Source organism: Ceratotherium simum, chromosome 30, assembly GCF_057802395.1.
Source record: "Ceratotherium simum simum isolate JZ-2026a chromosome 30, ASM5780239v1, whole genome shotgun sequence".
Classification (NCBI taxonomy): Eukaryota; Metazoa; Chordata; class Mammalia; order Perissodactyla; family Rhinocerotidae; genus Ceratotherium; species Ceratotherium simum.
In genome coordinates, this window is record NC_141929.1 from 14,184,039 (window position 1) to 14,246,397 (window position 62,359).

General features: G+C 50.3%; 4 protein-coding genes and 1 non-coding gene across 7 annotated transcripts; 2 read left to right on the plus strand and 3 right to left on the minus strand.

Moving 5' to 3' along the window:
• The first annotated feature begins 738 nt into the window (after window positions 1–738).
• LOC101395090 (C-type lectin domain family 18 member A) lies at window positions 739–14,989 on the plus strand. Its single transcript, XM_087419942.1, has 12 exons — window positions 739–978; window positions 1,579–1,670; window positions 3,451–3,690; window positions 9,828–9,925; window positions 10,358–10,479; window positions 10,660–10,767; window positions 11,391–11,483; window positions 12,089–12,195; window positions 12,815–12,944; window positions 13,250–13,346; window positions 14,292–14,383; window positions 14,913–14,989. Exons 1-12 carry the CDS (start codon window positions 840–842, stop codon window positions 14,948–14,950), a joined length of 1,356 nt encoding a protein of 451 aa, XP_087276068.1. The 5' UTR covers window positions 739–839; the 3' UTR covers window positions 14,951–14,989.
• A 2,080-nt stretch (window positions 14,990–17,069) lies between these two features.
• On the plus strand, window positions 17,070–32,310 carry LOC147913093 (uncharacterized). Its single transcript, XM_087419628.1, has 9 exons — window positions 17,070–17,178; window positions 26,684–26,762; window positions 29,004–29,128; window positions 29,662–29,764; window positions 30,230–30,361; window positions 30,444–30,589; window positions 30,736–30,849; window positions 31,127–31,269; window positions 32,212–32,310. The coding sequence occupies exons 1-9, from the start codon at window positions 17,070–17,072 to the stop codon at window positions 32,248–32,250; spliced, it is 990 nt and encodes a 329-aa protein (XP_087275754.1). The 3' UTR covers window positions 32,251–32,310.
• On the minus strand, window positions 28,919–28,989 carry TRNAG-GCC (transfer RNA glycine (anticodon GCC)). The gene has a single exon. It is a non-coding gene; the product is annotated as a tRNA-Gly (tRNA).
• Window positions 32,311–32,396: 86 nt separating the features above from the next.
• Window positions 32,397–35,103, minus strand: EXOSC6 (exosome component 6). The gene has a single exon (XM_087419943.1). It carries the CDS (start codon window positions 35,069–35,071, stop codon window positions 34,250–34,252), a length of 822 nt encoding a protein of 273 aa, XP_087276069.1. The 5' UTR covers window positions 35,072–35,103; the 3' UTR covers window positions 32,397–34,249.
• A 1,303-nt stretch (window positions 35,104–36,406) lies between these two features.
• On the minus strand, window positions 36,407–57,908 carry AARS1 (alanyl-tRNA synthetase 1). 3 transcript variants are annotated; one of them, XM_087419944.1, is made up of 22 exons: window positions 57,824–57,847; window positions 54,807–54,943; window positions 54,465–54,629; window positions 51,612–51,800; window positions 50,760–50,905; window positions 49,390–49,581; window positions 48,734–48,878; window positions 48,232–48,377; window positions 47,479–47,587; window positions 47,173–47,323; window positions 46,316–46,440; window positions 45,742–45,886; window positions 45,076–45,254; window positions 44,197–44,310; window positions 42,391–42,597; window positions 41,695–41,879; window positions 39,657–39,765; window positions 38,851–38,964; window positions 38,102–38,221; window positions 37,887–37,973; window positions 37,357–37,470; window positions 36,407–36,957 (listed from the first exon to the last, which is right to left on the minus strand). In XM_087419944.1, exons 3-22 carry the CDS (start codon window positions 54,606–54,608, stop codon window positions 36,772–36,774), a joined length of 2,907 nt encoding a protein of 968 aa, XP_087276070.1. In that variant the 5' UTR covers window positions 54,609–54,629; window positions 54,807–54,943; window positions 57,824–57,847; the 3' UTR covers window positions 36,407–36,771. The 3 variants fall into 3 exon arrangements, with proteins under 3 accessions (XP_087276070.1, XP_014644055.1, XP_087276071.1); XM_014788569.2 differs by lacking the exon at window positions 54,807–54,943 and having other exon boundaries at window positions 57,824–57,908; XM_087419945.1 differs by lacking the exon at window positions 57,824–57,847 and having other exon boundaries at window positions 54,868–54,943.
• Window positions 57,909–62,359: the final 4,451 nt, after the last annotated feature.

Here is a 62,359-nt window from a genome sequence, read left to right on the forward strand (position 1 = left end):
GGCTGTTTGTCTAGAGGCTGACTTGTTCCCAGCAGGACTGAGTCAGCCAAGGGCATCACGTGCTCTCCTCCCCACTGGCTCGCCTTGCCCTCTCCTGGCCTGCAGTCACGTGGGTGGGGGTAGGGGGCACCAGGGCTGGGGCCCAGCCCCTTACACTGCTCAGACAAACTGTCCTAAGTCACCCTTTTCCTCCTGCAGGTGCAGCCTCAGCCCACTCCCCTACAAACCCACCGGTGGCCCCTGTCTGGTGTGTGGTTACCACCTGCCTATGTTTAATTCATGGCTGGGGGTTGGGAGGAATTTCCCAAGAAAGGAAAGAACTCCCCTGGGTCTTGCCCAGTTCCTGCCCGCCCGCAGGGCACGTGGCATGAGCTGGGGCCTGGGGCTGGGAGTGGAAGCTGCCGATGGGCCCAGAGGACACTGTCCCAGCCTAGGCACGGCCATCATTCGTTAATCCACAGCCCTGGAATGTCTGCGGGCCAATCAGGGGGGTCTCCAAAGGCTCCCCAAGGGCTGTAATAATCCTGCAATGATTAGCAGAGGCCACAGGGTCAGTGCGCACCACTCGGTAGGTTGGTCGGCTGTCGGCAGGGAGGGCTGGCCAGGCCAGTGGCCAGAGGAGGGTGGGAGCCCCAGGATTGGAGCTAGCTGTCTGTCCCTTTTCATGCCAGCGCCAAAGGGAGGCTGTTTGGACACACTGATTACTCACAACCTCCCCCTTTTGTCTGCCAGCCCAGCCTGCCTCCTGGAGATTGAGAATAGCTCCATCCAGCCTGGGAAGCGAGCTGGACGGAGCTGGACGGCTGAGCCAGGCCGTGCCTGGAGCACTCAACAGGCCCATGCTTCTGTCAGAGCCCTCTGCTGGGCTGGGGGGCCGCCGGCCTGGCCTCCTGCCCATGCTTCTGGCTCTCCTTGGCATGGCCTGGGCAGAGATGCGGTCACTCCAGCTGCAGCAAGAGCAGGCTCCCGTGCCCGGAGGTAAGGAGCACCTGCGTGAGGAAAGAGGTGGAGGAGCTATGAGCTCTGCATAGGGGTACTGGGGGCTTCTGGAAGCCAGTTCCCAGGCCTGAGCCCTGGGCATGCTGCTGTGGTTTAGAGAGCAACTCTCAGACAGTCCAGGGGCCCTAGATGGATGGGGGAGGCTGGGGCTGGGGAGGAGGAAGAATGAAGGGGATTGGACCCAGGCTTGGGGGTCAAGCAGGAATATTGGCCCAGAGCCTGCAGCTGGGGCCCCAGGAGAGACTCAGTGGCCAAGAGGAGCCCCAGCCAGGGGGCTGCTGCCAGCCCAGGGCTGGCTCCCTCCTCACACTCAGCCCCCAGCCCCCACCCCCAGCTCTCAGCACAAGCACTCCTCTATACCTCAGTCTCTCTCCAATCCCCACTTTCTCCACCTCTCAGGACTCCCAGCCCTCTGCTCCTGGCCCTCCCACACACACCCACCATCCTCCTGTCCCATCCTAGGTCTTGTTTCCTAAGGGCAGGGTTGCACTCTCACATTGCCATGGTGACCCCCACCCATCACCCCGGGGTTAGCCCGGGTCCTGCTGCTCAGGCGGCCTGACCTTGTCCCTGCCCCAGCCCTGAGCAGGAAGGAGAGTTTCCTGCTCCTCTCCCTGCACAACCGCCTGCGCAGCCGGGTCCACCCCCCCGCGGCCAACATGCAGAGAATGGTGAGTACCCAAACCCGGGTCACTGAGGGGCGGCTGGAGGGGCAACCCTGAAGAGGGCTCGGGAGGCCAGGCCGGTGCCAGGCGCCCTTCCACCTGGACAGGGCAGGAGGGGCAGCCAGTCACCTTGCCCACTGAGGGGCACATGCCTGGTTGCTGGGGGCTCTGCAGCTTTCTGCTCCTCAGAGGGGCAGTCCTTTGGCTTTTCCTCGCATCCCATCCCGTTGCCCTGGAGACCAGGAGACATGGAAGGAGCAGGCAGAAAAGGGGAGCTTCACAAAGGAGTCCCAGCAGGATCGGAGGGGCAGGGGACTGGGAGGGAGAAGCATCCTGCTGGAGGCAGGGGCTTATTTGTGACCAGGACCCAGTGCTTCTTCATGGGTTTGTCTCGGCCACTAGGAGGGGCCCCTTCGAGTTCCCCACTCGTTCACTGGGGGCCAGGGAAGGGGGTGTAGGGTTTCCCACCACCCCAAATGGAACTTCGGGGTTGGAGGTATCATCCTGGGGCCCAGAAACACTGCCCCCGTAGCGTGGGATCCCAGCTGTGCCAGCCCATGTTAACAGGCCAAGGAGTGAGGGCAGGACAGAGTGGGGGCGGGCAGGGTTCCCCATGGCTGCCTCCCATAAACTCCTCCGAGGCTGGTGCAGCGATGGCGACCTTGAGCGCTCAGAGGTCAGTTTCCCAGGAGGTGGGGGTGGGGCGGGCGGGGGTCGCTTCTCCCCCTTTCCCTGCTCTGCAGCAGCTCTGCCCCTCACAGGCCCAGGTCCTGGCTCCCATGCCCTGCTCGCCGCACACCCAGCCCTAGCACCTGGTGTGGGGTGCTCCCCATCAGCTGGTCAGCAGTGTCTATGCTTTTCATGGCCCTGTTGCCAAAGTCTGAGAAAACTACATTTCATAAAAGATACAAGTGGTGCCCCACCACTCAGCCTCCTTCATACCCACGGCTTTGGCCCTACACAGCTGGAATTAGGTGGCTGGACTGGACCAGGGCGTGGCCATGGGGGGGACACATGTCATCCTGATTGCAGAGCCCTTCATTTCAGAGGAGGGGGGACTGTTGTGGGGGGTGATGGGGAGGTCAGCTGGTGTGTGGGTTGGGAGAGCAGATTAGGCCAGCTCCAGAGAACTGTGCTCGCTGGGGCCAAAGCACTGAGGCCCTGGAGACCTCTCACACCCTCTGTGGTCCTGTTTCCCTGCTGGTGCCCCTACACACTCCAAGGCGGGGGAATAGGATACAGCGACATGGCTGCTGCAACTTTTTGCATTGAAGAAGGGAAGCTAAGTAGAGCAATTTCTCACAATCGCCAGGGCCAGTTGTACCTAACGGCAAACACAAAACCAGTTCGGCAGTACAGAACTGCCCAGGGCTCACATTACCAGATGGAAAAAATTACGGCAGAAGCCCATCCTATCGCCTGGGCTGGCACTACTCCTCAGGAACACCTGTCCCCCTCGGGGGCGTGGTGCCCTGGGCAGGACCTGAGGGTGCCCACACAGGAGTCAGGAGGATGGAGACTCTGTCTTGGGTGGAGCCAGGCTCTGGGTCAGGAGTCCAGACACTGTAGGTGCTTTTTCCATCACATCTTGGAGAGCTTCTCGCAGGTCCTGTCTGACCCTCCCTGGCCCTGGTGAAGTGGGTGAAACCAGCTCAGAGAGGTCAAGCGGCCACCCAGGACTCCTGGTCCAGTGCTCTCTGCATGACCCGGCACCCCGTGGGGGAATGGGATCACTAAGGCCTGGCCCAGAGGCCCCCTGCTGATGTCCTGTTTGTGCCGCCCCCAGGACTGGAGCGAGAGCCTGGCCCAGTGGGCTCAGGCCAGGGCGGCCCTCTGTGGTGGCCCGGCCCCAAGCCCGGTGTCGGCTCCCTGGGCCGCCCCACAAGTGGGCTGGAACGTGCAGCTGCTGCCGGTGGGCTCAGCGTCCTTTGTCCACGTGGTGGGCTTGTGGTTCGCAGAGGGGCAGCGGTACAGCCATGCAGCAGCAGAGTGTGCCCGCAACGCCACCTGCACCCACTACACTCAGGTGAGACCAGGGTACCGGCTGCCAGGTCCCTGGGCCCCTGGGGTCAGCTCAGAGGGCTACAGTTTGTCCTAAAATTGGTGGTTGCTTCTTCTCCGATTTGTTTAGTTTTACTTTTTTTCAGCTTTAAATATGAAATATTTCAAATGTAAATCAAATAACAGACTCCCTCTTACCCCACTACCTAGATTTAGAAAATGTTGGGGGCCGGCCCCCTGCTGTAGCGGTTAAGTGCTCGCGCTCCGCTGCTGGCGGCCCGGGTCTGGATCCCAGGCGTGCACCGAGGCACCGCTTGTTAGGCCATGCTGTGGTGGTGTCCCCATATAAAGTGGAGGAAGATGGGCACGGATGTTAGCTCAGGGTCAGTCTTCCTCAGCAAACAACAACAACAACAAAAAAAAAAAAAACAAAAAAAAACAAAGGAGGAGGATTGGCATGGATGTTAGCTCAGGGCTGATCTTCCTAAAAAAAAAAAGAAAATATTAACTTTGTTTCTCATCTCTTGGAAAAAAAAAATCAAACCACAAAACTCAACTAAAGCCCTACTCCTGCCCTTTCCTCTATCCCTCCCCAGAGTAACCTTCTTGAAGTCCAGGTGGATCACTCCCAAGCATGTTCCCTTTTTTTTCCACTCAACAAATCTTTGTTGAGTGTCTTCTATATACCTGGCATTGTCTAGATGCCGGGGTACAGCACTGAAAAACACAGGCAAAATCCCAAACATGTTTTAATACCTGTAGTATACATGAAAGTGTTCTGACACCTTTTCCACATGTGCAGGTGAGTTGTGTGTTATTAAATCCTGCATGTGTTCTCTCTCTGACGTCTCCTTTTGCATTTGTGTTTCTCGCTCCAGACCAGGTTTATAGGACTTTCTTCCATTGATCCAGATACACATGGGTGATTCACTATGAATAAGCCACAATTTACGGGCATCTAGGTTATTTCCACTTTTTTACTATTACAAGCCCAACTGCAAGCACAGATCCTAGTTCAGGTCCTCTTGCACATATGTGTCCAGAGTTTCTCTAGGACACACTTGGAAGGGGAATGGCTGGGTCACGGAGAGCTCGCATCTACAACCTTACTAGCTATTGCCAAAGTGATGGTGCCAACTGTATTCCCGCCACTTTCCCTACATTGTCAAGTTCCTTAATTTTTCCAACTCAATGCTGTGAAATGCCACCTCACTCTGTTTTTAATTTGCATTTCCCTGATTACCTGTGAGACTCAGCATATTTGCTATTCTGTTAATTGCCTGTTCATTGTGTCTTTTCCTGATTAATTCATAAGCATCCTTTCTATATTCTTTATACTTTTTCTTGGTCATCTGGATTGCAGATACCTTTTTCTAGCATAGGGCTTGTATTTTTTCTTATTTTTATTTATTTATTTATTTTTCCCCCAAAGCCCCAGTAGATAGTTGTATGTCATAGCTGCACATCCTTGTTGCTGTATGTGGGACGCGGCCTCAGCATGGCCGGAGAAGTGGTGTGTCGGTGTGCGCTGGGATCCGAACCCGGGCCGCCAGCAGCGGAGCGCGCACACATAACCGCTAAGCCACGGGGCCGGCCCTGTATTTTTTCTTTATGTTATCTTTTATAAGATAAATCTTTAGAAGATCTTAATATTAAGGGAATCCATTTTCTTGAGTATTTTCTTTATAGTTCATCCATTTGTTGTATCATGTTTAAGAAATATTTTTCTACTCTGACATCAGAAAGGTAGTCTTCCTATATTTTCTTCCAAAGTTTAGATGTTTTCCTCTTTCATATTGAAGTCATTAAGCCACCTGGAGTTTTTTGTGCATGGTGACGTAGGATTTCCCTTTTTCCACATGGGCACACTTTATTGAGTACTGAATCCTTCCTCCACTGACTCATGATGCCGCCTCAGTCATATACCCAGCTCACATAGCCGCATAGGTCTGTTGTTGAGTTCTCTGTTCTATTCTGTTGATCTTTTTTTTTTTTTGTATCCCTGCCCAAACTGTGTTTTAATTATTATGGTTTTATAAAAAGTTTTGAGGGCCGCCCCGTGGCTTAGCGGTTAAGTGCACGTGCTCCGCTACTGGCGGCCCGGGGTTCGGATCCCGGGCGCGCACCGACGCACCGCTTCTCCGGCCATGCTGAGGCCGCGTCCCACATACAGCAACTAGAAGGATGTGCAACTATGACGTACAACTATCTACTGGGGCTTTAGGGGGGAAAAATTTTTTTTTAAAAAGTTTTGACAGGAAAATCCATCATATTATTATTGTTCAAAAATTTCTTGACTCCTGATTCTTTTATATGAATTTCATAAATAGCCTCTATCAGATTATAGACATTTCTTTCTAATCCATAATCTAAGTTTGTTAAGCATTTTTAAAAAATAATTTTATTTATTTATTTATTTTTCCCCCAAAGCCCCAGTAGATAGTTGTATGTCATAGTTGCACATCCTTCTAGTTGCTGTATGTGGGACGCGGCCTCAGCATGGCCGGAGAAGCGGTGCGTCGGTGCACGCCCAGGATCCGAACCCGGGCCACCAGCAGCGGAGCAGGCGCACTTAACCACTAAGCCACCGGGCCGGCCCAAAGACAACTTTTTTTTTTTTTTTTTTTTTTGTGAGGAGATCAGCCCTCTGCTAACATCTGCCAATCCTCCTCTTTTTTTTAGCTGAGGAAGTCTGCCAATCCTCCTCTTTTTTTTAGCTGAGGAAGACTGGCCCTGGGCTAACATCTGTGCCCATCTTCCTCCACTTTATATGGGATGCCACGACAGCATGGCTTGCCAAGCAGTGCGCCGGTGCATGCCTGGGATCCGAACTGGTGAACCCCGGACCGCCACAGCAGAGCGTGCACACTTAACCGCTTGTGCCACCGGGCTGGCCCCTGTTAAGGATTTTTAAAATCATAAATAGGTCTTGTGTTTTATTAAATACTTTTTCTGCATCTATTGAAATAATCATATGGTTTTTCCTTAATTACTAAAGTAATGAAATACATGAATAAATTTTTTGTGTGTGTGCAAAGCTGTTACATGACACTAGATCTTCCTGGTCACACATTTTAAATGTTTTATTAAATTTCAACATATACAAAGCGATCAGAATGATTTAATGAACCCCCACATACCCATCACTCACCTTCAACAATTTTCAACTCATGGTTTTGTAGCTCATTGTTTCCTTACCTACTTCCCTCTCCTCCCATATTATTTTTAAACAAATTTCAGACATCATATAATTTTATCCATAAGTATATATGTCTAAAAGATGGCTCTTTTTAAAAAACATAATCTCAATACCAACATTAATATATATTTTTATTTTATTTTATTTATTTATTTTTTTTATTTTTTCCCCCCAAAGCCCCAGTGGATAGTTGTATGTCGTAGCTGCACATCCTTCTAGTTGCTGTATGCGGGACTCGGCCTCAGGATGAACGGAGAAGTGGTGCCTCGATGCGCACCCGGGATCCGAACCCGGGCCACCAGCATCGCAGTGCGCGCACTTAACCACCAAGCCACAGGGCCGGCCCTAATATATATTTTTAAATGTTAACTCTTCCTTGCCTTCCTACCTGCAGGGCTGTAATTAATTTATGCACCATTGCTATAAGTTATTCAAACGCTAAAATACTTATGTATTAGTAAACAGTTGCTATCCCAAGTTCCCAGAATGCCACTGGCCTAGCCTCTTCCCAGGGACACCTGGGATCTTTCCTATGATCTAGAACCAAAGGGTGAATACCTGGCACAGTGGTGGGTATCCAGGATCCTGCTCCAGCCCAGCATCTGTTCTGATTGGCAAGCACCCATGCCTACCGGTTGTTAAATATTTTAAATATCTACCTACTTAGCATGTCATGTGATGTGAAATAATGTGATGGAGGGATGTGCATGTGTGTTGTTGTTGTTTTTAATTCATTGCTGGATTTGGTTTGCTAAATATTATTTGATAGTGAAATTGACCTCTGATTTTCTTTTCTCATACTGCCCTAGCCTGAGTTATAGCAATGCTATACTGACCTCATAAAGTGAGTTGGAAGCTTTGCCTCATTTTCTACTTCCTGGAATAGTTTCTGTAACATTTGCTATAACTCTCCTATAAAACTATTTGGGCCTCGTTCTATTTTTCGGTTGTTTGTTTTATGTGTATGTGTATGTATGCGTGGATTTTAACTACTGATTCAAATTTTAGAAATGGTCATAGGTCATTGGATTTTCTATTTCTTCTTGAGACAGTTTTGCCAAGCCTCTATTTTCTAGGAAATTGTCCCTTTTATGTTTTCCAATTTATTGGTCATAATTGTTCTTTTCTTTTAATTTCTTGCAGTTTATTTTATGAGTTGATTATACATAGACTATCCCATTCATTATATTTACTTTTGGAACTCAGTCGTTCAGATTCTAAAAAATGAATTGGTAAAAAAAAAAAAAAAAAAAAAATGGGTTGCTGGCTTGTTTTTCATTAACATTCAATTACAAATGTAATATAAGCTCCTGAATCTGTACAATAAAATGGCAGGTAGATGGTGACAGTGAGAAAACTTAAAGTCAAACTTTATAATTGTTCATTATTTAATAGAGATTTAAAACTAAAATTAAACAGATTTTAAAAATACTTACTGTGTCTGTAGCTATGTCCTTTTACAATTCCCAACTTAATTTGTGCCTTCTCTCTTTTATTCTTTACCAATCTTCCCAAAGCTGTGTCTATTTTAACAAATTAGCTTTTTGTTTTTATTCTTTTTATTAATTTCTGCTCTTATTTTTATTATTTTCTTTCTTCTCCTTTATTTATTATTCTTTTTTATATTCTTGATATGCGTTCTTAGCTCATTAATTTTGTCTTTTTTCATTTCTGCTCTATGCATTTAAAGCTATAAATTTCCCTCTAAACTTTGTTAGCTGTATCCCCTAAGTTTTGATATTTAGTGTTTTCCTTGTCATTTAGGTCTGTTTTCTATTTTTCATCATGATGTTATCTTTGATTTTGAGTTTATATTTACATTTCTAAACTATGCTTTCTCCTTTACTTACTTCTAAATTATTTACTTTAGATTTTATTGCATGGAATTCATAGAATGTGATATTGGTTCTTTGGTATCTGGTGAATCTTGCCTTGTGGTTTAGTGAGGGGTCAACATTTGCAAAAGTTCCATGCAGTCCTAAAAAGAATGTATATTCTCTAATTGGTGGATACATATATATGACTCCATGTTCTTATCTCCTTACCTCATACTTGTCATTTTTAGTGGCTACCAGAGTTTGCCTAGCTATTCCTGAGTATCAACAATTTGTGCTGTTTCCAAGTTGTCACAGATTCTAAGACTTTAAATCAAAGTTTTGAATACTGTTAAAGACCTATATCTGTTAGCTTTTGCTGCATGACACACTACCCCAAAATTCAGCATCTTATGATTCTGCAGGTGGGCAATTTGGGCTGGCTCAGCTGGGAGGTTCTTCTGGTCTTGGCTGGACCCACTTGTGCAACTACAGTCAGCTGCTGGGTTGGCGGGGAGCTGGCTGTCTAGCGTGGCCGCAACTGGCTCATCTCTGCCCCGTGAGCTCTTTCACCCTTCAGCAGGCTTGTTCATGTGGTGGCTGAGCATGAGAGATCATGAGAGTGAGGGAAAATTGCAAGTTCTCCTGAGGCCTAGTTTCAAAACCAGCTCAATATCACCTCTGCTTTATTCTGTTGGCCAATGCAAGTCACAGGGCCAGCCAGATTCAAGATATGGGAAAGTGAGTCCTCTTCATGCAAAGAACTGCAAAGCCACATTTAAAAGAATGGGCCACCGGGAGAAGTGAAGGGTTGTGGCCATTTTTGCAATCCATCGCAAGGCCTTTGACGTCCAAGGCTGTCTTTTGCCACTCTCTTCCACCCATTCACAATCTCCCCTCCCTTCAGGTATCAGCTGACCCTCACCTCCCCACCTAAAAAGCCTTTCTAGACTCTTCCCACCCATCCTTATAGCCCTGCCTGGTACAGCTGCTGCTCCTGAAGCCCCAGGGAGGTGAGGGAGCTGTCTGTCTGCCTGGTTTGGGGCAAAACCTGTGTTCCCCCTCCCCAGACGAGCATCATCTGTGCTGATGGCCCCCAGACTGGGAGTGGCCTGTGATAGGGTTTCTGAGCCACTGTGTCTCCCGCAGCTCGTGTGGGCCACCTCGAGCCAGCTGGGCTGTGGGCAGCACCCCTGCTCTGGGGCTCAGGCCGAGATGGAAGCCTTTGTCTGTGCCTACTCTCCCGGGTAAGCCCCGCCGTGGCAGCTGTCCTCCATCCCCTGCTGGGGTGGGAGGGATACTTTCACCCAGGGTGGGCACACCCACACACCCCAAAAGCCTTTACCCCTAGGTCTGCACCTTAGTCGGCACCTTGGAAGAGGGAAGAAGGGGGAAAGGGAGAGAGTGCAGAAGTGGGCAGCACCCACGATCTGGCCATGCAGAATGCAGCTTCTCCTCAGATGCCCTTCCTGGAAGCACTACTCTGCTTGCAGGGAATTTGCCAGTATGAGTTTGGAGGTCATCTTTTCTTTCCTAAGAAATCTCCCTGTCTCACCCAGCTCCCTGACTCCCTGGCTGGGCCAGAAGGAGCTGAAGGGGCCACTGGGGCAGGCAGCAAGACCTGCCCCTGCCTTGCCCAAGGCCAGGCCCTTCCAGCCCTCTGGTGCTTGCTCTCACAGAGGCAACTGGGAGGTAAACGGCAAGACAATTGCCCCCTATAAGAAGGGCGCCTGGTGTTCGCTCTGCACGGCCAGCATCTCGGGCTGCTTCAAGGCCTGGGACCATGCAGGCGGGCTCTGTGGTAAGTGTCCCACTCGGTTGCCTCCTCCTGGAGCACTGGGTACATGAGAGCTTCATCTAGTGACCTTGGAGGAGGGTGGCAGCATCCTGAGGGGCTGTCCCGGATGCCCTGGGCCTCAGCACCCAGAGAGGCACCTGCCTGGGGAGGGACCCCCCCAGAGTTCCCTCCTTGTCTGACCAGAGGTCCCCAGGAACCCATGTCGCATGAGCTGCCGGAACCACGGACATCTCAACATCAGCACCTGCCACTGCCACTGTCCCCCTGGCTACACGGGCAGATACTGCCAAGGTGAGGGGCACCTGGAGTTCCAGATCACAACTGCCTGGGGGACGCAGTGAGTGAAGTCTAGGCCCAGCACACGCGCAGGCAGCCCCTGGGGGTAAGGAGGGACTGAGCTGGGATGCTAGCACACATGCTCGCGTGGTGTGGCCAGGGGCTGTGTTGCGCTCATTGAGAGGGTTTCGAGGGAGTCTTGAGTGAGTCAGAGGGTGCTGACCGTGTATTTGCTGATCTGCACACTGCATATAGTCATTCAACAAGCATTCATTGAGCACCGACTGTCTGCCAGACCCTGAGCTGTGCAGGGGGTTTAAAGTGGAATCAGATTTGGCCCCTTAGGCTCTGGGGTGGTGGGAGGAGGAATTAGGATCCACAAGTGGATTCTTGTCCCACTGTGCCCCCTCCCCAGCTCTGTGCCATGAGCAGATCACCTTCCAAACCCCAATTTGCTTCTCTCTACAATGAGATCAAACCAAAAAAGCCAAGGGTGGCAGCGGTTGGAAGGCCTGATGGGTTCTGTCCCTGTTCTTGCTGTGGTTGGCCATTCCCTGCACATCTGCAGCCTGAGGGGGGCAGCATGCCGTCCAGGGATTGCAGACTGAGTGCCATCCCCTCTTGCCCCGTCCTGGCAGTGCGGTGCAGTGTGCAGTGTGTGCACGGCCAGTTCCGGGAGGAGGAGTGCTCCTGTGTCTGCAATATCGGCTATGGGGGAGCCCAGTGTGCCAGTGAGTCCTGCCCCAAGGCCCCGATGAGTCGGGCCCCTCCCAGGACCCCCTCTGTGGAGTGCTGGGTCCAACTCATACCAGCTCACAGGAGCCCATTGTGCGCAATCTCTTCCCAACTCCCTATTCAGTAACATCACATTGGTAGCTTGAAATTGACCATGGTGGGGATATTTACACCACAGAGATTAGCAAATGCTATATACCATAGGTTTGTTTTTCTTTTTTTTTTTTTTGGTGAGGAAGCTTAGCCCTGAGCTAACATCTGTGCCCATCTTCCTCTACTTTATACGGGACGCTGCCATAGCATGGCTTAGACAAGTGGTGTGTCGATGTGCGCCTGGGATCCGAACCTGTGAACCCCAGGCCGCCAAAGCAGAGTGCGCACACTTAACCACTACGCCACTGGGCCGGCCCCTCCATAGATTTTTCTTTTAGAGATAGAGCTGGTTGTTACACATTTTCTAACACACCACTGACCCCCACCCCCTCTCCAGCTTGGAGCCGGTGGCCAGAGGAAGGGGCATCTTGAGCTTAGCTCCCTGGCAGGGCGGAGGGGTAACGATTCTGAGGTCCCCACACACGAACTCAGGCTTCCCTCCCCCCAGCCAAGGTGCACTTTCCCTTCCACATCTGTGACCTGAGGATTGACGGAGACTGCTTCATGGTGTCTTCGGAGGCAGACACCTATTATGGAGCCAAGATGAAATGCCAGGTGACAGCTGACCCCTGACTTCTCAGGGACCCCGCAGGGTCTCAAGCAAGGGTCTTAATGGGGGGACCCTGAACTAAGAGATGGTTCCCTCGACTTCTCTTGAGCTGCCTCTCATCATTAGTATAAAGCAGGGGTCACAAACTCAGAGGCCCGTGGAAGCCCGGAGGTCACTTAATGAGCTGAGGGACCCAGGGATGAGGCCCCAGTCAACCGCCATCTAAGGAGCCATCCTGAGTCAGCTCCAGCTGCTGGCTGCCAGGCAGGAATGCGAGTTCAGAGAGGCCAGAACTTGGGATTTTTCGAGAGAACCAGAAATTCAGATTTTCATTGGCATCTCTCGATTTACTAATGTTGGCAACCAATTCAAATGCATTTAAGACACTGAGCAGGTGAAACAAAACACTTCCGAGGGTGGGACCCTGACAGCCTGGGTCCCTGTGCACAGAAAGAGGAGTTGCAGGCAGGGGAGAGGAAGGGGGACCCCTACTCTAAGAGGCAGGAGGCTGGGGGGGTGGGGATGATGACAGCCCGGCCAGCACACAGATTTGACATCCATGACCGGGAAGGGCTGGCCTGAGCTCTGGGGCCCTGCCAGCATGACCCAGAGTGGGGGTTACAGGGAAAGGGCGGGGTGCTGGCCCAGATTGAGAGCCAGAAAGTGCAGGACATCCTCGCCTTCTACCTGGGCCGCCTGGAGACCACCAACGAGGTGACCGACAGCGACTTTGAGACCAGAAACTTCTGGATCGGTGAGTGCCTGGCTGGGTGGGGGTGCGGTGAGGGCAGGGGCTGGGTACCCCACACTGCTCCAAAAATCCGGGCAGTGGAAACCCAGAGCACTCACCAGCAGACAGTAAGGGTGTGTGTAGTGAGGGCTTGGAGCCCAGAATGGGTCAGTAGTTGGGCTGGTGATCCCCTTCCCTGGGGAGAGCGCTGAGGGGAGGGAGAACCACCAGGGGGTCTGGAAGAGCTGGGTTAAGGCCTGGGGGCTGGACAGGCATTCAGCAGGGAGCCTGGGCTCCGAGTGGGGCCAACCTTGGCTGCTGTGCCCCAGGGCTCACCTACAAGACCACTAAGGGCTCCTTCCGCTGGACCACCGGGGAGCACCAGTCCTTCACCAGTTTCGCCTTCGGGCAGCCTGACAACCAGGGGTGAGTGTGGGGTGCCTTCCCTCCCCTGAGCCCACCTTCTCACCTGAGCCTGTTTGCTGAGCCTCCCGACACCACCGAAGAACCTCCACCGGCCTGCTCCCTGGCTGAGCCCTCTGAGGGTCTGGGCCTTACCTGGTGCCCAAGAAGTCTGGGCACATCTGGGTGTGGGTGTGATGCTGAGGTGATGCACATTCCTGGCCTCCTCATAAAGGAGAAGGAACCCAAGAAGCCTTCATCCATCCACCAGTCCCGTCGTCCCCTCAGCTGTCCCTCCATCCCTCCATTATCTATCCACCCCTCCCCCCACCACGCTCCCTCTGCCTGTATCAATACTCCGGTTCCAGCATTCTTTAGCTATTCACCCACCTGCATCCATTCACACACACATCCACCCACCAGCCAGCCTGTGTGGAGGGCCTTCTGGTTATGTGGCCCTGGCCTGGTCTTCAAAGCCCAGGAATGCCCAAGGCAGGGGTGACAGGGGTGAAGGTGGTCAAACTGTGTGGCCACCAAGGGCTCCAAAGACCTTGCCTAGCCCTCCCTTGACCTCCTTGACAGCAGCCAGGCCGATGCCCCTGGCCTTCACCTAGAGGAAGTCAGCTGATCAGGCTCCCAGGCACACCTTCTCCCAGATGGAGGCTGGATGGACGTGGGGTTGTGTGTTCCAGGTCCCACCCCCCCACATTGGCTGGTGTGGCTGAGTGCTGGTGGTGGGTAGATGGAGTTGGTACCCCAGGTAGGGGGTTTGCTGAGACCTCCCGGCTGCAGTGGTCTGGCGAATGGGCATGGGAGCATGGGGATGTCTGGCTCCCAGAAGCCCCATGTGCAGAATGGGGGCACCTAGGTCTCTTAGGTACAGGTAGCCTGCTGGGTGGAGGATTTCAGGCTCTCCCAGACTCCTAACTTCATTCCTCCACCCTGAGCACCCGACATTCGGCCCCGTAGGTTTGGCAACTGCGTGGAGCTGCAGGCATCGGCCGCCTTCAACTGGAACGACCAACGCTGTAAAACTCGAAATCGTTACATCTGCCAGTTTGGTGAGGCCCCTCCCACGGCTCCCCTCCTCTGGTCCCTGTCTCCTGGGGTACCCACTGGCCCACTCCAGGTGCTAGGATATCCAGGTCACAGGCTCAGAGGGTGTCCAAGCACACAGGGCCACCAAGGACATTTTGCTCAGGGCCTTGCTGTGCCTGCGGGCACCTGAGGCCCAGAGGAGGCAACACGGGCCCAGCTTCACACAGCACATCCACGCAGTGGCAGGAACTGCAGCCTGGCCAGGATTTCTCCACAGTCTCTTTCCTCCTGTCACTAAAGCTGCCACTTAGGGAACTGTCGTGTTCCCGGTGTCCCTAATTCCCTAGAGCCCCATGAACTATGTTTGTAGGGGGTGGGGGGGCAGAGGTGAAACCTGGCCCAGAGCTGGCTTCCAGCAGCACCTGATGGAAGGGTCTGGAGCTCCACGAGGGACCATGGCCATGGGTACTTCTGAACCAAGTGCAGCAGGGTCCCCGTCCCAGGACTGCCTGGGCTGCCACTGCCCCTCACTCTGTTCTGCTTCCTTTCCAGCTCAGGAGCACATTTCCCGGTGGGACCCGGGGCCCTGAGGCTCGACTGGGCATCTTCCCTGCCAGACCCGGGGTGGACCAGCCCTGCTTGCTTGTCTTCCCACTCTTCTGGAACAAGGGCCAGTCCAGGACCGCAGGCCTCACATCCGAAGAGGTCTTAGACCTTACTTGTAGTGAAGCCAATAGGGAGCCTGACGTAGGGGGAGGGGAGCCTGGGGCCCCTCAGCTGGCTTTTGATTGGGAAGATGGGCCTCAATTAGGTGCTGAGGCAGAAGCCAGGGCCAGTGGTCAGAAGAGAGCGCTCTCCTCCATCTGGGCCAGACCCTCTGCGGGAGATGGAGGTTCCTTGCTGCCCAGGATGTGCCCCACAAAGGATTAAACTAAGTTATGAATCAGCCAGACTCGAGAATGCTTGTTTTGAAGGGGAATTCAGACGATCCAGGATGATCCTGGGAAGACTGGAGGGTGCCTGAGGCTTCCCTGCTGGTTGCCTCCTACCCACCCCAGTCCCTTCACTGGTCACCCATGTGGCCCAGGCCCCCCTCTGGAAGTTTTTAGGTTCCCCAGTGGGGTAGGAGGCCAGACTCCCTGCCTCAGTGAGGGGTCTTTTTTTGCAGCAGCTCCCAGGCAGGCAGGGTGGAAACCACTCTGAGCTCCTGTGTGTCTGTGTCTTGTGTCCCCGGGTGGAATGCTTTCACAAATCCAGGACTGACAGCGGAACCAGAACCTGGAAAGTACCATCCCCTTGCCCAGCTCCCCGAACATCATAGCTCATCATAATCGCACTTACACGTGTCAGGCACTGCAATCAACACTTGACATCCTGGGCCGGCCTCCTGGTTTAGCGGTTAAGTGCGCGCGCTCCGCTGCTGGCGGCCCGGGTTTGGATCCCGGGCGCGCACCGACGCACCGCTTCTCGGGCCGTGCTGAGGCCGCATCCCACATACAGCAACTAGAAAGATGTGCAACTATGACATACAACTATCTACAGCGGCTTTGGGGAGAAAAAAAGGAGGAGGATTGGCAATAGATGTTAGCTCAGAGCCGGTCTTCCTCAGCAAAAAGAGGAGGATTAGCATGGGTGTTAGCTCAGGGCTGATCTTCCTCACAAAAAAAAAAAAGAAAGAAAGAAAAAAAATAAAAAACTTAAAAAAAACCACCTGACATCTAGTAACTCATTTAAACCCTCACACATCCTCATTGAGAAGGGGCCCCATTTTACATTGTGGAAATGGAAACACAGAGAGGTTGAGTAACTTGCCCAAGGTCACATAGCTGGGAATCAAACACAGCCAGTGTGGCTATCATTTAATCTTTCTATTTTCTTTTGGTGGTTCAGCCTGTTTCACTGCAGGAGTAGGGAAAGCTGTCTTGTGCCCTGGCTCAGAGCACAGGAACACACAGGAAGTTCACACACATGTTCCCAACTGTCTCAACCACCCTGCGAAAGTGGGGGGTGGGGGGCAGTCGCAGCAGGACCAAGCCCCAGACCCAGACCACTGCCCAGAGATTTGCCCAAAGTCGCCTGCAAGGGCCAGGCCTCACACTCTCCGGGCTGGCTTGCCCACTGCGCCCACTGCGCCCACTGCAACCACTGACTCGTGGGAGGCGAGAGGGGCCCCCTGCTCTTCGCCTTGGTCCTGTCGGGCAGAGTCTGCAATCCGGCCACAAGCTTTTCTTCGGGACACAGCCACACAGCAGGGGCCATGGACGCGCGCTCCGTGAGACGTGGCCTTGCGCCCCAGCGGGTCCTACGCCAGCGCCCTGCCCACGTGCGCGCCCGAGACCCCTCCCCACCGTCCGCGCAAGTCACCCCCACGGCCCACCATTCCTGCGAGCTCAGTCTTCGGTTCTCTGGGACGGCTCCCAACCCTCCACCCCCACCCCCACCCCCAGCTGCGCCTCGCCCAGGTCACCAGGCCAAAGCCCTTGAGCAGGCCGCTCTCACCTGCGCCCCTTCGGCGCTCAGCCGCTCATTCCCGGCGCCTCCTGCCTGCTCTGGCTGGGCCGCCTCTTCCTCACGCCCACCAGGGGATGGCACGTTCCGGGTCAAGGCGGGAAACCCTGGACGCCTGAGGCCTGCGCTGGTCCCTCTGCAGCCGGCAGTCGTGTCAGAGACTTGAGTGCGTCCTGCGCGCGCCCGCCAGGGGTGGGAGGCATGGCCCGGGTGCGCGCCACCGAGGCAGCGGGAAGTGGGGCCACGGGCTGCAGGGCAGGCGGGAGCGACCGGCCCGAGACCCTCCCACCCATCCCCCACGCCGTCATGAGTCGGATGTGTGTAGGCAGGTGTCGCGGGGGACGGGATCACCTTCCCCATCCAGGCAGGTGCAGACACCAGGTGCGGGCAGACCTGTCTCCAGGTTCCTTCCTTTGTTGCCTCCTCTAAGGCCACAGCCAGGGAAACTGAGGGACGTCTGTAGAGTCACCTCTGTGGTCCGCATGGCCTGGAGCTTTGGACACCTGAAGGAAGACTCACTGATGGGGCAGGTGAGAAGCCTCACGGTGTGAAGAGGCTGGGAAAGCTGGGGAGCCATGTGCCTCCTCTGGAGTTCTCTGTCCTACCATTGGCTCACTTGTTTCCCTCTATTTCACAGCTCCTTGCCAGGCTGTGCCACCCGAGGCACTGGTGCTGTGCCTGGGGCAGCCCCAACTCCATCCGTGCTTCCTCCTTTAGTTTTTCATCATTCTCTCAGGCACTCCTGGCCCTTATATCTCAGGATGCCCAACATTCCGGAGAGAAAATCCAGTCTATGAAATCAGAAGGTGCTGGCAAAGGAATAGCAGAGTGATTATGATACAGAAATATTCTTCATTTCACAGTGGGCCTCTTTAGTGAGTTCTGTAAAACTTACAAGACCTGACTTACAATATGTCTGTTTTTGTAGCGTTTTATCTTGGGAACTTGTTTTTAATTCATATGGTAAACTCTTCTAAGCCATGTGTATATTTTCCCCAAAGTCTATAAAAGTCCTGGTGCTTCCTTCGTGTATGGGAGGAAGTGATGAGGTCCAATCTAGTTCTTTACCTGTTTCTTTGAAAGCCCCCACCTGTGTTGGGCTTCCCCCAGCAGAAAGAGAGAAGTAAGACCAACTGAGTGTGGCCCAGACTCAGAGTGAGAACCAGCTGGCGTCCAGGGACAGAGGGAGAATGGGGAACAAGTAGTCGATGCTTCCAGGGAGAAAGCAAGCCTTCTCCCTAGGTTTCCCCAGAACTGGGCAGAGGACTCCCTTGGAATGCCTTCTGGCTCAAGAGAGTGTTCTAAAACATGGTTCTAGAAGGCAGAGTTTTCTCTTGGGCACAAACGTGGTGGCTTGTAGGTTCTCCAAACGTTTTGGCTGCAAATCTCTGTAAAAACTTGAGCATGTGCTTCCATTATGTTCTATGTACTTATTTATGAATTATCTACATGTACTATGGTACTAAAATATTATGCATATTATGAAACAAACACAAATAAAAACTTTAAAAGGTAAAAATAAAGATGAATGTAAATGTCCTAATATTTTCATTGTGCACCCTGAAGGGCTGCCTTGTGGTGCGCTCGGAGGCGCCCACTGCTCTCTGGAGACCATGCATGTGAGAATCCAAGCTGCACAGCCCGGGGTGCCAAAAGAACAAGGCAGCCATTGGGCATTGCCTTCCTCTGCTCTTGGCCATGAGTTAGGAGCTGTCCTGGACACATCTCAGGGTTATATTTACTTGATGCGAACCAGACGTACACGGAGACAGTTTGTCACCATTTCTGGCTTCGCACTTATCCTGCCACTAGCTATGGCTCCGATGGACACCTCCCCAAAGAGCAGCTCTTGCCTGCACACACTGCAATTTCAGAACCTTAGTCCCTGAATAATGCACTGATTTAGAAGCCTTGTTTGCATCCCTAATTTCCTGTTCCAGCTCCTCTTACCACTGCTTCTGCCAGCTTTGTGTTTCTGTTCACACCCTCCCCATTTATTCATTATGCCTGCTCTGCTCCCACGTGTTTCTTCTTTATTTGTGATGATCTGAACTGGGGTCTGTTATGGCCCCGTCTCCTTCCTGTTCCTAGAGTGGTGAGAGGGTGTGTCCAGGCAGGTGAAAGACTGGGAGGTGCTATGATTAGTGTCTAGAATGCACCAGGGCCCAGTTCTACATTGTTGCGTGCCCATGTTGAGTTGCTTTGCTGGTTGGAGGCAGAAATGTATCAGTCACAATTCTTAGTTGCAACCAATAGAAACATAGAAACAGGTCTGGCTAATAATCATAGCAGAGAAGGAATTTATCGAAAGGACAATGATTTAAAAATAGGCAAAGGACTTGAAGAGTTCTCCAAAGAAGATATACAAATGGCCAATAAGCACATGAAATCACTAGGCATTAGGAAATCCAAATGACTAGGCATTAGGAAATCCAAATCAAGCCCCAATGAGATACTACTTCAAACCCCTTAGGATGGCTGTTATCAAACAAGCAGACAATCACAAGTGTTGATGAAGATGTGGACCAACTAGAACCCTCATACATGCTGAAGGGAATGTAAAATTGTGCAGCCATGGTAGAAAACAGTCTGGCAATTCCTCAAAAAATTAAACACAACTGACATATGACCCAGCAATTCCACTCCTAGACACATACCCAAGAGAATTCAAAACAAGTGCTCAAACAAATTGTTATACAGCAAGTTCATAGCAGCACTATTTACAATAGTCAAGAGGTAGAAACAACACAAATGTCCATCAATGGATGGATAAACAAATTGTGGTATGTATACAAATGGAATATTATTCAGCCATTAAAAGGAATAAAGTACTGGGGCTGGCCCGGTGGCATAGTGGTTAAGTTCGTGTGCTCTGCTTCGGCAGCCCAGGGTTTGCAGGTTTGGATCCCAGGCACGGACCTATGCACTGCTTATCAAGCCATGCTGTGGCAGGCGTCCCACATATAAGTAGAGGAAGATGGGCATAGATGTTAGCCCAGGGCCAATCTTCCTCAGCAAAAAGAGGAGGATTGGCAACAGATCTTAGCTCAGGGCTAATCTTCCTTACCAAAAAAAATAAAAGGAATGCAGTACTGACACATGCTACATGGTGGATGAACCTCAAAAATGTTATTTTAAGTGAAAGAAGCTAGTCACAAAAGGTCACATATTGTATGATTCCATTTATATGAAATATTCAGAATTTGGAGAAACAAAATGCACATTGGTGGTTGCCTGGGGCAGCAGGAGAACCGGAGTAACTGCTTAATGGGTACGGATTTTACTTTGGAATGATAAAAATGTTGTGGAATTTAGACAGAGGTGGTGGTTGCATAACATTGTGAATGTACTAAATGCCATCAAATTGGTTAGTTTCATGTTATGCAAATTTCACCTCAATTAAAAAAAGTAAAAGGGACAGTTGTTGGTCACAGGATCCTGGGGAGAGTCAGAAAGCCAGGCTAGGGCCTATGCTGCCAGAAACAGTGCCCCAAATTCTGCTGCAAGGCCAGTCTGGGTTGACACCTGTGTCTCGGCTGCCAGGCACAGGAACTGCCGAGCGTACTCCAGCAGCAGCGACGCTGAAGCCACCTTTGTGGCAACCCCACCTCTGTCACAGCAACTAACTCTGGCAATCCAGTGCCTTCCAGGCCTCTGGCACTCTGGACACAAGATTCCTATTCAGCTGCAGCCTCTGCCGTCAGCATTCCTGGTGCTGTGGCACTTCTCTCACCAATGTATTTCTTGATGCCGTGGCCAAGGGCGCGTCCCTGGGGCCATCTCAGGGTTCCTGGGTGGAGGTGGCAGCGAGCAGGACCTACCTGAAAAGTCCATCCAACCTTCTCCTCTAGAGGTGAGATAGCATACTGCAGTGGTTCTCCAAGTTGGTCCACCGACCAGCAGCATTGGCGTCACCTGGTAACTTGTTAGAAAAGCAAATCTACTGCATGGGAACCCCTGAAGGTAGGGCCCGGCCATCTAGGTTTTAACTAGACCTCCAGCTACTTCAGATGCAGGCTCAGGCGAGAACCACTGGCAGAGGCGGAGAATTTGAATCTAAAGTCAGACCACCTGAGGGCCGGCCCCGTGGCTTAGCGGTCAAGTGCGCGCACTCTGCTGCTGGCGGCCCGGGTTCGGATCCCGGGCGCACACCGATGCACCGCTTCTCCGGCCATGCTGGGGCCGCGTCCCACATACAGCAACTAGAGGGATGTGCAGCTATGACGTACAACTGTCTACTGAGGCTTTGGGGAAAGAATAAATAAATAAAATTAAAGTCAGACCACCTGAATTTGAGGACAGCTTCTGCCACTTAGTAACCATGTGACTTTGGGCAAGTTACTTAACACCAAGGGGGACTAGTCGTCTCAGTTTGCCTGGAACTGTCCTGGTTTTAGTAGTGAAAGTCCCATGACACCCCTCAGTTCTAGGCAAACTGGGACAGTTGGTCACCCTGAGACATCTTTCTGCCTCATTTTCTTCTGTAAAATGAGGATAATAAAATGAATTAATACATTAGAGTGTTTGAAACAGAGCCTGGTGAGACTGGTAAACAGTGACGAATGTCAGCTCTGCTGTGCTAGCGTCCTGATTTTTGATTCCTTCAACATTATACCATCCTAACCTCATTTGTTAATTAAGTGAATTTGTTAAATAAGCAAAGTGCTTAAAGCTGTGCCTGGTACAAGCAAATGCTCAGTAAGTCTCAGCTGTTTTCATTATTTCTCTCTCTCTCTCTCTTTTTTTTTTTCCTAAGGAAGATTCTCCCTGAGCTAACATCTGTCAATCTTCCTCTATTTTGTATGTGGGTCGCTGCCACAGCATGGCCACCACTGAGAGGTGTAGGTCCATGCCTGGGAACCAAACCCGGGCTGCCAAAGTGAAGCATGCCAAACTTAACCACTAGGCCACGGGGCTGGCCCCTATTCTTATTAGTAGTAGTAGTATTAGCTAATATTATTTGGCCACAATTGAGTCCAAGTTTCAAACAACCATCAGAGCAAACAATTAGAACAATCCCAGCTACCTGAGCCAGCCCCATAGACTCCTAAAAATCCATATGTTCAACCCCATCTAACGTTATTTTCTTCCTTCCCCCATCCTCTGCCCTCAGAATCCATGCCCAGATCACTTTGCCAGGATTTTGCCATCATAAATTAGCAAAATCTCACGGTTCTTTTGGTGATTCGATATCCTCCTCCCAGATTTGAGGTCATTGGCCCCCAGGGCCTGCAGGGATCTGGCTTGTTATTTCAGTCTGGAGAAAATAGGGGGTTGGGGGGTAGGGCACACAAGGGGACTTCTTTAGGGCAAGGTCATTATTTAAGGAAATGCTGGCTGCTGGCTAACGGAACTCTCTGTGGCTGCACATGGGCACTGGGGAGGGGGAGCCCAGGCTAAGCGAGGCCCTGCCACCTGCAGCACCCTGTTTCCCGCTCACCCAGAGCATCGGCATTCAGGTGGCCAACTCGGGAAGCAGGAGGGTGGAGGGCCACCTGGAGGATGCTATGGGCCATGGAAGTGGCGTGCATCCCACCCACCCATGGCCACTGGCCACCCCTCAGCCATGTAGCACACTAACTGCAAGGGATGGTGGGAAATTCCACCTAGATGTGTACCCAGGAGGAAAGGGATATGGGTTTGCCAAATAGCTAGGGAGTTTCTGCCACAAGGATCTTCAGAATGACCAAGAGGATTGCTTTTGTTGGCAAGGGAGGCTCCCTGGGTGTGGAGGGGTCCCTAAATCTTCCACACCTTCCTTCAGAGCCCGGTTCTAATGGCCTCTGCTCTCCACTCTTTCCCAGTTAGAGACCTAGTGACGGTGTGAAACCGCCTGATGCTGCAAGATGTAAAAATTCCCTGGTTTTCTCACCATGCCTTGAGCTGACAATTTGGACTCTGAGGTTGTCTTTCTGTCCTTTAAGCTGTGCAGTGCCATTAGCACAACATCCTGCCAACAGCCCTCGACTTCAGGGTAATCTTCCCACTCTTCTACAGCAGGAGCCACAGGTCCCCAAAGCCTTGCCTTTGATGGGCACTTTGTTCTGGGGACCACAGGATTAACTGTCTCACCACAGCATGGCATGGGCTGCTGGTGTCCTGGCCCTTAATACAAGCTGGATTTTCACTGTCCTCTGGCCACTTGCCAGCCTTGGATCACCCCCATTTCCCTCAGGACATCTTGCTCCATCCACTCCTAGTCCTATTTTTGTATCAATCAAGGTTCTTAGTTTTAAGCAACAGGAACTGATTCTGGCGACTCTAAGCAGAAAAAGAACTTGTTGAAGAGAGTGGTTAGTTCCCAGGAGCGCTTGGAAAGGTCAGAGGATCAGATCTGGAAGAGACTCGACTGCCTCTGCCTGGCTCAGATACCACAATCAGCACCACCAACATGGGACAGAGGTGCCTCCACCTTTGAATGCTGGATGTAGCTGCTGCTGCTGCCACCATCAATTGCTGAGATGTGCTTCTTCACATTGGCAGCTTTAATTCAAAGTTGGGCATGTGGGTGTGATTGGAGGGGCCAAGTTATGTGCCCAGGCCTTAGGTGCAAGGGAGGCTGGGAAAGGGAGGCAGACAGGGGCATTTTCAGCTTCTTTCGTGGGAGGCAGGTTCTAACTCAAAGCTGGGGGATACCTCTAGCACAGGAAGGGGGCTCAGATGTGAAGTGGCCAAAAGAATGACTCATGTCCACTGCAAGAAGCCACTAGGTGCCATGGGGACTTGGGTCTGCAGCGCTGGCCTTGTCTAACCAGGGGCCTCTCTAGCCGTTGGATTCTATTCAGGGTGGAGCTAGTAATGGAGCAGCGCTGTGCAAAGGCAGTGTGGCCTGGAGGCGCTGACAGAACCAGGCTCTTTGTGTAGCTGAGCCCACCAGGTATCTTCCAGTGAGTCCTAACTTCTTGGAACACTGTAGTGGTTGCGAGGCAGGGGACTGAGATCTCATCGCTCCTCTCAGCTTGCTCTCCACGTGACCCTGGACACATACAGTAGCCTTTCTATAAGATGAGGATACTAATAGCATCTACCCCGAGAGGTGGTTGTGAGGACTACATGAGATGATGGATGTAAAGTTTGTAGCACAATGCCTGGCAAATAGTTGGAATTCAGTAACTGTTAGCTACTGGTTGCAATCTGTAATATTGGGGATAATACAATAACTCACTCCTTTCTTCCTGGGAGCACTGTGAAAATTAGTGCATCCTTTGCATCCACCTGATGAATTCAGGGTGGATGTGTTTTGGAGTCGGCTCAGGGAAGTCTGGGGACCAGTTGTTCAATATGTCTGCCCCCTTCTACTTCTCTCCTTTTTCCTTATTCTTGTCCTTCCATCTGCTTGCCTTCTCTGTTTCCATCATCTGCTTTCTTCTCACTTGACTGCCGACCTCCCCAGTCCTTACATCATCTGCCCTCACTCATTGTGACTCCTATTCATTAACTGTCCTGTCTGTGTTCCCTGCAGTCAAGCACTCACAGCCTGGGGGAATGCAAGAGGGTGCGTCCCTTAGGAGATCCCCGTGAGGGTCTTTGTGTGAGATAAATATGGAGCAAAGACCTCCACCCCATTTCCTGGTGCTTGGCCCCTGCGATGGTTAATTTTACGTATCAACTTGACTGGGCCATGGGGTGCCCAGATAATTGGCTAAACATTATTCTGGGTGAGCCTGAGAGAGTGTTTTTGGATGAGACTAACATTTGAATCAGTAGACTGATTACAGCAGATTGCCCTCCCTCATGTAGGTGGGCCTCATCCAATCAGTTGAAGGCCTGAATAGAATAAAAAGGCTGACCCTCACAAGTAAGAGGGAACATTTCCTGCCTGACAGCCTTGAGCTGAGACATCAGTTTTTCCTGAGTCTGGAGCCTGCTGGTCTTTGGACCGGAACCATGCTATTGGCTCTCCTGTGTCTCCAGCTGGCCAACTGCAAATCTTGGGATTTGTCAGCTTCCATAAACGTGTAAGCCAATTCCTTATACTAAATCTCTTTCTATAGGTATATACATCCTATTGGTTCTGTTTCTCTGGAAGAGAACCTTGACTAATATTTAGGGGGATGGGGCACAGCCATGACCCCATGCTTGTCTGCTCTGCGCTGCAGGTGGCAGCTGCCCAGGAAGATGGCCACCACACCCTTGGACATGGTTTGCCATTGATGGTGAACTCCCCAGACACTCCAACAGCCCCTTTGTGATAGTTGGCCCCTACTGGCAACCTGGTGGCCATTGAATGGTTTTTCCCACTCAACTCAAAGATTGGTCCCATGATCGAGGCCTCTCGAGTATTTCTAGTTTTAGGGGATAGTGATGATGTCTAGCCCAGAGGGAATGCCAAGCTGACTTGACTGACGTGCCTTCTCCCTTGGGCATAGCAGGCATCTGTAAGTGCCCATGCACTGTTGCCCTGCGTGGTGGATGTCAGTGTGATTTGCTGTACCCTCTGGACATTGCAAATGTGGAAATGACCACAGGTATGAATATATGCCAAAGGGACAGACACAAAAAGCCAGACAACACAGAGGTGCAGGTGTTTACCTTGGTGCACTGGCATTTAATGTGTCCTTGCGTGGATGAAACAGGATCATGAATGGAATAGAAAGGCGGAGGGTAGGGGTGCAAAATCGCCGACTTCCTCTCAATTAAGCATGAGATCTAGATTGTCAGCGCCTCAGGGACATTGTTGCTGGTCTCCTTGTGCCTTGCCACTGCAAGCAAGTGCTGAGTAAGTGCTCTTAGTGATGGTGTTGCAGGAAGTCTTGAAGACAGGAAAAGGAGAAGGCTCACACTTGTTACTGTCTTGGCAGCCAAAATTGGGCCATGGATGACGATCACAGATTCAGGAAGAAAGAGGGTGGGCTCAGGGAGGGGCCTCGAAGTCACAGGTGCGACTCTGGGGTCTGATCTATACCCACAAACAGAAACCAGAATTGATTCATGGAGTTCCATTCACATGTTCAGCAGAAATCAACTGAGCACCTACTGAGTGCCAGGCCCTGAGCGAGTGGAGGGAATACAGCGGTGAGCAGGATTCCCCTCCCTCTCCCTTGGGTGTAGAGCTGTTCTCTCCAGTGGTGAACGCTGAAGGAGGGGAGCCCAGAAATGAGACAATCTTCCCATGCCTGGTGGCCACACGGCTGCATCGTTTGACTTAGCTCTCCCCTGAATTGGGTTTAGCTGACTCTTGACTCCCCTGCTGAGAGAGAGGGCAGCAGGGTGTCCGGGGTGTCTGCTCCCCAGCCCAGGCCAGCTACTCACTTTGTTTCTCATTCAGAGCCACCCTGGCCATTTCAGACACAGCCAGCCCAGGGGCTTAGCCCAGAGGCAGCTGTGGGGCGTGGGCCTGGCAGCGGGCAGGCAGGCCAGTGGGCGGGTAGATAGGCAGCAGGAGAACACTCGAGAATTAACCTCGACCAGGGCTAGGTGTCTCCTCAGAGGACGCGAGGATCACAGACATCTCCTCCCCTGCATTTTGAAGGTACACCCCCACATTCTAGGGCCTGGGCAATGGGGTTGATTCCGACGGTCGGTGGGTGTGGGGTGTGAAGGAAACAGCAGACACCCTCCCTATTCCCAGGGTTTGTTTTGAAGTGAGCCAAAGGGACTGTTGGTCTCAGCAACATGGTCCCTCGAGGATGGGTAGGTGGGCCCAGTGTCCGTCGGGGGCCAGGCTGGGCTGCCCACCAACCTGGGGTGGGTGCTTCCTTCCTGCGAAGGGCCAGCCTGGAAGCAAGTGGGGCCCATGTGCACTTGGCCCCTTCGTCCTGCACCCCTCCCTCCCTTCTCTCACGCCCTGCCCCTCTCCCTTGCTCTCTCTTCAGATTTAGACATGGCTCGAGAGCCCAAGCCCAGCCCTGCCCAGCCAGGTCAGAGGAGGCAGCAGGGCACAGCCATCTCCTGGTGAGTCTGTCTGGGGTTGCCTGCCAGGGACAGAGGCTGGACGCCGGCTTGTTTGGGGCTCTGGGTTCCCCTGGGATGGAACAAGGGCCCCAGAAGGCTTGCTCAGTGTGCTGCAACCCAGCCAGCTTGAGCTGCCTGTCCTACTCACTGTGGCACCTGAGGATGTCCCTTCTCCCTCGGCCTCAGGTTTTGTCTGTAAACTGAGACAGTCCACCCAGCTCTTGCCAAGGCCCCTTCTAGCCACCATCCTGCTGGCAGAAGCAAGGTGCCCTCTCCTCCTGCCTGGAGCTAGGGTACATGGGTCCTCCAAGAGGAGCCTCACCTGCGGGGCACTTGGGGGCTTTTCCCAGGTAGAGATATTTGGAAAGTAGCAAATGGGAACCTTTCTAGAGGACATCTTGCCCCTAACTTGAGAAGCTTAAAGAAATTTTAAAGGAACCTTTAAATGTTTTCAGAAAGGAGCTCACCAACCTCTGCCAGGCAACACGCAATTTCACAGGCATAACAAGGGTGTGTGTGAACACAGTGGCCCCTTTGTCCCCTCAGCTGGGCATTTGCGATGGCTGTGCTCAGCTCCCTGCTGTGGGCATTTGGGTGGTTTCTATCTTGCTGCCAGGGAAGAGGGGAGGCAATGGGGCAGGTTATGTTAGGAACAGCACTGTGTAAACATCCTGGTGCCGAAGGTTCTAGTTCCTTTTGGGTTTTGCCTCAGATCATCTCCCCAGAAATGGGGTGGCAGGGCTGGGCTGGAGGACTGCTCTGAGAAGTCTCTGCACCTCCAGGTTGACCTCGAGAGAGATTAGGCCAAATGTCTCCCTGCCAGCGGCAGCCTGAGGGTCTGCGTCACCCTGTGTGTGTGCCAGCATGGGCGGCTTTTTCTCTGCACTGTTTTGGGCTGATAAGTAGATGTATACTCATGGGTAGCAGATAGTTTTTTAAACTGCGTTTCTTTAGTGATGCACAACCACATATGTGGTGTGTTGGTTTGCTGTCTCATGTGTGAGCCTCTTATCTAGGGGCATCTGTTGATATGGTTTTGTCCTTATCTGTCTGATGGGAGGTACGTGGTTCTTTCCCATAGTTCTCTCATGTGTGTTTTAACATAGCCACTTTTGAGGCTGGGTGAAGCTCTTCGTCAGTTCTTCACTTCCAGTCGCCTTCTTCAGATTTTAGATTTCACCCCCCTCACCCCCCTGCCAACCTCCTTGCCTGGCAGGCTGGGATCCAGTTGTGTCAGCCCTCTGAGGGGTGCAGGTGGGGGAACACGGAAGCAGTGGAAAGTGATGACAGTTGTCCCACAGGGGCTGTGACTCCATTCAGAGGGACTCCAGCATTCATGGCCTGGGGCAGGGGTGGCCTCCTTAAGACCCGTGTGTCCCCAGGGGACTCCAGTGGGGAGAAGGAAGCATTTCCCAGGGCCTGGGACAGCGTGGGTCTGGGGCAACAGTGGGTGGGTGGCTGTGGCTGTGGCCCCTTGGGATGGTGCCCAGAGGAGGAGCAGGTTGGGAATGGGGTTCTGGTGGCCACTGAGCTGCTGGATGACCTTTCCATGAGAACTGGTCAAGTCTGGGCCACATGACTTGGGCCTCAAAATGGAATTTGTCAACCTGAAGGGAAAGGTTTGTGATGGAAGGATTGCCCCAGGTCCCCTCCCCCTGCCCCTGAGGACACTTGAGGACGTGGCTTGACTTCTGCTCACCACGCCATTCTGGCCGTGCGTTTTATTTCTCTTTTTGTGGGAAGGCCCGGCTTGCAGACTGTAACCATTAGCCCAGACCAGGGGAGGGCTGCAGCTGCTAACCCCTGACCCCATGCAACCAGGCCGCTGCCCTTTGGGGAGAAAAGGGCAAGGCCATCCATCCAGGGTACAGGCGTCAGCCCTTGCTGATGACTTCGGGTGGGGCGGGGATAACGAGGGAAGGCAGAGCAGAGAGGCCTGGAGACACCCCCTGCCTACAGCAGGCGCTGCCGCAGCGGCGCCTGCGCCCTAGCCCCTAATCCTCTAACCCGCCGCCTGTCTCAACCCCGGCAGCTCCCAAGTCTGTGCTCAGTAGTCCGTGAAATCACATTCCTTTATGCGGCTCATTTCTAGCTGCTTTAAAAAGTCATTTTAAGGAAAATGTAAGAAAGAGAATGTAAAAAATAATGTTAACTTCTGCATTGGCCGGGAATCGAACCCGGGCCTCCCGCGTGGCAGGCGAGAATTCTACCACTGAACCACCAATGCTCCCGCTGCTCCAGCACCTCCACGGCGGCTCAGGTGGTCTACCACAGGCCCCTGCGCCGTGTCTGGATTCTGCCAACTCCTCCGACCAGTCGCGGAAGGGAGGAGGGGGACCCGGAGGAGCGAGACTTTTCCCCGAACGGTTTTGCTCAGCTGAGGCTTGTCACCTTGAGTTCTGTCCTGGCCCCAGCCCTCCTGGCTCGATCTTTTCTGGCCCTCAGACGGCTGACTGTTTCCCGCAGCGCGCCCGCGGCCTCGACTCCGCAGCGCCCCGGGGTGGGGACAGGCCCTCCCCGCGCTCCGCTGGCTGGCTTTCCTTTCTCCACGGATGGGCCTCCCACCACCGGAATCAGCATCCCTGCGGTTCCCGGGCCGCCTACCCAGACCTCCTCAAGCCGGAAAACCGGGGCGGGGCTGGCCGGAAATCTCACTCGCAGGCCTGGGAACCCCGCGGCATGAAGAGGAAGGAGGGGTCCGAATGCCCTCCATTCCGCCCCGGTGGCCCCCAAAGGCCTCGCCCCTTGTGGGCTGGGCCTGAGCTGGGGGCGTGGGCGCTCAGTACCGGAAAGTTATTTCAGTACTAAACTTCACTGCCCGCAGCATGCATTCCCCTCCCCCTCAACTGGTCGCCTGTCCCAGACGAAACCTGAAGCTCTTGTAGCTGTGTCCCCACAGAGCCTTCCTGCCCAGGCAAGGACCCAGTCGTCCCTCTGCCCCGATCCCCTCAACTCTTCCTGGGCACCAGTTCCCTGGAGTGCCTGGTGCCTGAGAGAAGGAGGTGAGGCCAGGCAGTGAGAGCCCAGGACTTTCCAGGCTCGTCATCTCTCCCTGGAGCAAAGGGGTAGGTGGCCTGGCCACGGCTTTAACCCTGCCTGCCTGGCCCTGCCAGTGCTGGGCCCTGCATCCTGACGATTCCCACGCAAGGATTAAAGGCTCTTACACCCCCACCGTGGCTTTGGGCCCTGACAACTCTCCCTTTCATCCTTTGCCAGACTAAGGTCCAGAACGTCAGTACTGCCTGGGTCAGGCAGAGGAGCCTTTGGAGGGCCCCACTCTGGCTGGCTGGAAGCTTGCAGGCAACTGTCCCCTTCCTGCCACCTGGAGCCACGGGAAGGTGCTCCTTATCAGAGGCCAGCCAGGGGAAGCTGGTTTGCTGTGGTCTCTCAAAGTGACCTTGGGCAAGTGCCTAGGGGCTCTTTGGGTGGAGAACCCTGTGATTCTAAGGAAAAGCTGCATACCTCAGTTTCCCCAAGTTAAACTGGGTCTGGGCAGAGACTCCGGCCATAGACACTGACCCCTTCCCCATTCGTCTCTTCCACAGCTGCAGTAACTATGACCTGGACTACGAGCTGTACAGGGAAGATGTTCCCTACAGGTGGGTGGGTCCTGCCCCCTCGGTCCTCTGGGCAAACAGGTGGGGCTGGTTGGCCTAAGTCCCTCTCTGTCCTGCCCCATAGGGTGTATGAACACCACAGGATCCCTCCACTCATCAAACGCGTGCCTGTCAAGATCCGGAGGACCCACGTGGGCATGGGGGTCAAGAGGAGCTTCAGTCCCCACAAGGCCCCCAGGAATAGCCAGCTGCCCCCAGGGCAGATAAAGTGTGAGTGAGGGGGCACAGCCCTCACCCGCAGCAACAGGGAGGAGTGGGCAGCCCCTAGCAGTGAGGGCAGGCCTGGGAGCCCTGGCAGCACTGCTCTCTGCCCCCTGGGCCCAGCGGGGCACCAATTCTGGCCCCTCTCCCAACAGTGCAGACTAAGGAGCTGCACTCCATCAGGGGGGAGCTGAGCCAGATCAAAGCCCAAGTGGACCACCTATTGGAGAGTCTGGAGCACATGGACCAGCAGAGGGAGCAGCGTCCAGGTCAGGCACCCACGAGTGTGGGCCCAGGCCACGCTCTTAGCAGGCTCCAGCTTTTCCCACTCCTGAGGGTGCCAAGGGTGCTCAGGGTCCTGCCTCTGCTTTTCCTGTCTGCAGGGATCCTCCCTGCCCCCCGGAGTGCACTTACCCCACTCTCTCTGGCTATTCCTGTGGCTTGAGGACTCTTGTGGCTTCTGGGTTGTCCTATCACCCCCACCCACTCAGCAGCTAGCTGGGGCTTCAGAAACCCAGCCATTGACTGGTTACTCTCCCTGCACAGGGACAGAGAACAGCGAAGAGAACAGGGGCTCTGGAAGTAAGGGTTCCTCAAGCAGAACCACTGAGCCCCAGCAGGAGCCCGGGGGCCAGAGGGCCCATCCAGAGGCACACAGCTCCGAGGACAGCACAGACCCGGAGGAGGCAGTGAGTGGCCTGGCACCTCCTCCCATCTTCCCCCTCCTTGTGGCCTCCCTGTGGGCCAGGGAGGGACTCGGACTTGTGTGGGAGCCCACAGTGGTGGGTTGGGGGAGAGGAGGCATGACTTCAACCACAGGCAATGCTCAGGATAAGATGGGCCCTGCCCTGCTTTTTATCCCCTCTCAACTCAGGCTTGGTCGGCTCAGCTGGACCAGTTCTGGGCTGAAATACCATCTCATCCTGATGGAGGGTTTAGGGGAGGGCTTTGAGCATTGTGGAGGGAATGTCACAGGTGTGCCTTGTGGCCCCAGATCCCTTGCCTGAGAATCACTTGGTAAGCTTGTTAAAACTCAGATTTCTGTCCTTTTCCTGTCCTGGGGCCCCCACCTGCTGCCCCTAGGGTCTTTAGACTGTCTGCATTGTACCATGCTCCCCAGGGAAGCTGTGGCACAGACCTTTCTGGATGGAGAATATCCACACCTGGATCTGATAATAACCCTGTGTGCATCATTAAAGGGCCAGAATGTTCCCTGTCCTACCATATCCTCCTTCCCTATTGGTGGTCCCTGAGGCGGACCAAGCCCCGCTGCTGTTTGGGCCATCTCAGCAAGGCTCAGGCTGCTGGGGGTTGGCAGTGACGAGCTCCCCTTCCTCCACCCGCCAGCTCTGCCCCTTGGCCTGCTGGGTTCCAGAGGGCTCTCACTACTGACCAGCCCAGAGTCACATCTGGAAAGACAGCTAGATGGAGAGAATGCTTTCTTTTGTCTGATAGTTCTGGGTTCCCAGGACTCAGGAAGAATCTAGAACAGCACTGAACTGCCAAACCTGCCAAGAAAGGGAGGTGGGGGTAAGGGGAGACTGGGAGATGTTAGTAGATGGCCCTCCCTTTCCCAGTCGTACGGTGCCTCTCAGCCCCCCTGACCCAAGCCCTGCTTCTTTTTCCTACAGGTGAAGAATCACGCGTCGGACCAGGAGGGCGGCCAGTAGGTTGGAATCCCTCCGGGCTCATTAGCTCCAGGCACCTTCCCGGATGGCCCCCTTCCTTGCCTTGTGTGGTTTTTCAAAGGCCTCCCGATGGCACCTGTGCAACCGGAGTCACCCATTCTGGAGTGAAGGCAATGGTAGTGGAGGCACGGCTCAGCCAGACCAGCCAAGAAGCTTCCCCACAAGGGTGGCTTTAGTTTTGGAAGTCGTGTTTCCAGATGATAGCCCGGGGACTGGTAGGGATGGGAGGGAGGCGGCCTGCAACTGCCTAGCACCACCTCACCATCCTCATCCAGTCTTGCAAGGGGCAGCTGGACAGGGACCCCTGGGAGCACCAGTCAGTCTCTCTGACTGCAGGTACTGCTTCGGCTGCTCTCCTCCCCTCCCGAGACCCCGCCAGTCCTGTCTAGGTGTGGAGCATCCTACAGCAGCTGACCTAGGCAGCTTTCTCCAGCCAGTGGTGCAGAGGAAATATACTTGTTCCTACAGTCCCCCTTCCAGTCTGCAACTGAGTTTTAAGGTCCTCGGCATGTGCCCCACATAACCCCTTTTAGTTCCAGACTCCCCATCCACCCTACAAAGCCATGCTTCAGAATAGAGGCATCCTTTTTATGTCCTGTTTCTACCTTGTCCCTTGCTGCTGTGATACTATGTATTTCAGGTCTGCTCTGGAAACATGTATTATATCAGAAGGGGAAAAATAAAATCTGCATTTCTTTTCCCTGGTCAGGGGTTCTTGGTGTGGTCTCTGAGTCTCATTCTGGTCCTTGGGGCTGCCCCAGGCCAGGCCTCCCCAGAGAAGCCGAGCAGACCTCTGAGACAAAGTTCAGCAGCTCATACCAAGCTGGGGCAGAGCAAGGACAAAGCTGCCCTGCCTTCCTCCAATCCAGACCTGAGCACAAACCCGAGGGGCTCAGGAGCCACACAAAGATAACCCCACCCTTCTGGTCAGTCAGCCAGCCTGGCTCTGCCCTACAGAATGGCCAGACTGCATCTGGTTTTCCAACATCCAGAAGCTCTCACTCCTGGCAGTTCATCTGCCCTCTCCCAGGAGCCAAGACTGGACACGGGGCACCAGATAATGAAGCCAGCCTGGGCTCCCACTTCTTACCACCAGTGGAGGAGGTCCCAGGCTGTGCTGCTCTGCATATGGCCAAGGAAGGGTGGGATCTGACTTCCATCCAGAGCCAAACCCTTCCCAACTAACCAACCCTGAGCTGTAGTCTTGCCCAGCACCAAACCAGAGGCTAGGGGGGTGCACCTGGAGCTCTCCTGGGGCCATACAACCCTCCCCACTCTTGTCACACCTCAGCAGTGGCCCAACTCTGGCACTTGAGGGGCAGCTTCTTCTCCTCCAGAATACATTTCCCTGCATCAACCTTTTCAGCCTGTCTCTTCTGCTCGTGTTAGTCTAAGGGACAGGACACATTTAAGACAATGCTGTCCCAAGCCCTTGACACCAGAGGTCCAAGAACAAACTATCCAGCTCAGAAAAGCCTTGCTCCTTTAAATCCTGTACCAAGAAGAACCACAAAAGATTTTTTCAGATATAAAAAGGTTTTTGTTTTGTTTTAGCTCAGATATAAGTGAGAATTCACAGCCCCCTTGTCCATTCTCTTAAAAGCAGCCCAATTATATAGGCAGGAGTCACTGGCTGGCCTGCATAAGGTCCATCCCTTACAAGACAATAGCTCCAGGTCCCGTTTTCCAGATGAAGTCCAGCTGAAGTCTTTTCCAACTTGGGAGTCAGGCTGCATCGCAGATTTCTTCAACTGGGTCGTAGATGGGAGCCAGCTCAAGTAGAAAGTGTCTTTAACGGAACAGCTTGTAAAAAATCGTTCCAACACAGCTGTCCAGAGCATCAGTTTTGTGCGCACCTCCCCAGATCCTCTCCCGTGCTCCGAGTTCTCAGCTCGGCGCAGTCTGGAAGCCGACGGCGCAGGTCCTTTCGGGGACGGCGGCAGCTCAGTCCACGGCGTCCGTCGTTGCTTAGGCTTCTGGTTCACGACGGTGCCGTGGAAGCGTCCCTCCGGCGGGCGGCCCGCACCAAGCACTGCTGCAAGACGGGGTAGAGGCGCTGGCAGCCCTCGAGGCCCAGGCGCACGGCCTCGGCCCAGCTCTCGGTCGGGCCGCCCTCCCCGCTGCCCAGGAGCCCGGCCACCTGGTTGAGCACGGGCATGAGCGCCACCGTGAGGCCGGCGGCGGCGCGCTCCTCCTCGAGCCGCGTGGGGTCCAGCAGCCAGGTGGGCGCGGGCCCCGGCGCGCGGCTCAGGCCGCAGCCCACCACCAGATCGTACATCTCCACGCCCGCGTCGGCCAGGGCGAGCGCGGCGGCCGTGAGCGCGGCGGCCAGGGCCGAGCCGCCGTCCTCCAGCAGCAGCGCCGACACCTCGAGCTGCGCGCGCGGGTAGCGACCCAGGCGCACGGCCGGCTCAAGTGCCTCCTGCAGGGCCAGCGCCAGCTCGCGCTCTTCGCCACCGCCCGGCGGCGCGCGGCGCCGGCGGCCCGCGAAGGGCGCGCGGCGGAAGTCGCAGAGCAGGCGGCCGCGCAGCGCGGCTGGGGCCTCGCCACCCGCTCCGGCCGGGCCGCCGCCGCGCTCGCCGCCCTCGGCCTGGCGCGGACCAGACACGGCGCACAGCACCTTGGTGGCCCCCGCCTCCAAGTAGGCCGAGCCCTTGGCCTGGCTCAGCAGCCCGGCGCGCGCGTACACGGGCCGCAGCCGCGTCGGGTCGCGGGCGGCGGGCGCCTCGTCCTCGTCGGCTGCGTAGAGCTGCGGCGGCTGCGACTCTTCGGGCCCGCGGATGCGACGGTGGTCCCCGGGCATGGCGGCGCCTGGCACCCACGCCGCTTCCGCCCGTCGGCTCGGCCTCGCGCGCCGGCTCTTCCGCCCGCTTAAAGCCGCGCGCCCGCGCCAGGGCTGTCGGGATACCGGCGGGCGGTGCCGCCCGCCCCCTGCCGTCCTGGAGGGAGAACGGCGAGAGCTGCCGAGCCACGGGGCCGCAGCAAGGACGCCCAGAGCTGAATGGATTGATGGATGAATGGACTGGCAGGCCTGCAGTAGTGGCACCTGGGCCGGCCCGGCTGACCTCTAGCCTCCCGGGCTAGGGCAATCCCAGGGCGTAGGTCTTTTTCCTATCACTTGTAAAGGTTGTAATTATTTTAATTTTGCGCTTATTTGTGTGACTATTTTATGTGTGTCCCCCACTGCCTTGCCCAAGAGGGCAATGACCTTTTGTCTTGTTCACGCCTGTATCCTCAGTGCTCTTGCTGGCATAAATGCCTGGTAAATAAGTGAATGGAACTGTCTCCCGCAGCGGACTGTGTAAGCTCTTTGTATCGCTAACGCTCCTCATGTGGCTCGTTGCTTGCGCCTCCCCCTGCCTGCTTCTTTCACACTCCAAGTGAGGACAGCCCCTCACCTCCAGGCCTGCTTGTGACAGCTGCTCTCTGCTGCTGCTCCCAGCATAGACCTGCCTTTCCTTCTCCCTCCACATCAGCAGGGCTGAGAGGGACCCTGGGCCCCAGGGCTGGCCTGTTCTACCCCGGGGACATGAAATCAGCCAGAGCTGGCACAGGCAAGCGGTACCTTTAACCTCCCCTCAAACTACTGTCTCCAAACCCACTGTCTTCAGACTTGGTGAATGGACTCAGGGCCAGGGCAGGGTCTCATGCTCACTGTCCATGTTTGGGTCAAAGAACTAGGAATGATGGGGCAGTTAATGGAAGGGAGGCAACTAATGCACCCCAGTACCTCCTGTACCAGAGAACGCCTCTGGCCTCACATCCGACCTCAACATCAAAAGGAAGAGGAAGAGGGACACAGGCCTAAGAAATGGAGAGGTTCCAAGAAAGGAGCCTCTCTCTGCTTCCAGTAACCCTGGGGATCATCTTCTGTTGAACTATTAATGTTTCTCTCCACCTGACCCCACCTGTCCTGAGGGCCACCTCCACAAACGTCTTGAGGCAATCCCAGGGGCTGTTCCCAAAGTTCAGGGGTCTGGGTCTGGGCTAGGCGGAGGACTGCAACCAGAAGCCAGCTGGAGCCACAGCATTTATTCCACAGACACCCAGGGAGCCACGCTGATACACAGGGGGCACCTATTGGCTGGCGGGGGGGGGGGGGGGGCGGTGGCAGGGGGTTAGAGATCACACAGCATCATCAAGTATTGCACATGGTCCTTTTATTCTTTGCAGTAAAAATGATTCCTCCCTGCAGACCCAGAGCCTCAGGTCTACGGAAAACTATCTATAGACACGAGCATGACAATGATAAATAGCAATCCTGGAGTAGTGGTTCTAGACAGATGGTGCTGACATGGAGGGCTCAGGGCAGAAATGTAATGTGAGCATGGAGTCACAGGCCGGCTCCTAGGTAAGTTCCAGTTACTGCTGGGTTAGGAAGACAGATGGTGCTGTTTAAAGATCCCAAGATTCAAATGTCCTTGTGGTGGAGGGAGAGCTCCTGGCTGGACGGACGCACCTAAGTGAAGGGGAAACGCTTCCCAGTGGAAGCTGTCCCCCCCATCAGTTCTTTACATCTCCCAGACGGAGCTGGGCAAAGGAAGTGGCCAGCTGCAGCGCCTCCTGCAGGCAGCCCACGTTCTTGCCCGTGGCCTGAGCAGACACATCCTTGCCACCACCTTTGCCATCCATCAGGCCTGACACCTGCTGCACCCACTCACTGGCTTTCAGACCCCGATTGGCTGCATTCTGGAAGACAGGAAGGGGATGTGGGAGTCAGGGCAGAGGACAGGATTAAGGGAGACATGGAGAGGTGAGAGAGAGCAAAAGGATGGGGTAGACAGACACCCACTACTGTGCTAGGTGATGCTGCCAAAACTGACACAGATCCTACAGCTGGTACCACAGCCAGGACGAGGCATACTGAATGGCAAAGCCAGGTAGCAGCCAACACAGTTAAACATATCCACCAAGAAGAGGGCCTCAGGGTAAGGGATGCCGGAGAAGGTGACACACAGGTGGGCATGTGTAACAGGGCTTGCACAAACATACATGGGTCTTGGCAAACAACGGTAAGAAAAACCAAGCTCCCTCAGAAAAGCTACAGACACCACTTCCCACTGGCACAAGGCTGCGGGGCATTCTGACCTGAGGGACTTGACACAAGCACGTGATCCTGCCAGCTTCATTATCCACTGTGAAGAGCATGGCAGACGTCTGAGGGGAATGTGTCTTGAAGAGTTTCAAGGCTTCATTCAGGGCCTGCGGGGAGAACCTGGTGTCAGACCATGGCCCTGGGGAGGAGTCATGCTCTCCACAAGTGCAGCGAGTTTGCGGAGCTCAGTTCTCAGAGCACCCCCCACCCCTCACGCCCACCCCCTTCTAAGAGCAGGTGCTGGGCCCAGGAGCCTGTATGGAGAAGGACCCAAGTACAGGCCTTGCCCACGCTCTGCCTCTGAGGTTTGCCTTCTACCTCCAGGAGCCATAGCTCTCCAGCCACCAGATCTCTCCAGGGCTCGGCCTGACCTCAATCCCAGAGTGGGCCCTCAGGCAGCCACTCCGCTCAGAGCCACAAAAGCTCACACTTCAGCCACCAGAGGGCTGATGAGACCCCGAGAAAAGGCGACAAGCAGTGGACAGGCACAGAGCGGTGTCTGGAGCCCCAGCCCCTAGGTTGCCTTGGCCGAGGCACCGCTCTCCATCTCCAAGATGACAAGGGGCTGGTTGGGGTTGCTGTCAATGAGCTGCTTTGTCTTCTCCAACACCTGCAAGGAAGGAAATCCAGAAGAGAGGCCTCAGGTCAAAGGCCCAGACTCCGACACCCAGAGAGCAGTCTGCATAGCCTTTGCTGGGTAAATCCTCCCTTCCAGCCACCAGCACTACCAGGACTCACTCGCTTCTGGACATCAGCTTTGCTAGCCCGGTCTAGGTCATCCATGATCTTCTTTAGGGATTTGAGATTATCCCGGAATTCATCCTTCTGCCACTGGGGGAGGACTGCGGTGGCCAGGGCCTGGAACCAGAACCAGAATACCACTGGGTTCTGGACCACAAGGAGCAAGGATGTGAGGCTCCAGCCCACTCCATGCCTTTGGCTTTGAATACCAGAGTCCTCCCTGACTAGTATCCAGAAGGAGAGAGAAAACAGAGAACAAAAAGGTACCCACTGGCCTTGAGAGCAGTCACTTTATGAGCAACTGCAATAGTTTTAACAAGGGGTAGAGAGAAAGGGGCAGAATAAAGAGAGCTGGGATCCCCTATAAAACCTGGCCCCTAGCAGGCAGTGAACACAGCCTGTGATGGGCTAACAGGAAGCCCCTGAATATTAACAAACACCATGAGGCCTGGAAACAGTGGGCACCCACGGCACCTCCCCCAACTCTCTATACCGGTGCCCACTCATGCTTGGAATGGGCTCTCCTGCCATCGGCAATGGGGGTAGCAGGAGGTTTCAGGGGTCCATAGGCCAGGATCCATGGAGTCCCCTTTGCAAGGCTGCAGGACAACAGCAGTCAGTCCAAAGGCCCACTGCAGTGAGAATCAGGACCTGAGAGTTCCTCAAGAACAGGGAATTTCTGATTCATCAGACCTAGGACCCGGCACTCAGAGGACTCAGGAGGGAGAGAGGGAGGCTGCCCCTACCTCACCCAGGTCAGCGATCTCCCTCTGCACGTCCTTGTTGGGCGCAGTCTGGGCTTTCACTTTGGCTTCCATGACAGAGAGAGATTTCTTCAAGCTCTCTGCTTTCCTGAGGGCCTGCGAGGGGGATAATCAGCGTTGTCAAGTCCAGGTCAGGTAACTTTCAGCTCACTATTCTGTCTGTAAACAACTGTGGCAAGCACTAATGGCAGGCTACAGAACAACACACCCCAGGACATGAGAAGCTTCTCTTCTTTCAGAGAGCAAGTGTTGGCAGCCTCATGCCCCAGGCACCTACCTCACGCCTGGTCAGCAGAAAGGCTGCACTAACTCAGGTTCAGGGGGTGACCAAGAACTTGTGAGTCAGGAGCCCTTCTTACTCCATGAAACCACCCCCCTTCAGGCTTCGGCACGCATCAGGCACAGGCCATAGTCCCCACCCCTGGAGCAACTGATTCTGTCCTCCACGCATCTCAAATTAGGCACGTACCCCTAGGGAGATGTGGGTGAGTGCTAGGGGCAGCGGAAGCCACAGCAAAACTATGGCTGACCCTCCTACACAAGGATATATTATGGAATAGATGGCAGAATTTACATATATTTTTAAAGATTAAACATAAGATAGCTCGGAAGTCTTGTGTGGTGGTGGCTTTCTCCTGCCAGGTGGGGGTAACTGAGGATATTTCGAGGGTAGTACTGTACTTGCAGTTCTGACTGCAGCAGCCACATAACTGTCTGCACTATGGACTTGCAGACTGGGCTCCTCTTCCCTTGTTCAAATAAGCCACAAACCAGCCTGATTTGCTCACCTTCTGGGCTTCGGCACCTGTGACAGCAACAATCCTCCGGATGCCCTTGGCAATAGCTTCTTCACTCACAATCACAAAAGCTCCCGCATGACTTGAATTCTGCAGGTGCCTGATGCAGAACACAAAGTCCATGGTGACGAGGAAGCCCAGGGCCCTGGCCTCCTCACCGCAGCCTGGGAGCCCTTGGCTAGGGGGCACAAGCCCTATGAAGTAGTCGCTCCCAGGGAAGCTTCCCCAGGGACAGTGGGAAAATGGAATTTCAGAATACAGCTCTGGCTAGGAAGGGGAAGAGAGTCAGAGAAGGCCTGGGGCTGAGAGCATTGTGACACTGAGCAAGACACAACCTTTCTGAGCCTCCGTTTTCTCAGGTATAAAATGGGGATAATTCTCACTCACAGGACAGATGTGAAAATCAAACTAGATCAAATGAAAGTGCTTTGTAATCCCTAATACCCCATACAATATTACTACTGGCAGCCTCTACATTCATTCACATTTTTGTCTTTGGTAGAACAAAAGCTATATTCTTCTATCCCTGCTCACTGGCTGAGAATATTGGAGATTACCTTTAAAATCTTACCACAACCCCCTAAACAAACAGGTTTTATTCTCCAGTTGCTCAGAGAACCTCAAATGCTCATTAACTCTCACAGTCATTCTGTGAAGGTGGTATAGTCTTTGAAAGCTGTTTCCTGTGCTCTAAAGAGTGTCATGTAAAGAAGTATTAAGGCAGGGCCGGCTCCGTGGCTTAGCGGTTAAGTGCGCGCGCTCTGATGCTGGCGGCCCGGGTTCGGATCCCGGGCGCACCCCGAGGCACCACTTCTCCGTCCAGCGCGGGGCCGAGTCCCACGTACAGCAACTAGAAGGATGTGAACCTATGACATACAACTATCTGCTGGGGCTTTGGGGGGAAAAATGAATAAATAAAATCTTTAAAAAAAAAAAAAAAGAAGTATTAAGGCAGAAGTGGGACTCATTTGAAGGCCAATTTAGCTGGGCAGAGGGAGGCCTGGAATGTGATCTCCCAGATCCCTACCCAACCCTCCACATGCCCACCCATTCCCTGCTTGCCTGAGGCCTCAGGAGGCCCTGAAACGGCTCTACCATGGCCTTAACAATATTCTTTTCACCAAGCTTCTTTTGGAAGGTGGAACTTCCCAGGCCACCATGACTGTCTCAAAAAGACACCAAGGGGGCCGGCCCGGTGGCTTAGCAGTTAAGTGCGCACGCTCCGCTACTGGTGGCCCGGGTTCAGATCCCGGGCGTGCACCGACGCACCACTTCTCTGGCCATGCTGAGGCCGCGTCCCACATACAGCAACTAGAAGGATGTGCAACTACGACATACAACTATCTACCGGGGCTTTGGGGAAAAAAGGAAGAGGATTGGCAATAGATGTTAGCTCAGAGCTGGTCTTCCTCAGCAAAAAGAGGAGGATTAGCAAGGATGTTAGCTCAGGGCTGATCTCCCTCACAAAAAAAAAAAAAAGACCCCAAGGGCTATAGAGGTATCTCAATTGGCAGAAACCAGTGGCTCCGCCAAACCCAAGTGAACTGGGTCTACCGTGTGGCCTGACTCAGGGGCTCTGAGAAAAGGGTGAACTGCCCAGATGCGGCTCAAGCTGGCAAAGGGAGCTAAGTGAAGCCCTAGGAATGGAAAGGGGTTAGGACCAGATCAGAAGCTTGATAAGCACTCCACGGCCTTGCTGAATCCTGAACTCATAGGCCCTCTTGTTGGGATCAGCCCAGGGAACAAGAGCATGCAATTATGTGATGTTAAGATAAGCTTTTTCAACCTCTCCTAGGAAGAACATTTCATCACAAACCCAGGAAATGGAATGTCAGACCCTAAGGGGTCTGATTGGAGCACTAGGATGCTAAGATCCTTGGGAATATTGTTTGGCAACTGCATTTCTGAGAACTTCATTTCATCCTTAGAAAAATGAGAGTTGTTCTAGCCTATTACACACATCCCCCAAGGGTAATGCCAAATTAATAAAAGACACATGACCCTGTTTACTGCTCCCCAAGGTACTCACGTTCCCCCACAGAACTCAACAGAAGTGAGGGAGCCAGCAGGACCAGAGGGGTCATCCAACAGCTCAGACACTGGAACCCCAATGGAGACAACTCGCACAGGGTCAGGATAAGTTTCATCAAACACAGCCCGCAGGCCCTGGATGGCTTTAGCTGCTGCCAGGGGACAATCCTGGGTGTAGACAGGCTGCCAAGGAAAGACAGAAAAAAAACTGAGAAAAGATCTTCTCTGGAGGTGCAGCAGGGAGAGTATGATCTTGCAGGCAGGACTCTGGGTTTCTAATCCTGGCTCCACTCATCATGTGCCCTGAGCCTCCTGAAAATAAGGCACCAGATATAAAGTCAAGGGGATGAAAATAGGAATTTCCAACTGTTTTGTTGAACTATGAACCAAATCTTACATGGATGCGCTGTATGTATGACAGACATAACTAGAAGAACTCTGGTTTTCCTAAGAAGGGAGTGGAGCAAAGACCTCTGCCTCTCCCCAAAGGCCCTAAGGCCTCTCCACCGAACACCACCACTGCCCCCTACCCAGCACAGATGAGAATCACTGCTTTAGGCAAATCTGTGTGCAAGACAGCCTATGGCACAATGAAGTGAGAGCATCTGGACTGCTGAGGCTCCATGCATAGAAAGTGATGATGTGGGAAGAAGTGAGGTTCATGACCCAAGAGCTTACACATAATCCAACCTACCTTGGCTGCCTCGATCATCTCGTTAGCAATCTCCTCGGCCTTCTTGATCTGCTGGGTGGACATGGCTCCCTTGGCAGTGAAGTCAAACCGAAGGCGGTCAGGAGCAACCAGGGAGCCTCTCTGGTCAGCTTCCCCAAGCACGGAGCGCAGGGCGAAGTTCAGAATGTGGGTAGCTGTGTGGTTGCTCATGACAGGCCTCCGTCGGGGCTGTAAAGGGCAAAGCCGGCTGCTGGAGAGGTCTGCAACAGACTGCCAGTCACCCCAGTACCTGCTCTCCCCTTCTTCCTGAGTATTAGAATATACTTGGATACATGGCTGCCCAGAATAAAGACTACATTTCCCAGCTTCCCTTGCAGCTAAGTGTGGCCGTGTGACTAAGTTCTGCTCCATGGGTTGTGAGCAGAAGTGATGCATACACTTAAAGGGAAGGGGCATGCCCTCCCCTTCCTCCTTCCCACTGCCTAGAATAGGAGTTGGCAAGCTATGCCTGTGGGCCAAATCCAGCCTACTGTCCATTTTTATAAAAAGGTTTATTGGAACACAGTTACAGCCATGTGTTTCCATATAGTCTATGGTGCTTTTGTATTACATCAGCAGAGTCAAGTAGTTGTGATAGAGACCATATGGTCCGCAAAGCCAAAACTATTTACTATCTGGAACTTTACAAAAAACGTCTGCCAACCCCTGGCCTAGAAAATGGGTCTGATAGCTAGCTTCTTGGACCATGAAAAGGGCAACACCCCACCAATAATGGTAGGGTGAGAAGCAAGGAAAAGCTGGGCCCTATGACTATGTGGGGGCAGAGCCTCTGTATCAGCTTAGACTTTTAACTGAGAAACACATTTCTATCTTGTTTTTTTTTTTTTTTTTTAATTTTATTTATTTATTTTCCCCCCAAAGCCCCAGTAGATAGTTGTATGTCATAGTTGCACATCCTTCTAGTCGCTGTATGTGGGACGCGGCCTCAGCATAGCCAGAGAAGCGGTGCGTCGGTGCGCACCCGGGATCCGAACCCGGGCCGCCAGCAGCGGAGCGCGTGCACCTAACTGCTAAGCCACGGGGCCGGCCCATCTATCTTGTTTTAAACTACTGTTATTTTGGAGCGCTGTCACATGCAACATTATTTCTTTATTAATACAGGATCGTTGGCTCCTAAAGAAGTATTTGAGGTTAACCTGGGGAAAGGCAATCCATGAAAATGAGTCTATAGGATTTCAACTGAAATCACTGTGGTCTGACTTATGAACATACAGATTTAACTCTCAGTTATATCCCTCCTAAAATTTACTCCTGCACTCTACTTACAAAAATCTACTTTTAATTTCACTTAGGAGTGACAATAATGATAGACCAATTTAAAGCCAAAGGAGGTGAATTCGTCTCACAATGTATACGTATATCAAATCACCACGATGTACACTTTAAATATCTTACAATTTTATATGTCAATTATACCTCAAAAAAGCTGAATTTTTTTAAATTTTTTTTTTTGAGGAAGATTGGCCCTGAGCTAACATCTGTTGCCAATCTTCCTCCTTTTTTCCTTCTTCCCCAAAACTCCAGTAGATAGTTGTATGTCATAGTTGTACATGCTTCTAGCTGCTCTCTGTGGGATGCCGCCCCAGCATGGCCCGATGAGTGGTGTGTAGGTCTGTACCCAGGATCCGAACCGGCAAACCCCAGGCCACCGAGGCAGAGCACGTGAACCCAACTGCTACACCACCAGGCTGGCCCCAAAGCTGAAGTTTTTAAAAAAGGATATGATTACTAACCAGATCCAATGCTGACCAGCATAATGCAACTCACCTCATCAATAAACAGCCGGACCTGATCCCCAACTTTCAGGTTGCCATAGATTGTTCCTATGTGTAGTATATACCCTCCACGCACCTGAGCATTCTTCACAGTAAACTCAGTTTTCTAAGGAGTCAAGGAGGAGACCAATAAATAAATAAATAAATTCATACATGTGTGTCTGTGTGTGTGTGTCTGTGTGTGTGTGTGTGTGTGTGTATAGACAGAGAGAATATATATATTCTCTTTAGATATGTAAATAAATTTAAATATATAAACTATATATGTAAATTACATATATATTTTCTAAGACTGTATGTATATACATATTTACCATCATTACTGTTATATGTTATATATACATGCACCATTACACATATACCATTACATATACCATTTTTACATATATACACACACATATGCATATATACACACACAAATATATACACATATACTCATCCCATTAAGAAGCCTCTTAGAGAATTTAAAGCCATTGTAAGGAACCTCAAAGCCCAGGAGACTAGGCTTGTGGTCATCTAAGACCAGAGTCAGCAGTGGCAGAGCTAGAGGCTGTCTTCTATAAGGATGTCTGCCCTCCACAGAGCTGCCTCTCCTTGCTTATGAGGAGAGCCTGGAAGAACCTAGGATCAACCCATATAGCCTGGCTACAAGGATCTTGCTACAAGGGGACCTAAGGGCCATGAAAGCAACATAGTACAAGCAGCAGCAACCTCAACTTCAGAAACATTGACAGTTGAACATAACACAAAAATCGGTGGTGTCTGCTCCCCAAGGCTGGGAGCACCGAGGAGCCAGAAAAAGTACCCGAGTCCAGGCCCAGCCCTTTTTCAGACCCCCTCCCTGGCTAACAAGGAAGAACTGTTGGCTTACATCTTCACTGCTGTCATCAACCTTCACCAGGTAGCCTTCATCATAGATCTGCCCTCCTTGCTCGGCATAGAAACAGGTCTTGTCCAGCATCACTCCACATTCCTGGCCCGTGGACACTTCTTCCACGAACATCTTATCCCTGCGCAGAGCCATCACTGTAGCCACTGCACTCTCAAACACTTCACAGAAGGGGGAAAAACAGGATCAATGACTTCATTCACACATTCTTAGCTGGCTTTTTTTGTGTGTGTGTGAGGAAGATCAGCCCTGAGCTAACATCCATGCTAATCCTCCTCTTTTTGCTGAGGAAGACTGGCCCTGGGCTAACATCTGTGCCCATCTTCCTCCACTTTATATGGGACGCTGCCACAGCATGGCCTGACAAGCAGTGCGTGGGTGCGCACCCGGGATCTGAACCCCGGGCCGCCAGCAGCGGAGCACACGCACTTAACCACTATGCCACCGGGGCCGGCCCCTTAGCTGGCTTTTACTGCATTCTATTTCTCAAGCTATCCTTAGGTTCTAATTGTCTAATTTTATTTTGGAAGCTAGCCCATGAGACTCCACGAAAGGGCTTAGCATGCTGGTTTTCTACCAGAGATATCCTAGTGACCTAATCTTGAGACTCGTCTCTCAGAAACCCCCCAGATGAACACAGTAACATACCATAGCTCCCACTGGAGTCCGAATGGTAATTGTACTTTGGGGAATCATCTGTTGCCTCTAGACCCTTTTCCCGGAGCTCTTCAATAGCATAAATGTCCAGCATAATGAGGTCTTCCCCACCAGCTCCCTTGCCCTGTGATTTCAGCTGCCAGCGAGAGAAATAAGCATAAGTTACCCTAATGTAGAAGAAAAAGAACTCAAAATTGCTAAACCATGACCAATGGAAAGCTCTAGAACAGGTTTTTTTTCAATCTCAGCACTATTAATATTTAGGACCAGGTATTTCTTTGTTGTGGGGGGCTATCCTGTGCATTATAGGATGTTGAGCAGCATCCCTGGCCTCTATCCACTAGGTGCCAGTAGCATCCCTCCCCAAGTTGTAAAAACCAAAAATGTCTTCAGACACTATTGCCAAATGTCCCCTAGGGGGCTGAACTGTCCCCAGTTGAGACCCATTGGTCTAGGGAAAAACAGAATTTCAAAGACTTTCATGGAAAGAAACTCTTGCTTGCTTTGTAGCTAAGTCCTGCCTTGGTTGGTGTTGGGTTTCCCGCTTACTCCCCAAATTCTTTACCTGGGCCAGTTTCCTCTCCTCTTCAAAGCCATCCATATCTACCACCAGGCCCTTCTCTTCAGCTATCAGGCCAGTGAGATCCACTGGAAACCCATAGGTGTCATAGAGGAGCCAAGCAGTGTCCCCTACACAGCACAAAGGAATTGTGTCAGAATAACATGGACAGCCCCCTTCTTTTCCATCCCAAGCCCTTCCCAGGAGGATGCTGGCAGTGACAGAGAGGATTAAAGAGACACGGCAAGTCAGTATTGGTTCTGTGTACTTGTCAGAAAAATCCATCAAATCTTTTGGAATTGACCTGGAGAAATTACCACAAGAAGTCTTCCGGTAAAGTTCTGTTTATTAATCTGAACACAAGTGCATTAAGTTTGTGAAAATTCATCAGGCTTTCCCCCCCTGTACATTATACTTCAATAAAAAGTAGAGAAAAAAATCTTTTGGAATTAATTTTCCTGTCTGGTAAAAAATAAAGCAAGTTGCAAAATAGAATATACCATATGTTCCCATTTTTGCTTGAAAAATACACACACACACACACACACACACACCCCTATATACATTTGTATGCAAATAGAGAAAAGTCCTGAATACTTATACATCAAACTCTTAAGAGTTGTTGCCTCTGAGAAATGAGTTTAGGTAAAAGGATTTTCACTTTTTACTTCTGTATTGTTTGAGTACTTTATCACAATAATGTATTACTTTTATAACTTTACTATAAACCCCATTTTACACCAAAAGCAGTTTAAGCAAGCTACGCTCAGCCTTTGGGACTCAGGAGTCCACTGTCAAAAGGCCTTGCCTCTTCCAGAAAAATGAACTGACCTGCATGGAGAAAGGAACAAACCAGTACTTACCAGGAATGGTCTTGCTGTCTCCCAGGCTCTGAATTTTCCTGTCCAGGATGCGACGCCCTCTGCTGAGAGTCTTGAGAAATTGCACCTCTTCTTCATTGATGATGTCCTTCACCATATCTGGGTCCTTCTTTAGCTCAGGAAATGCATCTCCCTGGCAAAGGGGAAATAGAGATATGGGCCCAGTGAAGCCAGGGACTATTCCATAACCGCTCTAAAAATTCTCATTAACAGTATGCTATCTCCCACTTTATCCCTCTTACGGTATGTGCTTTAGTACGGAAGAGGTAAGCAGGGAAAGGTACCTACCAGGGACTGGACGACAACATCTACTAACGTAGCAAAGAAACCCCTGCTGGCATTGAGTTTCTCATGGGAATATCGAACAGCCCGGCGGAGAATCCGTCTCAACACATACCTGTAAGAGGCAGAACCCAGTCCCCTGCTAGACAACATTCCCTGCCTAGTGTTTTGTAGTGGTCCTTTAGAATTCTACCCCAAGTAAGATGACCAACTTCTTGTCTTTCTCTTTCAGAGACTTTTTTTTATCCTAAGCCTGCTTCTTTTTGCATTTCCCCAAGGTCATTAATGTTAATTCCAACATAAAACTCAGTAACATACCCACAAATACGCATTAAGGATGACCTGGGGTAACCCTGGTTTGTTTTCCTACCACATTCTGCTGACCCAGAGATGGAGGCAAGAAATACAGACCAGATCGCTGATTTGATGCCCACAGCCCCAGGTCCTGCCTGTCAGTAATGAAGTTGCCTGGGGGCTACTGAGTACCTACCACCACCCCATCCCTGCGGATATTCTATCAGACAACCTTAAATACAATCCTTATCATCTTGTAAATTAGCAGCAAAGATTTAATATAGTGGCAACTCTTTAACATGAGCTGAAACTCCCTTCATCCCTAAAAAAATAAAAAAGAGAGATCCCTCCAACTATGTAGAAGACAAAGAAAACACTAATAAACACTAACGGCTTTAAGTTCCATAAAGAGTCATAAAACTCATGGTGTCAGACCTAACACTGCCCCATACGTAACATACTTACCCCCGTCCCGTGTTGTCAGGTCGGCCACCATCGGCCAGTGCCACAGTGATGGTCCGAGCATGGTCAGCAAGCACCCGGTAGGCCATGTCGATCCCATCAGCATCATCAGCACCAACTTTCCCAGTGTATGGCCGGGCACCTGTGCCCTACAGATAAAAAGCAGGAAGCAGCTCATCAGGAAGCAGCCCTTCTGGTGTTGACTTCACCCTGGAAAGTTCTGAGAGGACTGAGGGGGCATTAGGAGAAAGGATGAGCCTCTTGCCACATCCTATAACCCCAAGAAAGGTGATAGTAGCAGGAGTAAAGAGCCTCTAGCCAGGCCCCTGGACTCAGCAAATTACAGTGCCTTGTGCTCAGAGCCTCATGTTATTTACAAACAATGAAGTTGGCAGATGGTCAAAGGTACCTTCAGCTGGCAAAGTGTATGGTTATTTTATCTTTAACAGTACTGCTAAGAGTCCAGCCTGGATACCTCCACAGAAGTTTGCAATAGGACCAGTACCTTCTGAATGGCTTCAAAGTAAGGAACAAAAAGGTCAGTGTCATAGTTGGACATCTTATTCTGCAGTACAGACACCAGTCGCTCCAGGCCCATCCCTGTGTCAATGCTTTTCTTGGGAAGAGGTTTCAGAATGCCATCAGTTTCCCTGCATGATCCAGAGAAAGAGGAAGTTGAAACAAGGACTCAGGCTGTACCTCTCCCTGCTGGTTAAAACTCATTTACATAGGTTTGCAGGCTGTGACTATTTGCCATTTACCTCTGCCTGGTGTGGTGGGAGAAGGGGAGCAGAAGAAGAAAGGGAAGGGGAAGTACCCTGGGATCCATTTAAGAGTGAGGCAAGTTTCAAAGAAATGAGCTTTAAAATAGCAGTCCAAACTATAGAAAAATGACATTACAGGAATAGCCCTTAAGCAGGTATTATGTGAGATAAAACTAGTTTATAGCTTTATCCCAGAGATCAGAGGGAAAACTCGAGAAATAAAATTTAAAGGATGTGCCACAAGATCCCATGATGCCTTTAATGCCTGCTTTAGCACTGCTCCACTGTCCCCAAAAATGAGGATGACAGGACAGCCATATGCTGAGTTCCTCTTTCTCTACTCGGCTCAAGGAAAGGTGCTGCTCTCAGCAGGAACAGAGCAGGACCCCAAGGCCACCTGTTATACTGGATGAACACAAGGTTCCAGATCTCCAGCACATTGGGGTCATCCTGGTTGACGAGGTGTGCAGCATCCCGACCACCAATCCGGTCATAGTGGATCTCACTGCAGGGACCACATGGGCCCGTGTCACCCATCTCCCAGAAGTTATCCTTCATGTTGCCAGGGAGGATTTTGGTGTCATCCAGCCTGCACAGAGCAGAGAAGATAAGCCTGGTTATAGCTACTGGCAAGGATTCTGCCCACACTTGCATCAACCACAAAAGGAGATCCTTATGTATTTCTAGAAAGAAGGCCCATTCTTTGGCAATTACTACTGCTAAGCCTGCACACAAATCCTGCACAAGAGGCAGAATATGATTCTTCTCAAGAGCGACTACTATAGAATACAAAATATACATATGCTGTAATCATAACTAAATAAAAATATGCAAAAATATGGATAAAGCCTAGAAAGGAACACACAAAAATAAAACTGTTAATGCTGAATGACCAGAATTTAAGCAAATATGTTCTTTGCAAATGTTCCTTCATTTTTAAAAATGACTATATGACAAGTGTTAAAAAAGTTGCTAATTATTTAGTCACCTCTCTATATCCCCAATTTAGTCATCTTTTACCTTTAAATGATACCAAAAGAATTTAATATGATTAAAACATTTCTAAAATATGTGACTCTGCTGAAAGCTGCTAGATAGCAGAGCATTCAAAAAAGATCATGCTTGCTTGATAAAGTACAGATATACATAAGCCAAGTAAAACAGGATTTAAAAAGTGAAGATTAGTGTTTAAGTTTCACACGTGTTACCACCCAAAATGTCCCAGCACATTTAGACTACAGAGTCGAACTAAGTAGGGGTTTCAGACCAAGTACAAGGGGAAGATGAATTGGAATAATATACCTGGAGTAAAAGTAATAAAAAAAAAAAAGAGAAGCAGCACCACTTAAGTGCACTAAAAAGCTATGTACTAACGGACAAGACAGTTAAGTAAAAAGAACTATATATGTGGTATCAAACTATTAACAATCATTAATCTTAGGGATCTTCCACTTCCTATTTTTTACATTTCTATATAGTTTGAATTTTTCAACATATGTATTATATGCACTATTTCTAAAAACATATAAAAAGCAAAAAAATAAGAGACTCTTTATGTTGGCTTTCAAAAACAGAATGATCAATTAAGCATACTAAGAGGCAATGAATGCACCAAAGGATAATTACTCCCAGTCACCCCCACCTCCATCTCAGAAGGCACACCCCAAAATGGGCAATGGTATTCCAAGTCATAAGACCTCACCCTGGCACTGAGTGTAGGAATCATTTTATTCCTCCATACTCGCAACATGTGTGTTGCATTCTTACCCCAAGTTTTGCCAGATCTGTTTGCATTCCAGGTCTGGTTCTAAGCCAGCTGCTTCATCCCCACCAAAGTAAGTAACATACAGTCTTTCAACTGGAATGCCAAACTCTTGGGTGAGAAGTTCCAGAGCCATCTTACATGCCAATTCCTACAAAAAGAAAGATGTGGAACATGGCCAAACCAAAATCTATTTAGCATGAGTAGAAAAAGTCCAGATCCTGGGAATACAGATACAAAACTACAATACCTTCACTATAAACTCAGCTGAACTCAGGATCAACGTGTTTTGTTTTGTTTTGTTTTTTTGTGAGGAAGATTGGCCCTGAGCTAACATCTGTTGCCAATCTTCCTCTTTTTGCTTGAGGAAGATTGTGGCTGAGCTAACATCTGTGCCAATCCTCCTCCATTTTGTATGTGGGATGCCACCACAGCATGGCTTGATGAGCAGTGTGTAGGTCCACGCCCATGATCCAAACCCAGGAACCCCGGGCCACCAAAGCGGAGCTCGCAAACTTAACTACTACGCCACAGGGCCAGCCCCTCAATTTTTTTTTATTTGGAGTATAATTGACATACAATATCCTATTGTGTATCAGGTATACATCAGAGTGATTCAATATTTATACATTATGAAATGATCACCACAGGATAAATTTATATAAGAAATCCACATGTAATGTGAACACATCAAATCATAGGTACTGCTTCCAGGAAGTCTTAGAATTAAGACCTTCATTCCTGAATCTCCTAGATGATATTTCATATTTTAAAACAAGCAAAATTAGAACTCATTTCCCTCAGTGGAAATGAGCGCTTTGCTCAAAACCCCAACGGATCTCCCGCTTTGAGCTTACCTTGAAGTAATCTCCAAAAGACCAGGAGCCCAACATCTCAAAGAAGGTGTGATGATAGACATCCTTGCCCACGTCATCCAGGTCATTGTGTTTGCCCCCAGCCCGAATGCACTTCTGGGTATTGGCAGCTCTGCTCAGCTTTGCCATAGGGTGAGATGGGTCAATAGTGTTCAGGAAGATGGGTTTGAACTAAAAAAGCAAGGGAACATTTCAACTTTTAAAGAACTGCAGGTATATCAGGTGGTCACACACTGGCAGGAAGAGACCACGCACAAAATGTTCAGTTCATGATTTAATTAGTCAGGAATACAGAAATGCATCAGAGCCAGGCAGCCCTACAAGGCTGCAGCAGAGGCAGCCTATCTTGGAGCGGCTTCTCCCTGGTCCTAGTTCTCCAACAGTCCCCACCACTGCCAATGACACCACCTGTGCCGGAGAAAGGCCTGCCGGATCTGAGATAATAGCTAAAGGTTGATGCAGTGAAATCTGTGCTTCCTCGAAAGTCTCTGACAGTCAGGGTCTATACCATCTTTCTGGAAGAACTTATTCCAAAACTGATGTGCTGGCTTGGTAGTAAAGGTGATACGGAAGAAAAAAATTTGAGATCTATTAAGGGAGTAAAATCAGCCCAACTTAGTGAATGACTGGATGTGTAGGGAGATAGTATTACCTTGCCTTGAGGATTTATCAAGTTATACTTTGATGTATCACTGTATTTGTGTAACTTTGCCTTATTTTTCCCACTAGACCTGTCTAATTTGGTAACCACTAGCCACTTGTGACTATGTAAAATTAAATTAATTAAAATGAAATAATTAGTAATTAATTAAAATTTTTTCAAAATGGAAAATTCTGTTCCTCAGTCTCACTAGCTCAAAAATCACACACGACTGGTGGCTGCCACATGGGGAAGCATAGATATAGAACATTACTATCACTGCAGAACGTTCCATTGCACAGTCCTGCACTAGACCATGAACTCCTTAAAAGCAAAAACTATCTTACTTATCTCTGTATATCCAGCACCTAGCAGAGTAGTACCTGAAAAACAGCAGATTCCTAATAAACACTATTTCAAAATGTTAAAAAAAAAAAAAAAACAAAGCAAACAAAAAAAATCAAGGTATTTCTGATTAAGAGGTAATATAGCACAAAAGATAAGCAAATGACTGCCTGGATTCAAGTGCATGCTCCAGCATCTACCAGCCATGTGAGCTTGGGCAATTTACTTGAGCTTTCGGTGCCTCAGTGGGATGGTACAGAGGGAGGATTAAATGAATTACTATATGTAAAAGACATAGAACAGTGCCTGGCACATAGAAGTGCTACATGCACGCTAATCGTTACTGTTATTCAGAGAATGTTTATAGACATTGGGCTCCCGTGGTTTTTCTACCAAGTATAGTCAGTACATGGGGGAGAAGACAAAGCCCATGCCCAGTTATGCCTGAATAGAACAGAACCTTTCCATTGTTCCAGAAAACCCATCACCTTGAAAAAGTCCACCTAAAATTAGTGACCCCAATTCCAGGTGTCCACATAGGACTCACATATATAACTCAAAACATTTTTATAATTTCATAGTTAATGTCACACAAGGTGGAAAATGTTCCCATTGCCTCTAATTTTCTGGGCCAGAAAAGAGATCTGAGAGAAAATAAAATGTCAACTTATCCCAGGATGAGGTGCGTCCTAAGGGCTGGTGGGTCCACTGGGCTAAGCAGGGTTCTAAGAGAACCACCAAAGGAAAGCCCTGAGGACACCATCTACATGAATGCACTTCCAGTTGAGGAAACAGTTTTCAACGTCACAGGCACATTGAAAAACTCCTTTATAAACTTGTGATGCTCCCATTATTTCAAGAGAAAACTCTTTCTCTAATAATAAAATTTTCAAATTTATTTTATAGTTCAGCTGCCCCAAACGCAGATCTTACTAATAAAGTTTCTTCAGCAGTAGATCTACACTGGCATTGGTAGCAATAGTTTTAAGAAAGGGGTTAAAAAAAAAATTGATAAAACTGTGCATGGCCTTGAATGGGAATGAAAGTAAAGCTTTGAAAGAATCCTGAAGAACTGACTTATTTTATAAAAAAATAAAAATAAAAAACAAGGATACCGAAGAGATGAGGGAAAATCACAATAGCTGAGTTAACAAGTCTCTTCAAGGCTCAGCAATATTAACCCACCTGCTGATTCTAATAAAACACAGCTTTGTCCTTAGGAGGAAGAAAAGGCAAATTTTACAGACTAGATGCAGGCTGTATTTTTCTTGAGAGGCATACAAATTTTATCCGTAGGTATCGAGGTCTCTCACCATAATTAAAGATAATAATAGCTAATGTTTGAGTGCCTACTCAAATACTATGCTAAACATTTTTTATGTTAACATTATTTTATTTACTCCTCACTGCAACCTAAAGGCAGGCACTATTATTTTTGTGTGTGTGTGAGGAAGATCAGCCCTGAGCTAACATCCATGCCAATCCTCCTCTTTTTGCTGAGGAAGACTGGCCCTGGGCTAACATCTGTGCCTTTCTTCCTCCACTTTATATGGGACGCCGCCACAGCATGGCCTGACAAGCAGTGCATTGGTGCGCGCCCGGGATCCCAACCCGGGCCGCCAGCAGTAAAGCACGCGCACTTAACCGCTACCCCACGGAGTGGGCCACAGGCACTATTATTATTCCTCACTTCACAGACAAGGGTTCAACGACATAAAGTAAGCTCCGCAAGATCACACAGTAAGTGACAGACCCCGGATTCTGTCTGACTCTAGGGGCTTCGCTTTTTATCACTGCTCTGCTGCCTCCTATGTGGACGAATAGCCATGAGGAAAGGAAAAAACCTTTACCTGGTTCATGCCCGCGTTGGCAAAGAGCAAAGTGGGATCATCCAATGGGATGGTGGCAGATGAATGAACATAGGTGTGCTCATTTCTTTTGAAGAAATCTATAAATCGCTGCCGGATTTCACTTGCTGTTAGGGTTGAGTCCATCTTGAAAGTAACCCTACAGAACTAACCAAAGAAAAAATGAAGGAGAATTAGGGGAATTGAAACTAAGAGATACACAGGCATTACAAAAGACTCCTAGTTTCTCAGGCCAAGCCAAAGCAGGACATGGGTAAGCTGTTTGATCCTAAAACCTCTATGTTGTAATGTCCCAGGCTAAAATCATCTCAAAGCAAAACTTACTGCACCAGCAAGTGTTCCTCCTTCCCATGCCAACCACAATAGGTTCAATACACCAACACACCAAGCAGAGCAGGAGGTGGTTTCTTCATGTATTCATTCATTCCGAAATATGTATGGAGCATCCCCTGTGCCAGGTTCTAGGCGAGGAATTAGGAAATGGGGATAAAAATGCTCAGTCCTTACGGTCCAGCAGAGAAGCCAAATGGGGATGAGGGGAGGCTTAGGAGAGACCTGGGTTCCAGTCCTAGCTCCAAGTCCTTAAGGGAGCTACGGCACTTCACCAACAAAGGAGGGGCCCATACTAGATCACTCTAAGGACCCTTGCAGCTCTGTGTTAATTTACATGCCTAGAACTGTGCAACGTTCCATTCTCCCCACAGCCAGGGTCTCTAGATATGGCCTGACATCTTGGAGAGGCCACTGTCAGCAGCAGTGGACCTGGGGACAGGCCATCTGTTCGAGGGACCACCTGCAAGCAGAACTGTGCCTACCTCTAGCCAGCCTGAGCACCCTCTGGTAAACCTGTTGTACCTGAGCACAACTGGTAAACTATTCCCTTCCCAGCTATTAGATTACTAGAGAGTGAGGATGTAGCAGCCACACCGAGGAGCTGGAGCTCACTGAGTGAAACGGAATCAGAAGAGGGGGAAATTTGGAAATAAAACAACTTTACAATTTCAAAGCTCTTTCACATATATTACGATTTCTCTGAGAGGCACGTTGGGTAGAAGTAATAGGCCCTGGTGGAGGGTACCAATCACTGGCTTGGTGCTGTAGTGCCATACAGCACTGGATGTCTAGAAAAAGGGGAACCATCTCATTCACAACATTATCTAAAGGTCTCTAGAATTCTAGACCAGACTCTAACCTTAAATAAGTCAATTTGTCCTCAGTTTGTTTCCTTTTTTGTAAAAAAGTATCTACTCTTGTAAAAAAGTGTCCACTCTGACTACTCCACCAGCTTGTGGTGAGGCTCAAAAGCCACCCTGTATTAGGAAGCAATCTGTAAACTGGAAAGCCCTAGAGGAAACTGGAAAGCCCTAAAGGAACAGAATGGACACTATCACTTTAACTCAGTTCAAAGTTTTCTTCCTTCTTATGAGGAAGATACAATAAAGACGTACACAGTGAACACAAGATTCTGACTCTCAGATTTATGTTTAACCACAATTTCAATTGATTTATTCACCACTCCATCAACTCATTACTCAAACAAAAGCCCTCTGGGCAAAAAAGGATGAAACACTGGCTGATAGAGCCAAAGAGCCGACTAAAATTCCAACAGATGAGGACTTTGTGTCCATGCTAAGGAGGCAAGGCTACGGTTTTTAGAAACTTTGTCACACCACATTCTTCCTCATCCCTTCTCATCCTGGCTCTCAATGAATCTTAATAATAGTGGCAAAAATGAATTTACGGTGCTAATTCTGACTGAGCAGCAACAGCATAGCTGTTTCAAAATGGGCTGTCTGAGGTAAATAAGCAGTTAAATTTCAACAGACATGTGAATTCTCCATTTTAGATTATTCATTCAACATACTGAATGCATACCATGTGCTGGGAACCAAGTTGAATGAGAATCCATGCCCTTAATGGGGAGATAGTCACATACAGAACTAACTGCAGTATGATGTAAAAGGATCCAATATATTGATGATAAGCCCTATGGAGGCTAGGACTATCAACAGCTGTGTCACCATCACCACTCATTCATTTATTCAATACAAATACACTGGAAGGCTGTATGGGGTACAGAGGTAGCACAGAAGAGGGACCTCAGATTCCACTTCCCAGCAGGAGCTGGAAAGGTCTTGAGTACCTTAAATCACACTGGCCTTTGGGTGTAAGGCTCCAGCCACAGGACCTTTCAACATACTCTTCATTTGCGAGGTAAGCTGTCCACCCTATTCCCTTTCCCCTTTTCCTAGTTAATTTCTCATTTTTGATACCTCAATTCCAAAGAGACTTATTTAAGGAAGACATCTCCTTTTTCTGTGTGTGTGTGTGTGTGTGTGTGTGTGTGTGTGTGTGTGAGGAAGATCAGCCCTGAGCTAACACCTGCCAATCCTCCTGTTTTTTTTCTTTTTTTGCTGAGGAAGATTGGCCCTGGGCTAACATCTGTGCCCATCTTCCTCCACTTTTGTATGGGACGCTGCCACAGCATGGCTTGACAAGCAGTGTGTCACTGCGCGCCGGGGATCCGAACCCCGGGCCGCCCAGGGGAGCGCACACACTTAACCACTATGCCACCAGGCTGTCCCAAGACTTCTCCTTCTTGATCAGATTCTATTTTATTCTCACAGCCCCAGGTGTCTTCCTTCATAACTTCCACAGGCATTTGATGGCTTATTTAATGCCCATCTCCCCATCTGGCTGTAAGTTCCAACCCAGTGGGAATCACGGCTGGGTTTTGCTCACCATCACCGGTATATCCTCAACATCTAGTACAGAGGTTGCTAAATAAGTAATTCATGATTAAGTATGATAATCCTTTAACAGCAAACTCTGAATGAACTTAAAGCACATGGGAAAGGCAGACTGTCTGCAAGAGTTAATAGCTTAACACGACGGGGCACGCCACAGTGCTTCCAGGTGGGCCTGGACCAATATCAGTTACTTGCCTAATTTTAAGAATTTAGGGAATGGCCCACGGAGGGATTCCACCCATCTTGACAGCCCGCCCCTAGGGGACTGAAACCAGGGGAGATGAAATCTCAGCTCTGGGCGAGCAATCAATGGCAAACGTGATCCTCCCCAGATCTCAGTCCTCAGCAAGGCCACCCGACCCTCTCCACCCCCAGCGCTCCAGAGGGCTGACAAAACGCCACTCTCCGGCCCCGGGTTCCAGAGGCCTCGCGGGGCCTGGCCCACGGGCCCGCTGTGGCAGCCTGGCTTTCGTGCCCCGGGCCCAGCCGCTCTCGCCGCGTCACAGAACTCTCCGAGACCCGCCTGCTTCTCCCAAGAGTCGCCGTCCCTGACTCCTCCCTCAGAGCCCACCGACAGCAGACCGCGCTTACCTGCTCCCACAGACGCGCAGCTACACCAGCCCCAGGCCACGGCCGGCCGCAACGCGCACCGCCCCGTCCAATCAGAGCGCGCCGATGGAAAGTGCCCCGCCGTGCTTTACCTCCCCGAGACATTATTGGTCAATCAACATGCCGATCAACCCGAGCACGAATCAGCTTATTAGGCGGTTTCTGGGTGGGCAGCTCTAAATCGGCTGATGCAATGGCGGGGAAAGAAGGGACTGGGGTACGTCACGTGATTGGGTGGGATGCCGCCTCCTGGAGGCCGACATTTTGGTTTCCACATGCAAAGTAATAGTTGACGTGGTTAATAGCAGGAAATGGTGACATGTGTTTAGTAGAGGTCACAGCTTTCGATATATAGTTCTGCTCATTTTAGTTGCGGAATGGTATAAAGACCTCAAAGATTCTGATATGTTGTGCCAGTGGATACATTTGTCCTTGTCAGACCTTCTTGGATTTCGTGTGGAAGAAATAACTTACTTGTTGAGGGACAATTGAATTGTCATCTGATCTTCCATTTGCCTTTGAAAAATAATAGTTAATATTTATATGTGAGGTATTGTATTAAACATTTCACATATCATTTCATTTCATTTTTAAACTGGCTATGAGGCAGGTCAACTGGCATCCCATTTTTACAGATGGGGTAACTTGCCTTGCACAAGTTCACACTGAAGAGTAAGTTGCAGAGCCAGGATCCAAACCACATCCAAAGCCCACCCTCCTAACCATTCCACTATTACCTATATCATCTGATGTATCCAAATACTGTGGTATAAAATTGTGCTACTGGTCTTAACAGGGTTAAAGGTAATGCAGAAAATTTTTATTTTTATGTAAAAGAGCATCTTATACAAATAGAAGGTCAAGCTCAAAAGCCAGGAAAAAATAAGCCACTTGAATTAACTTCCCAGTTCACAGCAACTCATTAATAATCATCACACCTAACATTTGTTGAGCACTTAGTATGCAGCAGGCACTGATCTAAGCTTTTGATCCTCATAACAAGCTTATAATACGTTACTATTATCATCTGCTTTTAACAGCTGAGGAAATGGAGGTACCATAGGTTAAGTAAGACAGCTGAGGGCAAAACCAAGCGAGACAAATGGGCCCAAAATAACATATTTAGCCTCAACAATCTGAGAAATGGGTCAGAATTCTATGCCACCATAATTAAAATGGAAAGCCAAAATCGTGCAAATTGTACTTTCAAAACAAAGTAATATAGATTGTAATCTCAATAACTTTGCTATGTTGGCAGAGTGGTTGCTTTTATTTATTTACTTATTTTTGTGAGGAAGAGCGGCCCTGAGCTAACATCTGCCAATCCTCCTCTTTTTGCTGAGGAAGACTGGCCCTGGGCTAACATCCATGCCCATCTTCCTGCACTTTATATGGGACGCCGCCACAGCATGGCTTGACAAGCAGTGCTTTGGTGCATGCCCAGGATCCGAACTGGCGAACCCTGGGCCACTGCAGCAGAGCACACGCACCTAACTGCTTGCGCCACCAGGCCGGCCCCCAGAGTGGTTGCTTTTAGGATGGCACCTTCACTAATGAAAGAATTAGAGACAGATTAAAACAAATTTTTTTTCATTCACCCAGTGAGGGGGTCAGTACACATGAAGAGAAATTGTAATTGAGGCCCAAAAGTCATATTTTCCCAAACGTGATTTATTCAGATGATTACCCAGTCCTCTATGATATTTTTCTCTTTTAGATAATGTCGATATGTAATAGAAGGAAGGCTATCTTAATGCAACATGCAAATTGTGTATTTTAGGAAATTTCTAACTTATTCTTGGCTAAGCAAATAGGCTTGTTGGTAAGAGTGCACATGGCCCAATCTGCAATAGAACATTGTTGAACCCCACCTTGGGGCATGAGGAAGATAACAGGGGCTTAAGATAGTCCAACTAAAATACTTAGTTTTGGAAGTATGTAGTCCTAGAATCTAACTCTGCCATGGCACCTAAGCTACTTGTAGCATCTATAAAACAGACTTAGAATGTTCATTTATTTGCTATCAAGTCAAATGGGAGTGACTGAATAATTGTTTTCAGACCATAAGGTGCAATAGGAATCACCTGGAGTCTTAAAATGCAGATCCTGATTTAGGAGGTCTGGAGTGGGGCCTGAGATTCTGCATTTCTAATAGGCTCCCAGGTGATATCTACACCGCTGGGGGATCACCCTTGGAGTAGAAAGGGCCTAAGCTAGAGAATGAGCCTCTGCACCTATTTGTTCAGACAAAAAAGATTGAAAAGTTTGGTCTAAGACTGATGTCAAAGAGCATACTGCCTATGTTTTTTCCCTAGAAGTTTTATGGTTTCAGGTCTTACATTCAAGTCTTTAATCCATTTTGAGTTAATTTTTGTGTATGGTGTAAGATAATGGTCTACTCTCATTCTTTTGCATGTGGCTATCTAGTTTTCCCAACTCCATTTATTGAAGAGACTTTCCTTTCGCCATTGTATGTTCTTGGCTCCTTTGTTGAAGATTAGCTGTCCATAGATGTATGGTTTTATTTCTGGGCTCTCAGTTTTGTTCCATTGATCTGTGTGGTAACATGCTATTTTTATTACTATAGCTTTGTAGTATATATATATGTATATATATATTAAATATATATGTATATGTATATATATGTTAAATATATATGTATATGTATATATATGTTAAATATATATGTATATGTATATATATGTTAAATATATATGTATATGTATATATATATGTTAAATATCTCAATTTTATTTTATTTTATTTTTGTGAGGAAGATTGTTACCGAACCAGGTTCATTTTGCCCGCCGCCCAGAAAGCCAATCACCGAAACAACGAGATTGCAGAGAGACAGAGGGTTTAATCACAGGGCAGCCACGTGAGGAAACAGGAGAATGAGTCTCAAATCCACTTCCCCGAAAACAGGGACTTAGGGATATTTATCTGGAAGGGGGCAAGGTGGTCTGAAATGTGGAGATAGATGATTGGAGGTGAGGAGAGGTGAGGTAATTGATGATCTGTGCAGGCATAGTCAGACTTCATGCCTCTTCATAGGACGCATGTTCACAAAATGGCAGCATTGGCATGACCCGAGGGTGGAGTTTTTAGCCTCTTGACGTCAAAAGGTCGCTTATCGGACATCTGCATGGGCCCAGTTGATGAGTGGGTGGTCTCAACCGGCCTGAAGTGGACAAGGGGTTCAAATTCCTGAAAAACAGCTCAAATATCCATTACCACGGTGACCCAGGCTTTAAGGAGATGTTATCTATAGGAATCTAGTGGGAGTCAGATAGCATATTGCCTAAACAGCACAGTTAACAATGGGCAGGCAAACAGCTAAAAGCTATAGCCAGTAACTGCAAAAAGGAAAAAAACTTTAGTCTTTAGACCCTAGCTACTTAGTCATCAATGGCCAACTTTTTGCCGGTTTCAAGATTAGCCCTGAGCTAACATCTGTTGACAATCCTCCTCTTTTTTGCTGAGGAAGATTGGCCCTGGGCTAACATCCATGCCCATCTTCCTCTACTTTATGTGGGACACCTGCCACAGGTGTGGCTTGATGAGCAGCGTGTAGGTCCATGCCCGGGATCTGAACCTGCAAACCCCGGGCCGCCAGAAGCAGAGCACATGAACCTAACCACTATGCCACCAGGCTAGCGCCTGTAGTGTATATATATATATATATATATATATATATATATATATATATATATTTTAAAGATTTTATTTATTTTATTTTCCCCCCAAAGCCCCAGTAGATAGTTGTATGTCATAGCTGCACATCCTTCTAGTTGCTGTATGTGGGACGCGGCCCCAGCATGGCCGGAGAAGGGGTGCATCGGTGCGCGCCCGGGATCCGAACCTGGGCCGCCAGCAGCGGAGCGCGCACACTTAACCGCTAAGCCACAGGGCCGGCCCTGTAGTATATTTTTTAAATCACTAATTTAAAAAGCTATATGTACCCCTATGTTCATCACAGCATTATTCACAATGACCAAGACTTGGAAGCAACCCAAGTGCCCATCAATGGATGAATGGATGAAGAAGATATAGTATATATATATACAATGGAATATTAAGCCATAAAAAAAGACAAAATCATCCCATTTGCGACAACATGGATGGACCTTGAGGGTGTTATGCTAAGCAAAATAAGTCAGACAGAGAAAGACAAATACCATATGATTTCATTCATATGTGGAAGATAAATACATAGGTAAGGAGAACAGATTGGTGGTTACCAGAGGGGAAGGGGGTGGGCGGGATGGTGAAAGGGGTGAAGGGGCACATATGTATGGTGACAGATAAAAACTAGATTATTGGTGGTGAACATGATGCAGTCTATACAGAAGCTGAAATATAAAAATGTATACCTGAAATGTATATTATTATAAACCAATATAACCTCAATAAAATTTTTTTTTAAAGTTTGCTTTATCCAAGGGATGTTCATTCCTCATCTATTCACCAAATGAGTGTCTATTATGAGTTCATCCCTGAGGATCAACATTAAGGAAA

Bases quoted from the DNA above. Each gene is read 5' to 3' on its own strand.
- LOC101395090 (XM_087419942.1), top strand. From the start codon at position 840: ATGCTTCTGTCAGAGCCCTCTGCTGGGCTGGGGGGCCGCCGGCCTGGC. The intron at 9,926-10,357 runs GTAAGCCCCGCC...TTGCTCTCACAG, and splicing joins GTCTGTGCCTACTCTCCCGG to AGGCAACTGGGAGGTAAACG. The intron at 11,484-12,088 runs GTGAGTCCTGCC...CCCTCCCCCCAG, and splicing joins TGGGGGAGCCCAGTGTGCCA to CCAAGGTGCACTTTCCCTTC.
- LOC147913093 (XM_087419628.1), top strand. From the start codon at position 17,070: ATGGCCCGGGTGCGCGCCACCGAGGCAGCGGGAAGTGGGGCCACGGGC. The intron at 26,763-29,003 runs GTGAGTCTGTCT...CCGCTGCTCCAG, and splicing joins CAGGGCACAGCCATCTCCTG to CACCTCCACGGCGGCTCAGG. The intron at 30,850-31,126 runs GTCAGGCACCCA...CTCCCTGCACAG, and splicing joins GCAGAGGGAGCAGCGTCCAG to GGACAGAGAACAGCGAAGAG.
- EXOSC6 (XM_087419943.1), bottom strand. From the start codon at position 35,071: ATGCCCGGGGACCACCGTCGCATCCGCGGGCCCGAAGAGTCGCAGCCG.
- AARS1 (XM_014788569.2), bottom strand. From the start codon at position 54,608: ATGGACTCAACCCTAACAGCAAGTGAAATCCGGCAGCGATTTATAGAT. The intron at 48,378-48,733 runs GTACTGGTCCTA...TTTTATCTGTAG, and splicing joins ACTTTGAAGCCATTCAGAAG to GGCACAGGTGCCCGGCCATA. The intron at 41,880-42,390 runs GTAGGTTGGATT...TTTCCTTGGCAG, and splicing joins AGATGATCGAGGCAGCCAAG to CCTGTCTACACCCAGGATTG.